At 36.7% G+C, this 72089-nt stretch overlaps 3 protein-coding genes across 3 annotated transcripts; all 3 read right to left on the bottom strand.

The window, feature by feature from the left end:
- Positions 1–31862: 31862 nt before the first annotated feature.
- On the bottom strand, positions 31863–38644 carry LOC107825033 (large ribosomal subunit protein eL20z). Its single transcript, XM_016651866.2, has 4 exons — positions 38122–38644; positions 35826–35901; positions 34887–35001; positions 31863–32133 (listed from the first exon to the last, which is right to left on the bottom strand). Exons 1-4 carry the CDS (start codon positions 38336–38338, stop codon positions 32074–32076), a joined length of 468 nt encoding a protein of 155 aa, XP_016507352.2. The 5' UTR covers positions 38339–38644; the 3' UTR covers positions 31863–32073.
- Positions 38645–39870: 1226 nt separating this feature from the next.
- Positions 39871–43330, bottom strand: LOC107825036 (F-box/kelch-repeat protein At3g23880-like). The gene is made up of 2 exons (XM_016651869.2): positions 42036–43330; positions 39871–40021 (listed from the first exon to the last, which is right to left on the bottom strand). Exons 1-2 carry the CDS (start codon positions 43235–43237, stop codon positions 39988–39990), a joined length of 1236 nt encoding a protein of 411 aa, XP_016507355.2. The 5' UTR covers positions 43238–43330; the 3' UTR covers positions 39871–39987.
- Positions 43331–51216: 7886 nt separating this feature from the next.
- LOC107825034 (putative F-box protein At1g32420) lies at positions 51217–55552 on the bottom strand. The gene is made up of 2 exons (XM_016651867.2): positions 54178–55552; positions 51217–51503 (listed from the first exon to the last, which is right to left on the bottom strand). Exons 1-2 carry the CDS (start codon positions 55404–55406, stop codon positions 51431–51433), a joined length of 1302 nt encoding a protein of 433 aa, XP_016507353.1. The 5' UTR covers positions 55407–55552; the 3' UTR covers positions 51217–51430.
- Between the last annotated feature and the right edge of the window lie 16537 nt (positions 55553–72089).

Raw genomic sequence — 72089 nt, 5'->3', positions numbered from 1 at the left:
CCGGAGGGTTCATAGGAAAATATGGGACTTGGGCGTATGCCCGGAATTGAATTCTGAGGTCCCAAGACCGAAAAATAAATTTTTTAAAGAAAATTATTTTCTAGAATATTTATGAGTTTTTGAAAATGAAATGTGTCTAAAACATGATGGTATCCGGACCGTATTTTGGTTACGGCGTCCGGTGTAGGTCTTATATATGATTTAAGATGAGTCTGTGAAATTTGGCAAGAAACGGACTTGAAATGACGTGAATCGGATCGTATTTGAGAAAATTGGAAAATTTGAAGTTCTAGAGGAATTGCATGATTTTGATGCTAAATTCATAGTTGTTGATGTTATTTTAGTAATTTGAATGCACGAGCGAGTTGTATGATGTTTTTAGGTTGGTGTGCATGTTTGGTTTGGAGCCCCGAGGGCTCGGGTGAGTTTTGGATAGGCCACGGGGTGGATTTTAGACTTGAAAAATTGCAGGCTTCAGCTGTTTCATTGCAGGCCTGCAGGCTTCGCATTTGCGAAGCCTGGCTCGCAAATGCGAGGGCTGAGTTGCAGATATGAAACAGCCTAGGCCAGCCCTTCCTTGCAAATGCAAGATTTCCCTTCACAAATGCGATGCTCCCCATTTGGACTTGTTATCGCAAATGCGACTGTCTTTTCGCAATTCCGACTTCGCAAATGCGAAAGTTTCCTCGCAAATGCGAGCTTAGAAGAGCCTGGGTTCGCAATTGCGAACCCTGATTGCAATTGCAATACCTGCAACCTGTAAGTTCATAACTTAGATGCATTTTCAACCATTTTTCACATCTTCTCACAACATAAACCCCCTAGGGCGATTTTTCAAAGGCAAATTCTCTTCCTAATCGATTGTAAGTGATTTCTAACTAGTTTTCTTCAATCTTTAACTTCCTTTCACATAATTTCAACTCAAAATCAATGATTTACATGGGGGAAATTGGGTGTTTTGGGTAGAACCTAGGTTTTTCAAAAAATTGGGGATTTGAGGTCCGATTTCAAAACATATTTTATATTTGGGTTCGCGGGGGAATGCGTAATTGGATTTTGGTTCGAACCTCGGGATTTGACCATGTGGGCCCGGGGGCAATTTTTGACTTTTTGGGTAAAACTTTGGAAAACTTATTTTCATGCATTAGAATTGATTCATTTAGCGTTTATTGATGTAATTAAGTAACTTGTGGCTAGATACGAGCGATTTCGTGGTGGAATCAAGAGGTAAAACGATAGTTGAGGCTTGAATTGTGTTCGTGGCATCGTGGTAAATGTTTGGTCTAACCTTAGCTTGAGGGATTAGGAGTTGTGTCTTATTTGCTACGTGTTAATTGTGGAGTACGACGTATAGGCATGGTGACGAGTATCTATACGTCGGTGTCAAGCATGCCTGTGAGTCTTGTATTGTAATTGTTATGACTCCGTTGTGGTTATTGTGCTTCACATGTTATTATCATTATTGTTCTCTTGCCAGAATGTTATTATCATTATTGTTCCCTTGCGGAGATGTTATTGTCATATTATTATTCCCTTGCTGGGATATTTGTCTGATATTATTGATCCCTTGCTGGGACCCTTTTTTTTAATTGGTGTTGACAAAATAAATGGGAGCAGGTTGCACGCCTGCAACGGTAATATGTGAAATGGGAGCGGGTTGCACACCTGCAACGGTAATATGTGAAATTGGAGCGGGTTGCACACCTGAAACGGTGATATGTGAAATGGGAACGGGTTACACGTCTACAACGGTAATATGTGAAATGGGAACGGGTTACACGTCTACAACGGTAATATGTGAAATGGGAACGGGTTACACGTCTACAACGGTAATATGTGAAATGGAAGCGGGTTGAACGCCTGCAACGATAATATGTGAAATGGGAGCGGGTTGCACGCCTGCAACGGTAATATGTAAAATGGGAGTGGGTTGCATGCCTACAGCGGTAATATGTGAAATGGGAGCGGGTCGCACGCCTGCAACGGTAATATATGAAATGGGATTGGGTTGCACGCCTGCAACGTTATTAGTGTGTGCCTGTTTCTTCTATTTCCTTATTTTTGCTGGTAATTGATTTATGGCATTCCTTATGTTTCTCTATTGTCGTTCTGTTGTTACCTGTTACTCTCCGCAGCATGTTTCCCCCGCCCAATTTTAATTGTAATTATCTGCTTCTATTTCCGTTGTATATGATTTAACTACATAGGTTTATTTGGTAGTCTGGTCCTAGCCTCGTTACTACTTTGCTGAAGTTATGCTAGGCACTTACCAGCACATGGGGTCGGCTGTGCTGATACTACATTCTGCACTCTTTTGTGCAAATCCCAGTGTTGTAGACTTCGGACCGCAGTGAGATTGTTGTTTCTTATTCATCAGGTGACCCGAGATAGTCCTGCAGGCGTCCGCAATCCTTGGCGTCTCCTTCTATCTACTATTCCCATTTCTTTCATGTATTTCCAGAGATAGTGTTGTATTTATTTCTTTTAGACCTTTATGTGTAGTACTCCTAGACAATCTGTGAAGTTGTGACACCAGTCTTGGGTAGATTTGTTATGGATTGGTATTAGTAGTATTATTAAAACTTTTCAATATAGCCTTCTGCTTATTCAATTATATTGTTATCTAATTGTTGGCTCTAAACTGTTATCGGATTAAAAATGGAAACATGGTAAATAGTTCAGTTAGTTGGCTTGCCTAGCTTTCACTAGTAGGCGCCATCACGACTCCCCGAGGGTGGAAAATTCGGGTCGTGACAAGTTGGTATCAGAGCTCTAGGTTACATGGGTTTCACAGTTCACAGACAAGCTTAGTAGAGTCTGAGGGATCGGTACGGGGACGTTTGTATTTATCCCCCAGAGGCTACAAAGTTAGGAAAAACTTCATATTTATTCCTTCATGTCGTGCGACTTGGTTTCTCAATGCTAATTGAATTTATACTCTGTTATTTCGAGATGGCGAGAACACGTGCTTCCTCATCCACTGACCCATAGTCCGAGCCCCCAGCAGCAGCTTCTACGAGGGGCAGAGGGTGAGGCCGAGCTAGGGGTAGAGCTCAACCTAGAGCAGCGGCACCAGCGGCGGAGCCTCAGGTTGACTTTGATGATGAGGTTCCAGCCCCGACAGTCCCGATAGGCCCAGCTCATGTCCTAAAGGGGTTCATTGCTACCCCAGTACTCCAGGATGCTCTGGTCCGTCTAGTGGGCCTTATGGAGAGTGTCACCCGGGCAAGCTTGCTTCATGTAGCCCCAGCCGTCTCTCAGGCTGGAGGAGGAGCCTAGACTCCTGCTACTCGCACTCCGGAGTAGGTGGCTCCCCAGTTTCAGACTTCAGCAGTTCAGCCAGTTGGAGCAGTTCAGTCGGGTATGGTAGCTCAGACCAGTGATAGAGCAGCTATGTCTGTCGATGCTTTGTGGAGATTGGACAGGTTCACCAAGCTCTTCACTACTACTTTCAACGATGCATCTTCTAAGGATCCCTAGGATTATCTAGACAGCTGTCATGAGGTTCTCGGGAATATGGGGATAGTTGAGACCAATGGGGTCGATTTTGCTATTTTTCGCTTATCTGGGTCCGCCAAGACTTGGTGGAGAAACTATTATTTGGCTAGACTAGCCAGATCACCAGCTGTGACTTGGGAGCAGTTTACTTAGCTATTTCTGGAGAAGTTTCTCCCCATCACTCAGAGAGAGATCTATCGGAGGCAGTTTGAGCATCTCCAACAGGGTTCTATGACTGTTACTCAGTATGAGACCAGATTCATCGACTTGACTCGTCATGCTCTTATCATACTTCCCATCGAGAGATAGAGTGGGTGAGGAGGTTCATTTAGGGACTTATCCAGCCTATTCGAATTCAGATGGCCAAGGAGATGAGGAGTGAGATTTCTTTTCAGGAAGAGGTCAATGTGGCCAGGAGAGTTGAGATGGTTCATTTGCAGGGAGGTGGTCAGGGGTCTGACAAGATGCCTCGTCATTCAGGTAGATTCAGTGGCACCTCATTTGGAGGCAGAGATTCTTTTGGTAGAGGCCATCCTTCTAGACCTTTTCAGTCAACACTTCAGGTTTCTCACGGTGCTTTAGGTGGCCGTGGTTCTCATATGCAATATTCTGATCAGCAGTCTTACACTGCACCACCAGCTCCTATCAGTGCACCACCGCTTCAGAGTTTTCAGGATCGTCAGCCCCAACAACTGAGGACTTGTTTTACTTGTGGCGACACGAGGCATATTGCTAGGTATTGCCCTCGAGCATCGAGTAGTTCTCAACAGCAGGGTTCCTGTGCTATAGTTCAGGCACCAGGTGTTTCACTGCCCGCTCTGCCAGCTAGGGGTGAGGGTAGAGGTGCTAGAGGTGGAGGTCAGCAGCTAAAGGTGGAGGCCAGCCAGTAGTATGCCTTCCTAGAGATGTAGTTCAGGGTGGTGGGGCCCAGCCACGATGTTATGCTCTTCCAGCCAGGCCCGAGGCTGAGGCTTCCGATGTAGTTATCACAGGTAATGTTCTGGTTTGTAGCAGAGATGCTTCAGTTTTATTTGATTCAGGATCTACATACTCTTATATGTCATCTTATTTTGCACCGTATTTGGTCATGCCCAGTAATTCTTTGAGTGCTCCTATTTATGTGTCTACACTGGTGGGTAATTCTATTATGGTAGGTCGAGTCTATCATTCATGTATAATTGTGATTGGGGGTCTTGAGACTCATGTAGATTTGCTTCTGCTGGACATGGTGGATTTCGATGTCATATTGGGGATGAACTGCTTATCACCTTACCATGCTATCTTGGACTGTCATGCCAAGACTGTGACCTTAGTCTTACCGTGTTTACCTCGTTTAGAGTGGAGAGGGACTCCTGACCATTCTACCTGTAGTGTTATCTCTTATATGAAGGCTCGGCGTATGGTCGAGAAGGGGTATTTGGCCTATTTGGCCTATGTTCGTGATTCTAGTGCTAAGGTTTCTTCTATTGATTCTGTGCCTGTTGTTCATGAGTTTCCTGAGGTATTTCCTTCAGACCTGCTGGGTATGCCACCCGACAGGGATATTGACTTTTGCATTGATTTGGCACTAGGCACTCAGCCCATTTCTATCCCGCCGTATCGTATGGCCCCGCTTGAGTTGAAATAGCAGTTGCAAGACTTGCTTGAAAAACGTTTCCTTAGACCTAGTGTTTCGCCTTGGGTGCGCCGGTGTTGTTTGTCAAGAAGAAGGACGGATCAATGAGAATGTGTATTGATTACCGACAGTTTAACAAGGTTATCATCAAGAATAAGTATCCATTGCCGAAGATCGATGATTTGTTTGATTAGCTTCAGGGTGCCAAGGTATTTTCGAATATTGACTTGAGATCTGGCTACCATTAGTTGAGGATTAGGGCATCCGATGTCCCTAAGATAGCTTTCTACACTCGGTACAGGCATTATGAATTCCTAGTGATGTCATTCGGGTTGACAAATGCCCTAGCAGCTTTTATGGAATTGATGAACTGAGTGTTTAGGCCTTACTTGGATTCGTTCGTGATAGTCTTCATTAATGTTATTTTGATCTATTCTCGTAGCCATGAGGAGCATGAGCAGCATCTTAGAGTGATTCTTCAGACTTTGAAGGATAGTCAGTTGTATGCCAAGTTTTCGAAGTGCGAGTTCTTGTTGAGTTCAGTTGCATTCTTGGGTAATGTTATATCAGCAGACGGTATTCAGGTTGATCCGAAGAAGATTGAGGCAGTCAAGAACTGGCCTAGACCAACGTCAACTACAGAGATCCAGAGTTTCTTGGGTATTGCAGGCTACTATCATTGGTTTGTGGAGGGGTTTTCGTCTATTGCAGCCCCGATGACCAGGTTGAACCAAAAGGGGCCCCTGTTAAGATGGTCAGACGAGTGTGAGGCGAGCTTTTAGAAGCTCAAGACAACTTTGACTACGACACCGGTGTTGGTTTTGCCTACCGGTTTAAGGCCTTATACAGTTTATTGTGATACATCTCGTATTGGACTTGGTGCAGTGTTGATGCAGGATGGCAAAGTCATTGCCTATGCTTTGCGGCAGTTGAAGATTTATGAGAAGAACTATCTGGTTCATGATTTGGAGTTGGCAGCCATTGTTCACGCGTTGAAGATTTGGATGCATTATCTGTATGGCGTGACATGTAAGGTGTTCACGGTTCACAAGAGTCTGCAGTATTTGTTCAAGCAGAAGGAGCTAAATTTGAGGCAGAGAAGGTGGTTGGAGCTATTAAAGGACTATGATATCACCATCCTATACTATCCGGAAAAGGCCAATGTGGTGGTCGATGCTTTGAGTAGGAAGTCAGTCAGTATGGGCAGTCTTGCTTATATTTCGGTCGGTGAGAGACTGCTTGCTTTGGATGTTCAGACTTTGGCCAATCAGTTCGTGAGGTTGGATGTTTCTGAGCCCAACCGTGTGTTAGCTTGCACAGTTGCTCGTTCTTCTTTACTAGAGCGTATCCGAGATCGGCAGTATGATGATCCTCATTTGTGTGTCCTTAGAGACATGGTGCAGCACGGAGGTGCCAAGCAGGTTACCTTAGGAGATGATGAAGTTTTGAGATTGCAGGGTCGAGTTTGTGTGCCTAATGTGGATGGACTCCGAGAGTTGATTTTAGAGGAGGCCCATAGTTCCCGGTACTCTATTCATCCGGGCACCGCAAAGATATACTAGGATTTGCAGCAACATTATTGGTGGAGGAGGATGAAGAAGGATATCGTTGCGTATGTGGCTCGGTGTTTGAATTGTCAGCAGGTTAAGTACGAGCATCAAAGACCTAGTAGTTTGTTTCAGAGAATTGAGCTTCCCAATTGGAAGTGGGAGTGGGTCACTATGGATTTTGTTATTTGACTCCCACAGACTTGGAGGAAGTTCGACACAGTGTGGGTCATTATTAATAGGCTGACCAAGTCAGCGCATTTCATTCATGTGGCAGTCTCCTATTCATCCGAGAGATTAGTTGAGATCTATATCCGGGAGATTGTTCGTCTTCATGGTGTGACCGTGTCTATCATTTTGGAATAAGGTACGCAGTTTACCTTACATTTCTAGAGGGCAGTTCAGCGAGAGTTGAGCACACAGGTTGAGTTGAGCACAACGTTTCATCCTCAGACACACGGGCAGTTCGAGCGGACTATTCAGATTTTGGAGGATACGCTCTAAGCTTGTGTCATTGACTTTGGAGGCTCGAGGGATCAGTTTTTTCCTTTAGTAGAGTTTGCCTACAACAACAGCTACTAGTCGAGTATCCAGATGGCTCCTTATGGGGCTTTGTATGGTAGGTAGTGTCGATCGCTGTTGGATGGTTCGAGCCGGGGGAGGCTCGATTGTTGGGTACAGATCTGGTTCAGGATGCCTTGGATAAGGTCAGGATTATTCATGATAGGCTTCGTACAGCTCAGTCCAGGCAAAAGAGTTATGCGGACCGCAAGGTTCGTGATTTGGCTTTCATGGTCGGTGAGCGAGTGTTGCTTCGAGTGTCACCTATGAAGGGCGTGATAAGATTTGGGAAGAAGGGCAAGCTTAGCCCTAGGTTCATTGGCCCGTTTGAGATTCTTTATCGAGTGAGAGAGATGGCTTACAGACTTGCGTTGTCGCCAAGTTTATCAGCCGTGTATCCATTGTTTCATGTGTCCATGCTTCGGAAGTATCACGGTGATCCATCCCACGTGCTAGATTTCAGCACTGTCTAGTTGGACAAAGACTTGTCCTATGAGGAGGAGCCGGTAGCTATTCTAGACAGTCATGTTCGTCAGTTGAGATCGAAGAGTTTCCCCTATGTTCGTGTTTAGTGGAGAGGTCAGCCTGCTAAGGTATCGACCTGGGAGTCCGAGTCTGATATGTGGAGCCGTTATCCCCATCTTTTCCCCAACTCAAGTACTTCCTTCTTATGTATGTTCGAGGACGAACAGTTGTTTTAGAGGTGGAGAATGTGACGACCCAAAAGGCCATCACTTGTTTTAGAAATGAATTCTGCATTTCGAAGCCTTAAAAACCTCTTTTAGCATCACCTCAATTTGCGTGCACAATTCGGGCACGTAGCCAGAAAGCCAACATGCAAAAATTTGTGAAAAATAATAAATTTTGACTTTAAAATGAATTTAAGTTGACTTCGCTCAACATTTTGGGTAAACGGACTCAGACCCGTGATTTGATGGCCCCGGAGGATCCGTAGGAAAATTGGGACTTGGGCGTATGCCTGAAATCGAATTCCGAGATCCCAAGCCTGAGAAATGTATTTTTTAAAGAAAATTATTTTCTGGAATATTTATGAGTTTTTGAAAATGAAATGTGTTTAAAACTTGATAGTATCGGGCCCGTATTTTGGTTCCGACGCCCGATACATGTCTTTTATGTGATTTAAGATGAGTCTGTGAAATTTGGTAAGAAACAGACGTGAAATGACATGAATCGGATCGTATTTGAGAAAATTAAAAAATTTGAAGTTCTTGAGGAATTGTATGATTTTGATGCTAAATTCATAGTTGTTGATGTTATTTTAGCGATTTGAATGCACGAGCGAGTCCGTATGATATTTTTAGGTTGGTGTGCATGTTTATTTTGGAGCCCCGAGGGCTCGGGTGAGTTTTGGATAGGCCCTGGGGTGGATTTTAGACTTGAAAAATTGCAGGCTTCAGCTGTTTCATTGCAGGCCTGCAAGCTTCGCATTTGCAAAGCCTGGCTCGCAAATACGAGGGCTGAGTCGCAAATGCGAAACAACCCAGGCCAGCCCTTCCTCGCAAATGTGAGATTTCCCTTCGCAAATGCGATGCTTACCATTTGGGCCTGTTATCGCAAATGCGATTGTCTTTTTGCAATTGTGACTTCGCAAATGCGAAAATTTCCTTGCAAATGCGAGCTTAGCAGAGCCTGGGTTCGCAATTGCGATATCTGCAACCTGTAAGTTCATAACTTAGACGCATTTTCAACCATTTTTCACATCTTCTCAAAACATAAACCCCTTAGGACGATTTTTCAAAGGCAACTTCTCTTCCTAATCGATTGTACGTGATTTCTAACTAGTTTTCTTCAATCCTTAACATCTTTTCACATGATTTTCAAAATCAATGATTTTCATGGGGGAAATTGAGTGTTTTGGGTAGAACCTAGGTTTTTCAAAAAAATGGGGATTTGGACCTCCATTTGAGGTCCGATTTCAAAACAAATTATATATTTGGGTTCATGGGGTTGGTTTGAACCTCGGGTTTTGACCATGTGGGTCCGGGATAAAACTTTGGAAGACTTATTGTCACACCTCCTTTTTCACACCCAAAATGGGGTATAAGGGAGTTTTTCCAATTTAAGTGACAATCGAAACAGGATTATTTATATTAAATTCAGAGTCGCCACTTGGGATAATTTATGGTGTTCCAAGTCACCGGTTTAAAATCCCGAATTGAGGAAGTTGACTCTTATTTATGGTCCGCGAACACAGAAATCCGGGTAAGGAATTCTGTTAACCCGGGAGAAGGTGTTAGGCACTCCCGAGTTCCGTGGTTTTATCACGGTCGCTTTGATCATACTTGGCTTAATCAAATTGTCTAATTACTTATTTTAGAACCTAAGTGCATTTGCCTCTTTTAATTAAGAAATTATCTTAAAACATGTCACGCGTATGTGTACCCATTTGTTTGGCGCGTCAAAAATCATGTCATGCGAACGTGTCCACAATTAATAACGCTTCGTTATTATTAAGATTATTTGGCCAAAGTCACGCGAACGTGTACCTTGATTTTAAGTTTAGAAAAATCATAATCATGTCACGCGAACGTGTACACAATCACGATAATAGCCCTAAAGTATACTAGGTATTCAACAAGGATTTTCTTCTGTGAGCTTGGCATACATGTGTCAATTGACCTGAACGACAGATTTGCATCAAAACTTACAAAAATTGTTGAAACCCCCTTTCTCACCCCATTTGCAGCTGCTGACTCATGTGTGGAAAAATTCGCCAAATACAAATTACCAATTCAAATTAGCTACCTAGTAATGGTTCGTTCATTCTATATGGATGACTAGTCATAGAAACAACAAAAATCACATCACTTTCATAGAAGATTGGTATTTTACTTGTCATATATATGTTTATTATAGCAATCTACGTAAACTTAGCCACATTCCATCATTCTTAAACTCCCATTAGACAAACATACTACTAATGATATACGTTATTCTAAAATAAACATACAGGAAAATGAGGCAGTAGTACACTTCAGTAGGCATTTCTCAAAAATAATGTAGATATTAACATGAGGATTCAGATCAACTCAAGTTTGTCAAAACACATATATACAAGTGCTCATTAACAACATTACTTCTTTCAACATGCATTATAAAATTCAGAAGTTATATATCAGTCAAGGGTGAGGAAAAAATGAACCCTTACATGAATCTGAGACTCGACACTGGCCTCGATCAGAAAATCTACTGGCCCTCGACGGAACTACAACCAGACTTCGAAACTTTCAAGATTTCTCGCCGAATTCAACTTGACTGAGCTTGGACGACCGTTTTGGACATCACAAGGGCTGTTTTACGCTGGAGTTCGATTGTTGATTGTTATTTGGTGATTCACCGGAGTTGCTCAGCCATGGCTATCGCTGGACTGCTAGCGATGAAACGGGGTGAGGAAGACAAGGAACAAGGTTGTGTTTATGGCTGCTGCAACTGTGTTCTTTGGAAGTTTGAAATCTAGTTTTCGACTACTTTTGCGGCTGGTATTTCATCTAGTTTCGAGCTTCATGCGGCGATGCTAATGGAGGTTTTCTAGTGGTTTAGGTGACATTTGGTGATTGTTTCATTAGCTAAAATGAAAGAGAGGTGTTTTTGGTTTCAGGTGAATGGGAAAGAAGAGAAAGCAATCGTCTTCTCTATCCAGATCTGTTTCTTCCTCGTTCTCTCGTTTATTTTGCTCTCACGATTTTCCTCCTCTCTTTTTGTTTTCCCAGATCTCGGATCCTCTTTTCTTTTTGTGTCCAAAAAATGAAGAAGAAGCTCCGGGTTTTTTTTTGGGGTGCCAACTTTTTTTTTTCCTGATGTGCTCTTTTGTGGATATATATCCAATTGAGAAGCAAAGTTCTTAGCTTGGAGGAGAAGAAAAATCCAAAACGTGTGGACCCCCCCCCCCAATGGGCTAAAAAAGATGAGTGAAATCTTCAGTTATGGAAATTCAATTTGGGTACATGTGAGGTTTGTTACGAAGAATAGTGTAGAAGGATGAGATGTCAATATCTGATTGGTTAAGAAAATAAAGAATTTTGGAAAGAGATGTAAAATAGGAGGAAGAGCACGTGATTTGGAAAGAGACCATAGGGAAGTGGGGGCCACTAAATTCCTTTCTTATATTTGCTTTCCTTTTCCTTTTCTTTTCTATTTCTACGCTCTTTCAAAATTTTCACGTTTTCTTTCTTTCTCTTTTTCTTTTTCCTTTTTGTTTTGTTTTTATTTATATTATTGATAAAATAAAACTAGTTACAAATTACTATTTATCTAAAGTAAGCAATATAAAAAAAGAACTAAAATAATCCTATTAGAGAAATTCAAATATTTTTTGTAGTTTTTTTTGTCTTTGAAATAAAATGAACCGAAGAAGTTTAAAAATAGTCATAACAGCAATATTAGACCTAAACTAAATATCTACATGCTAAAATGTGAAAAATCTTGGGGAGGGTCAAAAATCACATGTCTACAACTGCTCCTCTTTGACTGGAAACACGAAAAGTTTTCAGACAAAGAACGACTAGACAGATTTTTTGACCCGACCCTTATTTAAGGAGACCAAAACTGAGAAAGGAAAATGTGACCGAGCCCTGGCATCTGAGCTGCCTACATATCCTTGGCTACAAAGGAATCAGGCCACGTGTAGTTCAGAGATGAGTGAGATGATGGAGTATACCGAGGTGGAGAGCCGGTCGAGGTGCCGTTCCGTCGAGGTTCCGGTCTGCGATCCTAATGTTACATCAAAGTCAAAAAAATGAAAAAGACTAACTAAGCCTGTCAACTATGAATTACAAGATCCTATCTATAAGTCTTCTGAAGCTTGATCTTGAGTCTTGAATGGTTCTTCATGCAGACTTTGGATTTGAACCTTGACTCTTGTTAGCTGCAGGTGCTAGCTCGTTCTTCTTCAGCTTTTCGGATCAAGACCGGACATGTAGTGCTTGTGACCTTAGCCATGTCTCGAGCAACTCACTTCTTTCATCTATTTCTGCATTTGGATTCACTTCTTGCTTTCTTTTTTTTGGATTGTGACTAACTTCTGTTGATCATCTCGGACTGTTGACTCGCATTATTGCCGCGAGCTTCTGCTACTTCTAACTTGAATTGAATTTTGAAATGACTTCCCTTGTTCTCCATGTGGGCGCCTGATTGCCAAAACTTGAACTGTATTCTCTTGTTCTCCAGGTGGGCGCCTGAAATCAAAACCAACAAAACAAACGAAATTTTCTGCTCCAGTTTGTACTAGGAAGATTTGTGAGTTGTTAGCAATATTGTAAACCACTTATACTATTGATGCCATGATGAGTAAACTAAAGATTAGACTAGGATGTACGTCTCCTAAAAGTGATTGAGCTTGCGAAAAACTATAAACTAAGCTTGACTAAAGTAAAGACTGACCTTATTCTCCAGGCGGGCCCCTTAATTTCAGGAAAACTAAACATTGATAATCTTAAGAAAACTAAAAAAAATGACTCCCTTTTTTTTTTCAAATTCAGACTTACTTTTTTTTAAAAAAAAATTATTATCCTAGGAGAAAATCCATCGGACTAGGTTTTCTATCCTAGGAGAAAGTTCATCAGACTAGGTCTCTTTTTTACTTCTTTTTTGGTATCTTAGGATAAAGGTTCATCGGACTAAGATTTCTATCCTAATAGAAAGTTCATCAGACTAGGTCTTCTATCTTAGGAAAAAGATTCATCAGACTAAGATTTTGATCCTAGGAGAAAGTTCATCAGACTAAGTTTTCTATCTTAGGAGAAAGATTCATCAGACTAAGATTTTGATCCTAGGAGAAAATTCATCAGACCAGGTTTCTTATCTTAGGAGAAAGATTCATCAGACTAAGATTTTGATCCTAGGAGAAAGTTAATCAGATTAAGATTTCGATTCTAGGAGAAAATTCATCAGACTAGGTCTTTTATCTTAGGAGAAAGATTCATCAGACTAGGTTTTCTATCTTAGGAGAAAGATTCATCAGACTAAGATTTTATTGGAAGAAGATCCATCAGACTAGGACTTTTTATCCTAGGAGAAAAACTGTAAAGGTCAACGGCAAGATTTTATGCACAATAGCAAGACAAATAAAGGCAAATATTTGAGAAACTTCCCTTTTTCGGCTCTTCTCTTCCTTTTTTTTTCTTATTCTCTTTTTTTTGAACCACTTTCCTTGCACTGCTTTGTTCATGTTTCAAACAAAGAAAACTTTGTTAGTTTTAAAAGGTGGTGGTCGGTTTGTGGCCTTGAGTCTTGAGCAGCTTGGCTTTTGCTCGATCATCTTGAGTCGGTCTCAAGAAACTTTTGTTTTGCATCAACCCTAATTGTTTCACACCCAGTACCATTTGTATTTCTGGCTCAATCAGCATTATCCCAACTGAAGATCTTTTCTTAGATGACCTTTTCTGATATCTTGAATGAATTCCTGCTTTGAGCAATTTTTCTGTCAGAGAGAATCACAAGTTATCTTTGTTTGCGCCAAGCAGGCTAACAAGAGTCTTTTGGGGGAGCCTTTGTATGAATCCTCAAGGCATGTTGACATTAACAACTGAGTTTGCTGGCCAAATTTACTTTGTACAACTGAAAAGCTGGTAGCAGATTTTGACATCTTTTCTTGCTTGTTTTGAGAAGGACTGACTCAGGGTGAAGGACACAATGACGCAAAGAAACAAATATTAACATGAAATGCCCCTGTCGGAAGGACAGAAGGAAGAATTTTTTTTCTTTTTTTTAATAAATAGCCTTAATGATCATGACATGCATTTTGGACTCAACGGCCTGATCTATCAAACTAATCCAATCTTCCCTTTTACCATTCTTATGATCTTTGAACTCGGGCCTATCCATGCCAATCCTTTGCATCAGCTTCATGACTCACTTTCGACTAATGGTGCCCCGAGAAATTTTCACCAACAAGCCTCTCTCATTTATTCATCTTTATTTAGCGTCACCTTACTGTGCCCGTGAGGGTTTTCACTAGTAAGACTCTCTCATTTTTCTTTTTCTTACTTTTTGTGAGCAACTCGATGATGTTCTACGTTGTGTGACAACTGTTGCTCATTGCATGTGTCTCTTGGCATTTTTGAAGGCATATCGGGAGGTCTTTATTTGGAAGGTTTTTGGATAGGGTTGGACGAAAAGCCGACATGAGGCTCAAAACAGACTAAAGATGACGGGGTTGTATACTTACAACTTTTGGAATCGACTCTTTTGAAAATAAAATAAAATTTTTGCCCCAGCTTTATTCTTTTATTTTTTTGAATTCTTATTTGGTTGGACCGAACCGTGAGGCTGCCTACGTATCCTTATTTTTTAAGGAATCAGGTCGAACGTAGTTCAAACATCTGACCTAAACTATTTTGCATCTATCTTTCTATTTTTTTTATTTGCCCCAGCTTCTATTTTTGAGGGTATGGACCTTCGACAATTCTTTTCTTCTTTTTTTTCACTTGAACTTTCAAAGAGCTGCCCCAGTTTGTACTCTTGGGGTATGGACTTTTCTTTTTTTATTTCTTTTCTCATTTTTGACTCTTGACTCTAAACTTGATTCCAAAAGGGAGTGGTCAAAGAAAATAACACAGACTCAAAAAGGGTAATAAAGGGTATAAAGTGTTTGGGTAGCAGAAAAATGGCCTCCCAGCCTCGAGAACGCCAATTATAGTATCCTTTCACAATCACAACAGTGACGAACATGTCTGTCTTCTTGGTGTGTCGTGGTCACACGACACTTTTCATCCCTTACTTTCCTACAAACTTCAATTGACTAAACATCCGCAAGCTCGACCTCCACAATGATTTGAAGGTGAATTCTACTCGACCTTAATTCCAAAGTATATCAACTCTTTATTCATCCTCAAAAGTATCTATTTTTTCAATTATCCGATTCCATATTAAATCAGTTTCTAAGATCTGGCCAAAATTTTCGCATGCATGTCATGTCATTAGAACTAGCGAGAAAAAAACTAGGAACAAAATGACACAAAATGACAGACTGTATTTTATTGAGTAAAGGATGAACGGATTTGGCAACAAGACAAACAACTCAAGATCCGAGTTATAACCCTAAAATAACCCGAATAATGAAAAATAGCAACAAAACAAACGGAGAAGACTCACACAGACAGAATGGAGGGATAGAAGGGTTTGACTCAATAAAACAAATAAAATCTGGATCACAACACTGAAATAACCCAGATAATAGAACAAACATCAAAACAAGCTACCAAGATTCCTTCCTAGTGAAGAGGGAATGACTTTTCAATTGCTAGGCTTGACATTTAGCCACAAATTTGCTCATCAGAATTAGCAGAGCCTTCTCCAATTTCAACATCATTAACTTTAGTTAGCAAGCTCCCGAGAGGATTCTCAAACTCCATGTCACCAGGCAACATCCCCACAAAGTGTGCATCATGATGTGCAGGTAAAGGATTCTGCATGATATTCTGGGAGTCACTGTCTTGGATCACAATCAGGTTTTCCTGGATCATCCTTTCTATTTCTCTTTTCAAATCCCGAAAGCTTTCAACATTGTGCCCTTGGGCATTGGAATGGTATTCACACCTTTTAGAAGGGTCAAAGCTTCTCGCACGTGGGTCTACATGATTTGGAGGAATAGGTGCAATCATGTCATAATGCTTTAACTTCTCAAATAAGCTTGCATAGGACTCTCCTATTGGTGTAAAATTATCTTTCAACCTTTGTTCCCCTTTATACCTCTTGCTTGGATGTGGGTTATAGGGCACTTGAAAATTTTGTGGAGGCTGTTGGAGATTTTGTGATGCTCGTGCTCGCCTTATGGGGTGTTTTGGTGGCTAGACAACATACCGATGTGGAGCGACAGAGTATTGTGGGTTCTGAGGTGGATAACAATGCTCAGGGGAGTTAGGGAAAACTTGAGGAGGCTGCTCATACCTTCAAGATGTTCTCCTGGGACCTCTTCTTGACCCTGATGTCATCATGATTTCTTCAACCTTCTCATTTGTGTTGCTAAAATTATTAGATTCAAACCAGACATCCTGAGTTGCAGCTTTAAAAACTGCTTGACTTATAATTTTGCCTGTCTTAAGACCATTATCTACCATTTCTCCCATTTTGATTGCTTCCGAGAAGGATTTGCCAACTGCGGACATCATGTTTTGAAAATAATCTGGCTCTTGCGCTTGAAGGAAGACAGTGATTAGCTCGTGGTCATCCATGGGTGGCTTAACTCGAGCTGCTTGCTTTCTCCATTTAATGGCATATTCCCTGAAACTTTCACTTGGTTTCTTCTTCAGGTTTGAAAGGGAAATGCGGTCTGGGGCAATATCAATGTTGTATTGGAATTGATTGACAAAGGCCTGTGACATGTCATTCCAGACGTACTGGCGAGATGTGTCTTGATCCAAAAACCATTCGGATGCTACTCCCGTAAGACTTTCCCCAAAATAGGCCATCAATAATTCTTCGTTTCTTCCCGCACCTCTCAATTGATTGCAATACCTTTTCAGGTGGGCTATGGGATCTCCATGTCCATCATACTTTTCAAATTTGGGAGTCTTGAAACCAGGCGGCAAGTGGACATCGGGGAATATACATAGATCTTTAAAGGCAACACTCTTTTGACCTGCCAACCCTTACATGTTTTTCAACCGTTGTTCTAAGCTTTTCACTCTTTGGGTCATTTCTTCCTGTACCATCTTTCGGGCAGGCTTCTCAATGTTTGCAGGAAGATCAAACGAGTACAAGTGGTACTCAGGAGAGTGGTATTGCTCTTGCTGTGTAGCAAATTGTGACTCATGATGAGGTTGTCCTTGATCACTGGCCCATGCTTGACACATTTCGGTCATTTGTTGTTTCAGTATTCTATTTTTCTCAAACACAGTAGACTCTTGTTGAACCATCTGACCCTGAGTCTCTTGAGCACTTGTAACAGCTTCGATGTCAGTTATCATTTTTTCTTGGATCTTGTATTTCCAGCTTACCACAAACCGACCACCTCAACTTTCTTTACAATTCAAAACAAAACATGTTAGAATGGACTCAATCGGTTCTTATTATTATCAATATTTTTTCATTTTTTTTAATGGTGATCGAACCTGATGTGGGTTGCCTACGTATCATGTGGGAACATGAATCAGATCTTGCGTAGTTCGGGAAGATGATGAATAAAGTAAATAAACTATTTTTTTTGAATTTTTTATTTTATTTTTTCGAAAGAAACACTTATAAAGAAGAAAGGGAATATTTTTGAATTTTGATTTTTCTTCAGCATTTTTGCAAAGAAAGACTTCTAAAGAAGAAAGTTTTTTTTTTTGAATTTTTTTCTGGAATTTCGAAAGAAAAACTTTTAAAGAAGAAGGAAAATATTTTTGGAATTTTATTTTGAATTTATGAAAGAAATGCTTCTAAGAAAAAAAATATTTTTGAATTTTGAATTTTCTTTTCAATTTTGAAAGAAGAATGAAAATAATTTTGGATTTTTTCGAAGAAATTAAAATAAAATATTTTTGTATATTTTTTTTAAAACAATTAGGGTCTAAAAGAAAGGCTTTCTAAAGAAGCAAGTAATGGAAAATATTTTGGATATTTGAAAATTAGGGTCTCAAAAAAAAGACTTTTCTAGAGAGGAATTAAAGGAAAATATTTTCGGATTTTTGAAAATTATGGGCCGGAACCGATGAGGTTTGCCTACGTATCTCACATACGGTGAGAATCAGACCGCGTAGTTCGCCAGTTTTGACATAATTGGAAAAACATGATATTGAAATACATTTTCCTTTTTTTTTCAAACAATTTGGGCAGAGTTTCAAGGCATTTTCGAATACGGGAATTTCAGAACCAGGTGAATTCTCTATCCTACCTCACTCTTGATTTTTTTCTATTGTTTTTCTTTCCTTAGCCAGTCAGCATGCAAGCCGAAACAAATAAATGTTCACATAGCACATAGAATGCATCAGGATGGTCTGTTATTTTGGGCACACCTGTTCTGGACGGACCCAATCCCTGTGTTGAGTCCCCTAAGTCAAATGCACATGATGCAAACAAACGTTCCTACTAGGGATCCGACATGAAGCTCTGTTTTTCTGGGTCTAAATCCTGGGGTTTTGGTCTAGACTTGGGTACCCGAGCAGACAACTGAGGCCGAAGAGGGGGAGACGTACCGAGAGCACTGAAGTCTACTCGGCCTTGTCACTTGCCCAACCTCGTTCTATTTGGTATAATTTCTACAGAAAAAGCGGGCTACGCGAACGTGTGCACCATTTCCAGAAGACTCAGAGGGGTGGAGTAAGAAGACAGTTATATACAATTCAAACAATATCAAAGCGGTAAATGACAATTAGCACATTAAGTCCACAAAATATAGTAATATCAACAATAAAGCCAAATAAAAATCGCATTAATAAGCTCGAATTCTTGAACCCTGAACCGGAAGTTCTGGGTTCTTATCCCCAACAGAGTCGCCAGAGCTGTCACACCTCCTTTTTCACACCCGAAATAGGGTATAAGGGAGTTTTTCCAATTTAAGTGACAATCGAAATGGGATTATTTATATTAAATTCAGAGTCGCCACTTGGGATAATTTATGGTGTCCCAAGTTACCGGTTTAAAATCCCAAATCGAGGAAGTTGACTCTTATTTATGGTTCGCGAACATAGAAATCCGGGTAAGAAATTCTGTTAACCCGGGAGAAGGTGTTAGGCACTCCCGAGTTCCGTGGTTTTAGCACGGTCGCTTTGATCATACTTGGCTTAATCAAATTGTCTACTTACTTATTTTAGAACCTATGTGCATTTGCATCTTTTAATTAAGAAATTATCTTAAAACAGGTCACGCGTACATGTACCCATTTGTTTGGCGCGTCAAAAATCATGTCACGCGAACGTGTCCAAAATTAATAACGCTTCGTTATTATTAAGATTATTTGGCCAAAGTCACACGAACATGTACCTTGATTTTAAGTTTAGAAAAATCATAATCATGTCACGTGAACGTGTACACAATCACAATAATAGCCCTAAAGTATACTAGGTATTCAACAAAGATTTCCTTCTGTGAGCTTGGCATACATGTGTCAATTGACCTGAACGACAGATTTGCATCAAAAATTACAAAAATTGTTGAAACCTCCTATCTCACCCCATTTGCAGTTACTGACTCATGTGTGAAAAAATTCGCAAAATACAAATTACCAATTCAAATTAGCTACCTAGTAATGGTTCGTTCATTCTATATGGATGACTAGTCATAGAAACAACAAAAATCACATCACTTCCATAGAAGATTGGTATTTTACTTGTCATATATATGTTTATTATAGCAATCTACGTAAACTTAGCCATATTCCATCATTCTTAAACTCCCATTAGACAAACATACTACTAATGATATACGTTATTCTAAAAAAAACATACAGGAAAATGAGGCAGTAGTACACTTCAGTAGGCATTTCTCAAAAATAATGTAGATATTAACGTAAGGATTCAGATGAACTCAAGTTTGTTAAAACACATATATACAAATGCTCATTAACAACATTACTTCTTTCAACATGCATTATAAAATTCAGAAGTTATATATCAGTCAAGGGTGAGGCAAAAATGAACCCTTACATGAATCTGAGACTCGACACTGACCTCGACCGAAAAATTTACTGACCCTCGACGAAACTACAACCAGACTTTGAAACTCGCTAGATTTCTCGCTGGATTCAACTAGACTGAGTTTGGATGACAGTTTTGGACATCACAAGGGCTGTTTTACGCTGGAGTTCGATTGTTGATTGTTATTTGGTGATTCGCCGGAGTTGCTCAGCCATGGCTATCGCTGGACTGCTAGAGATGAAACGGGGTGAGGAAGACAAGGAATGAAGTTGTGTTTATGGCTGATGTAGCTGTGTTCTTTGGAAGTTTGAAATCTAGTTTTCGACTACTTTCGTGGCTGATATTTCATTTGCTTTCGAGCTTCATGTGGCGATGTTAATGGAGGTTTTATGATGGTTTAGGTGACATTTGGTGATTGTTTCAGTAGCTAAAATGAAAGAGAGGTATTTTTGGTTTCAGGTGAATGGGAAAGAAGAGAAAGCGATCGTTTTCTCTATCCAGATCTATTTCCTCCTCGTTCTCTCGTTTATTTTGCTCTCACGATTTTCCTCCTCTCTTTTCGTTTTCCCAGATCTCGGATCCTCTTTTCTTTTTGTGTGTCCAAAAAATGAAGAAGAAGCTCCAGTTTTTTTTGGGTGCCAGCTTTTTTTTTTTCCTGATGTGCTCTTTTTGTGGATATATATCCAATTGAGAAACAAAGTTCTTAGCTTGGAGGAGAAGAAAAATCCAAAACGTGTGGACCCCCCCCCCCAATGGGCTAAAAAAAGATGAGTGGAATCTTCAGTTATGGGAAGTCAATTTGGGTACAAGTGAGGTTTGTTACGAAGAATAGTGTAGAAGGATGAGATGTCAATATCTGATTGGTTAAGATAACAAAGAATTTTGGAAAGAGATGTAAAATAGGAGGAAGGGCACGTGATTTGGAAAGAGTCTAAAGGGAAGTGGGGTCCACTAAATTCCTTTCTTGTATTTGCTTTTCTTATCCTTTTCTTTTCCATTTCTATGCTCTTTCAAAATTTTCACGTTTTCTTTCTTTTTCTTTCTTTTTCCTTTTTGTTTTGTTTTTATTTCAATTAATGATAAAATAAAACTAGTTACAAAATACTATTTATCTAAAGTAAGTAATATAAAAAAATAATTAAAATAATCATATCAGAGAAATTCAAATACTACTCGATATTTACTAAATACTTATAACTTAAAATTACACTAAATCAAGTAAAATTATTTTTGAAACTTTTCTTTTTATCATTTGTAAAATAAAATAAAATAAAACTAGCTAATCAAAATATCAATAATCTAACATAAAGAAAAATATTTTTTTGTAGTTTTCTTCTCTTTTTTTTTAGTCTTTGAAATAAAATGAACCGAAGAAGTTTAAAAATAGCCAAAATAGCAATATTAGACCTAAACTAAATATCTACATGCTAAAATGGGAAAAATCTTGGGGAGGATCAAAAATCACATGTTTACACTTATTTTCATGCATTAGAATTGATTCATTTAGCGTTTATTGATGTAATTAAGTAACTTGTGGCTAGATACGAGCGAATTAGTAGTGGAATCAAGAGGTAAAGCGATAGTTGAGGCTTGAATTGTGTTCGTGGCATCGAGGTAAGTGTTTGGTCTAACCTTAGCTTGAGGGATTAGGAGTTGTGTCTTATTTGCTACGCGTTAATTGTGGAGTACGACGTATAGGCATGATGACGAGTATCTATACATCGGTGTCAAGCATGCCCGTCAGTCTTGTATTGTAATTGTTATGACTCCGTTGTAGTTATTGCACTTCACATGTTATTATCATTATTGCTCCCTTGCCGGGATGTTATTGTCATATTATTGTTCCCTTGACGAGATGTTTTTTTGATATTATTGATCCTTTGCCCGGACCCTTTTTTTTATTGGTGTTGACAAAAAAAAAGGGAGCGGGTTGCACGCCTGCAACGGTAATATGTGAAATGAGAGCGGGTTGCACGCCTGCAACGATAATATGTGAAATGGGAGCGGGTTGCACGCCTGCAACAGTGATATGTGAAATGAAAGTGGGTTGCACGCCTGCAATGGTAATATGTGAAATGGGAGCGGGTTGCACGCCTGCAACGGTAATATGTGAAATGGGAGAGGGTTGCACGCTTACAACAGTAATATGTGAAATGGGAGCGGGTTGCATGCTTGCAATGGTAATATGTGAAATGAGAGCGGGTTGCACGCCTGCAACGGTGAAATGGGAGCGGGTTGCACGCCTGCAACAGTAATATATGAAATGGGATCGGGTTGCACGCCTGTAACGATATTACTTGTGTCCCTGTTTCTTCTATTTCTTTATTTTTGCTGGTAATTGATTTATGGCATTTCTTATGTTTATCTACTGTCGTGATGTTGTTACCTGTTACTCCCCGCAACATGTTTCCCCTGCCCAATTTTAATTGTAATTATCTGCTTCTATTTCCGTTGTATATGATGTAACTGTACATGTTTATTTGGTAGTCTGGTCCTAGCCTCGTCACTACTTCACCGAGGTTATGCTAGGCACTTACCAACACATGGGGCCGGTTGTGCTGATACTACACTCTGCACTCTTTTGTGCAGATCTCAGTGTTGTAGACTTCGGACCGTAGTGAGATTGTTGTTTCTTATTCATCAGGTGACCCGAGGTAGTTCTGCAGGCGTCCGCAGGCCTTGACGTCTCCTTCTATCTACTATTCCTGTTTCTTTCATGTATTTCCAGAGACAGTGTTGTATTTATTTCTTTCAGACCTTTATTTGTAGTACTCCTTGACAGTCTGTGAAGTTGTGACACTAGTCTTAGGTAGATTTATTATGGATTGGTATTAGCAGTATTATTAAAACTTTGCAATGCAGCCTTCCGCTTATTCAATTTTGTTGTTATCTAATTGTTGGCTCTAAACTGTTATCGGATTAACAATGGAAATACGGTAAATAGTTCAGTTGGTTGGCTTGCCTACCTTTCACTAATAGGTGTCATCAAGACTCCCGAGGATGGGGAATCCGGGTCGTGACACTATAACATCTTTTCACACGATTTCGACTCAAAATCAAGGGTTTTCATGAGGGAAATTGGGTGTTTTGGGTAGAACTTAGGATTTTTAATTTTTGGGGATTTGGAACTCGATTTGAGGTCCGATTTCAAAATAAATTATATATTTGAGTTCGTGGGTGAATGGGTAATCAGGTTTTGGTTCGAACCTCGGGTTTAGACCATGTGGGCTCGGGGTCAATTTTTGACTTTTTGGGGGAAATCATTGGAAAACCTATTTTCATGCATTAGAATTGATTCATTTAGCATTTATTGATATCGTTAAGTAAATTATGGCTAGATACAAGCGAATTGGTGATGAAAACAAGAGGTAAAGCGGTAGTTGAGGCTTGAATTGTGTTCGTGACATTAAGGTAAGTGTTTGGTCTAACCTTAGCTTGAGGGATTAGGAGTTGTGTCTTATTTGCTATGTGTTAATTTTTGAGCACGACGTATACGCATGGTGACGAGTATCTATACATTGGTGTCAAGCATGCCCGTGAGTCTTAAATTGTAATCGTTGTGTTCTTGATAAATACTACAAATGCCTAAGTTGTTGATTCTCTGTGTTGGGCAAGGATTATGATTATTCTCGTGGTATTTTGTTGTTGTTGAGTATTGTCTCCAGTTGAGGTTTCATTTGTTAAGTTAAATGTTGGTATAAGTTTGGTTATAGCTGATTCCCTTGCCGGGATGTGCTTATTCTCATTGTTGATTCCTTTACCGGGTAATTTTTGTTTCCTTATTGTTCCCTTGCTGTGATTCATTTGTTTTTAGTGTTGAATTGCATATTGGGATTGAGTTGCACACCGCAACAATATTATATGAGATCGGATTGCACGCCGCAAAATGGAGTAACAAGGGAGGACAGGAGGGGTCGGGTTGCACGCCGCAACAGTGATATATGATTGGATCGGGTTGCATGCCACAACAATGATATATGATTGGATCGGATTGTACGCCGCAATAATGATATATAATTGGATCGGGTTGCGCACCGCAACAATGTTATATGATTTGGATCGGGTTGCGCGCCATAACAATAAATAATAAAAGTGGATAGTGATTTATTATTGTTTTCCTTATTCTTACTGATACAAACCTTAAAATGCTCTTTATGCTTTTCTCCTAAGTTACTGGTGGTGTTTGATATTTCCCTGCAGCATGTTTCCCTTCACATCTTTAACTGCTAGTTTTTGTTATTATTTCTTGCCATATATGCTTTAACTGCACAAGTTTATTTGGTAGTCGTGTCCTAGCCTCGTCACTGCTTCGCCCAGGTTAGGCTCGACACTTACCAGCACATGGGGTCGGTTGTGTTGATACTACACTCTATACTGTGTGCAGATCCTGGTTCTGGAGCATTTGGACCGTAGAGAGAGGTTGCTGCCTTCAGTCCATCAAGAGACCCGAGGTAGTCCTGCAGGCGTCCGCAGGCCTTGGCGTCCCCTCCATATCTAGTTTCTTTCTATTCTTATATATTCCAAAGACAGATATGTACTTTCTTGTTCAGACTTTATTTGTAGTTTTCTTAAATAGTCTGTGAGATTGTGACACCAATTCTGGGTGGTTTATGTTATAGATTCGTATTGGTATTGGCTTAATTGTTGGATTTCATTCTTCCGCTTATTTAATTTTCACTATTATAAGATGTTAATTTACAACTGTTAAGGGATTTAAAAAGAAAAGGGTTAAATAATTGCAATAATCGGCATGCCTAGTTTTCACTAGTAGGCGCCATCACGACTCCCAAGGGTGGAGAATCCGGGTCGTGACATTGTGGTAGTCAAGATAGTCACTTTTATGATTGTGCTTGTATTTCTTATCCTCCCCTACCCCTTATTATGATAGTTCTACATTTTCATGTAAAGTTAATAGGAACAAAGAACCTGGGGAAGCTGACCTGAAGGAGATTAAAGATAAGTTGAAGTGCCTTGTGGAATAATATGATGAGAGACCACTACAGATACAAAGGCAAGAGGCAACTATTCACAACTTGGAGGCTTAAGCTAATAAACTAATTGAACCTTGTAAAGTGCAACAAGCTTACATTATGGATAATAGCCAAAAAGAACATGAATTGGCTGCATAAATTGCCATCATAATGGAGGAATTGAGAGTATAATATGACCAAACCAACCAACTAGAATTTGATGATGGCGATGTTGGAGAAGTGGTACTGGAGTCAATTGAGGATCTTACAGATACAATTTTAATTGATTCTAGGTTGTGGCAAGAAGAGGAGGTCGATAACAAGTTGAATTTTCAGTTTGAGCGCGTTGGACCTCATTCCAAACACTTCTCTACATTATGTTCAGATGGTGAAATGAAAATTGATCTGTATGAGCCAATGCAAGAGTCAAAGGAAGAGGTAGATGAGTCATATACTCTGAAATTTCAAGGCTGTCTAGGCAAAGTGACACTCCACGTTTGAAAGCCAAAAAGTGCATAAAGAATCATTTAATTTTTTGTCCCAAGAGCATGACCATAGAGCAGAATCAAAACTTGGGGTCCAATTCATATGTTCGAAGTGGAGGCAAAAAGTGATTCACGTCATGTCGCGACGTTAAATCAAGCGTTTGTTGGGAGGCAACCCAACTTTACTACTTTCTTTTATTTTATTTTATTTTATTTTATTTTATTTTTAAATTTTATTATTTTTATAATGTCGATTTTTGATTTTCTAGGAGCATGGAGAGGAAAGCTATTGGAAGGAAGCAAAAGCAAATCAGATGGTTGGAACTAAGTATGAGGAACCGAATGAAAGACCATGCCTGGGAGAAGTCTGAGTACCTCGTGAGCTGCTAGTACTTCGGCTTTTGGCCTACCGGGGAGTTTCTTTTACCCTCTTATTAGTTATGATGTGCATTGGGGACAATGCACAATTTTAAGCGTGGGGTGAGGAGATTGTCTAGGTGACTTTCTATGCTACTTTAGCTATGCTAGTTTAATTGAATAATGCTTTTAACAAAAAAAGATTGGGCTTTTCCCGACGATGAATCTATTAGACAATTTTCTTGAGGGATTTAAGTTGAAAGAAAAAAGACAAAATAATTTTCTTTTGTTAGGTAGTGTAGCAATTACCCCTTGGTTTTTCTTTGTGTCGCGGTTCTTTTCCAAGGGTTTTGTTTGGGTATAGCTAGTTTTATTTTTTTTAGGTATAGGAGTCATTGTGCTGTGTTTTGAATTGAAGCAATATCTCTTGACTTTGTTATGCCTTGAGAATAGTGAGTACTTTGGTTGTGACGCTTAGGCTCATTTTTTGACTCTTGTAGAAGTACCTTAATTGTATGATCTTAACTTTGCTTAACTACTTTGACTAGAGTGTCTTGATGAGTCCAATCCTAAGTGAGTTATGTGCCATGTGTGTGTAAGGCTTTGTGTTATTATGTGTGTTGCATTTGATGTCTAGAACTTGCCCCGTGTGTTTGCAAAGTGAAATAGTAGTTTATTTCAGTCTTGGAAGTGATATAGGCATTTTTTTGTTGAGCCATATATATATTTTACCCGCCTAATTGTTATGTATCATAGTTAACCCCTTTGAGAATGTAATCTTATTTCTTTGGCAACTACATTACAAGTCTTACCCAATTGTTTGAATTAACCATCTATTTAAACCTTTTTACCTCTCATGAGCAATTGAATTGTTATGAACTTTGTAAAAGTTAAAGTGTGGATGGTTGGTTTGGCTTTTGAATGGAACTAATGAAATAAGGAGAAAGGTGCACTGCTTTGAAAAAGTAAGAGCCACTTGAATTGAAAAAAAAAATAGTTGGATTGTTATGAAAAATATTCCTTGATAAGTGGTGGCTCTTGATGTAATTGTACTAAAAGAAATATGGTGTTAATATATATTGATATGAAGGTGGAGTTATGGTTTGACATAAGTGTGGGGTTTTATTGTTAAATTGTATGTATTAAAGTGCTTAGGGAGGTGTAGTCACTCTTATATCTAAATGATTCCTACCCAACCCGTAGCCTACATTACAACCAATTAAACTCCTTCTTGATCCTAGACTAAATGAGCTTGATTAGTAGAGTAGTACACTACGGGCAAACTTATGGTGCATCTTTTGTGGCATATGAATATTATTTTTGAGAGTGAGTGAATTTTTTCTATCTTGAGTTCATAAGTGTTATTAAATTTTATTGTGTGGAACTACTCTCTTTTGTTGTGTGAGGGCACTTGATGCATGAAGGAAAGGTAGTATCAGTGACCTCTATGTTAGAGTAGGTGAGTGAGTTGTGAATAATGTGTGGTACTTATGAGTCAAATCTTGAGGTGAAGATATTACGCTATTGTGCTTAGACTATTTTAAATAGTCTTGGTGTGATGAGTTAGGAGAATTATTTAAAAAGGTCGTGTCTATATAAAGTGTAGTTTGATTGCTCGAGGACGAGCAATGATTTAAGTGTGGAGTGTTTATGATATTCTATAATTACGTATTTTAGTCGCTTATTACACTCTAAATTACTGCACTTTATTTGAGTTTGAGCTTTAATCGCTAGTGTTTTGCACTAAATGTGTGTTTTATGCCTGTAGGAGTGATTCCAATCTATGTAGATATTATGGAATGAATTCAAGTTATTCTGGAGCTTTGAAGTCTGAGTAAAAGCCGAAGGATTAAGTTGGGATCGTGTTCGGGGATCAACGGATGATAGTGCACTTTGAGAATGAAACGAAGAATCGAGTAGGCATACTGCACATTGTCCAGTAAAATACGCATATGTTTTTGCTCAGAAATCCGTTTGGGCTCCATAATATATCATTGGAAAGATATTTAAAAGGGATACAACTTTTATGTTTTACATTTTTCCAAATTTTTACAGTCGCACCGCATGAAGTGCCGCATAGATCGCCGCGGCTATGTAAATTACTGTTGCCCTCAAATTGCATGCTCGCTGAAGTCCCCCACAAGCACACCGCGTGGTGCGTCGCCCCATGCGGCGCGCCTGTATAAATTTTACAGAGCCAGAGTCCTATTTCGCATAGGAAAAGGTGTTTCGTCCGGGGCCGACTCTACTTGGTATAAATACATGTAAAAATGCTATTTTGAGGACTTTTGACACACTTTTGGACACAATTTCGACCTAAGGAGGTAAGAACACATTACGAGCAAGGCGGAGAATTCTTCTACGAGTTTTTCAGTTCCTTCTTCCTATTTCCATTATCGGTTATGAATTCTACTATTGTGATTATACATACTATTATAAATATCTAACTTGTTATCTAGAGTTTTGATAGAACCTTTTGTAGGATAAATTCTTATTATGTTTTTATATAATTGAGCCGCTGAATTTCTCTGCTTGTTCAACTACGTGTTTATTAATATTGATTGAATGGACATCAATTGACTGTGCCTATTTAGTGTGTATTACTTGAGAGAGGGTACATATTTAGGTAGTTGTTGAAAAATATCACTCCTAACGTGTGTGAGAGATCAATATGGAGGGTTTCAAGGTAGGATTAGAGATAACAAAACCTTGGTGCGATCGTAGTGAGCGGTGAATTAGTGCCAGCTAGCGTAGTTCATGAGAATATATCTAGTATACTGTGGTAGTTGCTTGATAGAGAATTACGACACCAGAAGTACTCACGGTCAGTAGAAAATACTTAGGCAAAATTATAGAAGACGTAGCGAGAAGGATTCCGACAATTGAGGAAATCATAACTCTAGACCTCCTAATCTTTTCTCCAACCTTTAGTATCCCTAGTTTTTAATTTACTTCTTTAATTTGTTAGCTAATTAGTTATACATAAAAATCTTAATATTATAACTTAGGAATTATTCGATCTTGTCTTCCGAGTGACATTGAACAGTTATAGTGAAACCTTAGTTCTCTGAGAGATTCGACTCCGAACTTTTAGACCGAATTATATCTGCAGCAACCGCTTATCCTTTTAGGACTAGAGTTGGACGTGATCAATTACCAAGGACATATTACAGCCAGATACAAGAAGATAGAAAATTGCAAAACTAGGTTACGTCTTCCTACTAGGGTAATAATCAAGCTTCTTCAACTGCATTGCCAATATCTTCCTCTTTCCACCTCTGCAATGTATGTCTTGAATGATCTGTCTCACCACAGTTAATGCTAGTTTGTTTCTTTAGAAGATTTTGTTGTTGTTTTCCAGCCAAGTATAATAAACACTTCTTGCGAGGGCCATACGGTATATCTTCAATTTTGCATTGTTGCCATAGGCATGTGTTTTAACCCAATCAATTTCTTCCTGCCATCATATAGCCTGTCGGTTAATTCCCTGCCACCGGAGAACCTGCTGTCAAACCTGAGAGGTAATTTGATACTTGAAGAACACGTGTTGCACGTTCTCATCAGCATTATCACACAATGGACAGGCTATGCCATTATCCATGCCCCATTTCTACAATCTAGTTCTCGTGTATAGTCTGTCTTGTATTACAAGGTAGAGGATAAACAACCATTTGGCGCTGACCTGGTTGTTGCATATTAACTTCATCCAATGTACTTTAGGATATTTATCTCTCAAGTTGTTGTACATTGTCTTTATAGCATATGTCTCAGGGTTCAGAAAGTCCTCAATAGTTAATCCTGTATTCTCCAGATATAGTTTAGCATTTGGGATCTTCTGAATAAACCAAGATGCTTGCACAACAGTTATTTTTTAGACTTGATTACTCTTACTATAGTAGATATGCACCCATTGTATCTAGAGCTTATCCTTTATCTTATATAGGTTCCAGTTGTGCTTAAGTATGGTAGCTTTATTCCATGTGTATATGTCTGTTATGTTGAGACCACCTACTGATTTTGGCACGCAAAGTTTGTCCCAAGATATTAATGCCTTCCTTGAGCATTCATTATTTCCATTCCATAGAAATATCCTACACACTTGTTCAATCCTCTGAATCACATTCTTGGGCAAGATGAATATTTGAGACCAGTTTGTTGGATGGCTGTAAGTACACTTCTGATCAGCTATAATCTACCTGCATAGGATAGGAACTTGGCAATCCAGGAGGTTACTTTCCCTATCATCTTTTCTAGCAGTGGTTGACATTGCACAACTACTAGCCTTTTTGAGCTCCATGGGATTTCCAGGTACCTGAAAGGGAGAGAGCCAACAGAGAAGCCTACCTCTTTTATTATTTCATGCTGAATTTGGTCTGGCACACCCCAAAATAGACAACACTCTTTTCTTAATTGGCCACCAAACCATATGCCAAGGAGAATTGGTGAAAGCAATTACACAGTAGCCTAGTAGAGACCACATATCCTCTACATAACAGCAATAAGTCATCTGCAAACTCCAACTGTATTACATTCAGCTAGTCGCATCTAGGGTAATAGTTAAAGTCTGGATTATCTTTCAAAGTTTTCAGTAGTCTACTAAGGTACTCCATGGCTATAACAAATAAGATGGTGATAAGGGATCACCCTGTCTCACTCCTCTTTTTGCAGTAGAAGGGGCACTTAGTTGAGCATTGATAACTATAGAGTATGAGACAGTCGATACATATACCATGATCCACCTGACAAATATTTTTGAAAAATTTAAAGCATTCAGAACTTGTTCTAAAAAAACCCATTTTATAGAGTCATAAGCTTTTTGCATGTCAATTTTGATCATGCATCTTTTCTCCCATATCCTTTCACTAGTTCATGGTTAGGATAATATTGTCAATTATGGCTCTGCCAGGTACAAATGCAGCATGGCAAACAATCATTTAAATGCTGGAAATCAATGTTATTACACTAGCATAATCCTTGAATTCAAAATGATTGGATATCGTATGAACCTAAAAAATGATCAACTTAGCTAAGCTAGATAATATAATTATGTACTTATAGTTTGGAAATATGCAATGTAATCATATCTTACCTAATACTTCTTTATAGACGTTTTTCTTTTGTATATGTTCTCTTCTAATATTTTGGCTGCTCCATCATGATCAGAGCTATTGTTGTCAATATTGATACCCCTTGAAAGTGTAACATAAAATTATCCGTACAAGAAAGCATATTGTGGCAATATATAGTCCAACATTTATGATTGTTTGGCCTTGTATTTTATTTATTATTTTTGAATAAATTCAAGAGAATATCATTCATTTTGAAGGCAAAAATTAAATTCTGGAGATAAACACATGCTTGGAAGCAAATTGACCCATCTAATTTATGCATATACAATTTTATTATCAAAATCTCCACATACTATTCTTGTACCATTATATAAGTCATTTGACGTATCTAAATTTCTCAATAGCATTGATGTGCATATGTTTCTTTAATACCAACATGTACACAATGACAGAGGCGGATGTAGTATATTACCAACGGGTTCAACTGAACCTATAACTTTCGACGCTGAGTAAAATTTTATTAAAATTGCAAAAATAGTAGATTTGAACCCATAACTTTGAAAATATAATAGGTTCAAAACTAAAAACTTTAAAATTGAATCCAGAAAATTTAAATCATGGATCCGCTTCTGCACAATGGAATATCAATTTTCACTTTGTTTATTATATACTTACATGATACGTACATACATACAAAATATTGAACTTGACAACGAACCTTCGTGGTGATAAAATTTGTATTCTTCCTTGTAGTAGTCGTTAGTATGATCTTATTTAGTCGATGAACACAATTATTTTTGCTAGCTAAGATAACTCCCCCCGTCATATGCTTTGTCGAGGACTAATTCACGTCGAAGTAAATGACCCAACTGCCAAGATATGATAATAGGTGCAATTGAGATATCGATGTTACTTTTTGGAACCTTCTGCCACACTTGCGTTTTTGAAAAGCTCTATGGAGAGTGCTTCAAGGATAAGACTTAACCAACAAACTAGTTCATATCTGGAGTCTGACGCATATGTTTTATTATATATATGTATTCCATAAGCCAAATCCTCCAACAGTGATTGAAATTGTTAATGTCTTCCGAATGGAGCAGCCAAATTCTACAGACTGAACACACATCCAATTTGTTTTATGTTGGGGAAGTTTCAAAAATATACATCACATTTACTGCTGGAGCATACCAAGAAGTACCACAAACATTAATAAAGCAAGTGTACGTTCAATATAAGAACCATCCAAGTCAATAATTGCTATACATATTGAAAAAGAGAGACATCTTACAAACAAAAATCAATCGATAAAGTTGCTCTCTGCCCCCCCCCCCCCCCAACCCCACCACTCCCCTTCTCGGAGATCCACGATAAGTTACATTTTGCAGCCTGGAGAGCCTCACCAGGAATGAGTTGCCTTTGTCACACCAAAAGTCACAGCAATTAAAGCAAGCATGGCCTGATTATCAAAAAGATAAACATAGTCAGAGGCTGACATTGTCACAGCAAAGAAATCGAGAAAAAATAAAGTAATGGAGTGACAATGCTGATACTTTGCTTCCATTCAGTACTGCAGAAATCAGTAAACCAATGAGTGCATAGCTACAATTGCTTCGGGCAGTAATAACAAGCACTCATCTATCCATGAACTTATCTACCCCCCTATTTGTTTCCTTCCCCTCCTCCATCCCCATCTACCTCCAAATCCAAACAAAAGAGGGAAGGCGTAAAGTATCTTTGTAGCAGATAAATGAGCATACATCAACTCCTCGTATATTATTCCTTCGTATATTTTTCCTTCTTAAAACTCAAGCTAGGCATTACTAAATAGAGCTTTTAACCTGTAAATAGTAAAGATATGCTTGACTAATTGCATAGTTTTTGGCCAAGATTGTCCCTTATCGATGAGGTTAGATCTATTTTTGTCCCTTAAATATAACCCTGAGCATCTTTAATCCCTCAAGTTTGCTAAACTAGAGCACTTTTAGTCTCATTAACAGAATTCGTTTAAAACTTAACGGTGCTATCCATGTGCTATTCATGTGACACTGAAAAAGAATAAAACTAGCAGTAAAGAAAAGGCAATTCCCTATTTCACCAAAAAAGAAAAGTCATTGCCGATCACCAAATAGTAAAGAACATAAGTAGTAGGTAAGAGGAGGAGGCTGGGTAGTTGACGGCATCAACTTGACGCAGAATCTCGAGCCTTATCAGCAACTTCTTTCAATTTCTCCAATGCAGGGAGAGTTTCCTCTTTCAAATCGGACTTGTCTCGTTGACAAAGCTCTGTACACCTAAGTGCTAGCATTGCTAATTTTTTTGTCTCTTCTAATGGCCATTTACCACCCTATGGACCTAGTACCTTAGTTAGACTATCCTAATTGATTGCTATTTCAACAATGTAGAGAAGTTACATTGCTGCCTTTTGCCGTTAACAACTACAAGGAGAGTTGGAGAACCATCCCAAGCGCATAAATGTCAGATTTTGGAGAGATCAATTCGTTATTTGGTTCTTAGGGTCCATGTAGCAAAGTGTTCCCAAAGGACCTGTATCTTTGTAAATAGTGGATAATGCAGGGTAATTCCCATGGTTTAGATCACGAGGAGTCAGAAGTATTTAGCAAAGTTTTCCCATGGTTGATAGGCCAGACCAATTTGACTATAAAAAATTACGATCAAGCAATATGTATGCTGGCTTTAGATCATGAGGACCCAGAATTGGAGAAAAACTGAGAATGACCTTTTTTAGTGATGGATTTATCTGTCAAGTTTTAAATGGATTATGTTAGTGAGACTAAAAGTGCTCTAGTTTAGCAAACTTGAGGGATTAAAGATGCTCAGGGTTATATTTAAGGGACAAAAATGGACCTACCCTCATAGATAAGGGACAATTTTGGCCAAAAACTCGCTAACTGCAACCATAAAACAGATTACTAAAGTATTCAGCAGAGCAACAAAGTGTACAAGAGTACCAGTGCAGGACTGCTTATTTGCTTACATGGAAGGCTTTTAAGGGTCACCTAAGAATTCAGACCAATTTAAAATTGGAGGAACTAAACTGCACATTACTTGGATTCAAATCCACGATCAGAATAAGACTGAACAAGATAAACAGAAGACCTCTTTAAAGGAACTAGCCCGAGCTTTGCTGAATACCAGTCGGCACTAGAAGGAAATGTTACATAATAAATATGTAAAGCCAAAAGCTCATGCAAGAGTTAGATTAGGATTTTGACAGCACCGAAAATAAAGGTTATTGTTGAATAGTAATTTTTAAGACATGCTTCCTTGGAGGCAGAAAGGAACAGTGATTTGATGATTCGGCTAAATCTAGCAGATTGAAAACATGTCGACATGAAAAGGGCTAAAAGCAATTGGGCCAAAAAAGAGGTGCTTAAAAGTGGTTGGTTTTACAATTGGTTACACAAATTTAATCCACTTCTCAACCTAGTCTAATAGCTCAATCCTTCTAATGTTCCTCTAATATATGCTCATAGAAATCCAAGCTATAATATACATTTATGCCTTCTCTAGAATAAGGTAAATAGCAATAGAAAAGGGATATCTAAGTCAAATGAGGTAAAATCCATGGTAAGCACTTACATGGTGTAATAAATATAGTTATCCAATATCAAGTCCACATATACTGGACGTACAAGAGTGTTTATTCTTTTTCCAAATTTATAGCTGCCAAAACCAAATTTTATTACTCCCTCTGTTCCATTCTTCATAAAAAAAAATAAAAAAATACACCCTCTATTCCATTTTATACAACTGCAGATACTCCTTTATCCAACTTCAACCAAATATTCCAAACGCCTACTATGCTATGGCTGCCACTACACATTGTTCATCCCCAAATGGGAGGACTTACTAGACCAACAAAGGAGATAAGGCAGCTTCAATTGTTCTTTTTCCCTTTCTTCTCTTGGTAACCATATTCCATATCCTTTTCTCTTCATAATCATATTCTTCCTTTTCTCTTTGTCAGACTACAGAATTTTGGTAAAATATCACGGAGAGTTATGGTACAAGTTAAAGAAAAGCCAGTTTTAAGATCACCCATTATGCCAGTGCATAGAATGGTACTTGTGACATGTTTAGACCAGTAATAGAAGTGTGAGGTAAACATAGCTATGCTTGGAGAAAACAAAGCATATAAAGCATCTGCACATTTTTTTTTGTGTGTGTGTGTGAGAGAGAGAAACTTACCCCCAATGTGCATGCTATAAGTCCAGGCTTCTCTCTGTAATCAATCCGCACACACAGAAGAAGAAAAGCTCCAATATACCAAGGAACAGTACCAAGAAAGAAACCAGAGATGAACCTTGCAAACAAAGTCACCAAAATATTAGAAAGTAAGCCAGCATTGAAATCTTTAGAGCCCGTTTGGCTTGGCTGATTTAGAATAGTTGATAAGCATTAGGTGCTCATTTAAAAAATAAACAGTTACGCGTTTGGATAAAAGTGCTGAAATTAATAATAAGCAGCTGAAGAACTGGGTATACGAAAAGTTCTGTTTTAAAAAGAAGTATTTTAGGGATAGAATAGTACATATTTTGGTCAAACCTAAAGTACTTATAAGCTGAAATTTGATAAGTTGGGGGAGACCAACTTATGGCTTTTGGCTTATTTTTAGCTTATAAGCACTTAACTTATAAACACTTTTACTTTTACCAAACACGTAAATAAGCCAAAAAGTGCTTATAAGCCAGTTTGACCAGCTTATAAGCTTAGCCAAACACCCTCTTAGTCAATCTTACATGAATCATAAAATTGAGTTTATGAAAATCTGGTCATAGAAACACCAGAAAAAGGCAAAGCCCTTAGCAACCATCACATCAGGTTTTTGATATTGCTGTTCCGGCTTATTGATAGCATTGGTCTCGGCCCTCGCTGGGCAAGTTCACTCTTTCTGCTGCTGTTCCGGGGAAAGAATAATTTTGTGTGCCTACATTGTTTCCCCAACATCTAACCTACCCATCTTTATTTTTAAAAAATATTTAAGACTCTGAATACGATAATGGGAAAGCTCTAAATAATAAGAAAAGCTGAGCAGGATTCCATGTATCACTTTTTATCAATCTAACCACGATATATAACGAAAACTAAAAAATGAGCCCAAGAGAAAGTACAACAATAGGAACTTACAAGAACCAGCCAATCCCCATGCCACAGCAAGGAAGCCGGTACTCCCTTACAGGTCTACCTTCGGCAACAGCATAACCTAAACCATAGTGAAGCAACATATTAAACATGGTACATAACATCTAACATTAAAATAATTTTTGAACAGCAAATATCTGTTGTTCAGCCCAGTTAGAACAATAAGATTTAGAAAGCATTTTCTATATTGCAATTCCCGAAATTTTCAGAGACAAGATATGTAACTAGTTTAACATTCTTTCACGTGTAAGTTAACCATGACATTTCAACTCCACTTTTACAACTTCTGATTGCTTCAAGAAAGTTGGCAATCACACATATAAAATCTAAAGTCAGAATCCATTGATTAAGGATTCAACAAGCTTTAAATAGGAATTTTTACCTCACATAGCAAAGGTTAACACCTTATTTATTTTAAATAAATACCATTTAAAAAAATTATATTCTATAGATACCTTTTAAGGTTTATAGCAAAATATTTAATTTTGGTTACCTCCTAGCTCTAAGCCACTAAATACGCTAATCAGTTACACTATTTTCTTTCTCTCTCTACTTTGATACATCCCATTCTCTTCCCCCATCCCATTAAAATTTCCAATCTCCTCCTCCTTCCACCGATTTTCTTTCTATCCCTTCCCACTTTCCCCTCCCTTTATACGCTAATCAACTTTTTTTCATTCTTTTTTGCTTTGTCTTCTTCTGGAATTGAACTGCAGTACAGGAGTTGGCGGCGGCTTATGACATTGCAGCAATAAAATTCCATGGACTAAATGCAATAACTAACTTTGAAATAAACCGATACGACGTAAAAAGCATACTAGAGAGCAGTATATTACCTATTGGAGGTGCATCAAAACGTCTCAAAGATGCAGAACAAGCTGATCTAATTGCTCTAGATTGTCAAAGAGTTAGTCAAGAAACCATTGGATCTCATTTCACAAATGGAACAATAATATATTTCAATGTAATTTCAGCGTATTACGTTGTATTTTCATGATTTTCATTGTATTCATTTTCTTTTTTTTCATTGTAATTCAATGTATCTCGCTGTATTCCATGTATTTTATTGTATTCTTTATCTTATTTTTTTATTGTATTTCAATGTATCCCGCTATATTCCATGTATTTCATCATATTCACTATCTCGCTATATGCCATGAATGTATTCATAAGTTTTTTTTAATTAATATAATTATGTTTTCAGATGTATTATATAATTTCTCTGAATATTTCTATGCTTTTGGGGTATTTTTTGGGCGAGAATCTTTTTTATAACTGAAAATACAAATTTTGTGTGTTATAATTGAGTTTGTTGAGTTATATTAGGAGTCTATTATATTAATTGATTCACTTTCCATTTTAAAAATAGTGTAATCCCCTATTTCACGCCATGAATACAGTCGAATACAATAATCTGTCCAGCTGTAATCCCATGTTTCACTCCATGAATACAGTCGAATACACTCGAATACAACAACTGATTAGCTGGACTTCCCTGATTCACGCCTATTTTTGCTACTGTATTCATGAATATAATAGCTTAAATACATCAAATACATCTTATAACCACAAAAAAGGTATCTATAACCTGTAATATAGCAAATGGTATCTATAAATGGCTAATTACTACTAAAAGATAGTGTTTTATGAAAATTTCTCCTTTAAATATGCTAAGAAGGAAAATCGAAATAGCATGATTGAAGGAAAAAGAAGCCTTTCAACAGTTAATATCAATCAATCCTTCCATGATCACTCCTATTACTAACAAAAAACTAACAGAGAAACTCAGAGAACCCGATTGCGAAATTCCTTTCACTACATCCTCCAATACAACATGATCACTCTCCACCACTAGATGTTCAACCGGATATAAAACTTAAATCCACAAATCTGCAGATTTGTCGAGACTACAAATATAAATACTTAAAAACAAGGAGTTAATCAACCTACAAAGTTATAGATGAATTTACAGATGAAATTATGCACAAAATACTGACTTTTTTATAATTGAAAGTATCTGCATCCTATCACAATAAACCTGTGTTACAAAGATACAAAAATTGAGAATAATATTGCTGGTATCAACATTAATGTTTCACACTAGACCCTTTAATAGAATTGGCTAGTTCGGCAATCAGTATTCTGAATATTCATCAAGCATCACACTGAGATTTTATTCCATTAAATGTTCAAAACAGAGAAACTAACAGAATTATCAACAAACATAAAAGAAAAAATTATGGAAGCACCAGTAGATAGATGAAAGTGTGGAAAAACACACCGGGAACAGTTTGATAACCATGAGGATAGTAATGAGGAGGAGCGCCGGAGGCACCAGGCGGAGGAATGGGCTGAGGAAAACCAAACACCGGCTGAGACTGTGGAGGAGGAGGAGGCGGATGATTGGCCACTCCTTGAAACGTACCGTAGTAATAGTTTGGCGGCAACGGTTCGCCGGTGGCCGGAGAGGCCCTGTTTTTCCCGCCTTCTTCACTCATCCTTTCCACCGAGATAGAGATAGAGATCGAGCAACGGGTTAGGGTTTCGGGATCAAAGCGAAGTCGTATTATTGCTGACGCCAATTGATAGAATCAGATCGTCGTGCCGGTGTGATCGGCGATTTTGCGGTCTTCGATTTGTGGTGCGCTGACGGTTCGCTGATATATATTCCAGCTTGGCTTAGCTGGTAAGTTTCACGCCAACGCGTGGATATAAAAATTTGTCTTGTACAAGTTTATATTTATCAAATTTACGATTGCTGTTATTCTCATCTAACCCAGGTTGTTCACACGTGATGAGGTTTGTACCTGACTAAAATATAATCAACTGAGACAATTTATTTAGTAACACTGTCATTATATTAATTTGTAAGGTTAACACGAGATTTGGTTGATCAATGACTTAGGCTTTACAATATACTCAGCTCCATTCTAAAATTTATGTGAACCTGTTTGATTGGGCATAATTTTTTTTTTTTAAAAAAAGACCTTTTGAATTTGTTGGTCTAAACAAGTCAAAAAAGATCCAGATTATTTGTGTGGTCATAAAAACTTTCCATTAAGGATAAAATTGAAAGTTTAAGCCAAATTATTTTCAAATTTAGAAAGGGATCATTCTTTTAAGAACAGACAAAAAAAATAGCTTCAAATAAATTTAAACATATGGAATTTTTTTTGTTTCATTTTACATGACACGACTTTCTTTTTAATCCGATAAACACCTTTCTCTATTTCAAAACTATCTTAGTTTTAGTGAATGACATGACATCTATATGCCCACAACATATTGAGGGATGGTTTGGTATGAGGTATAAGAAGGTATAGTGCTGATATACAAATTAATACCACCTTAATATTTTGTTTGGTTAGCAAACCTGGTATAAATTTTCTGGGAATTAAAATTAGTACCGGGATAACTTATGCCTTGTAGAGGTTGGGATAATTAGTGTCGGGATAACTTATACTTTCTTTTTAGAAATTATGCAATTGTCATTTAATACAACATACCAAACAATAGATAAAAAACAATATCAGAATAATTAATCTTAACATAACTAATCCTAGCATAACTTATCCCGGCATAAGCCGTATTCAAACCAAACGACCCCTAAGTGAACTTTTGGTATGTTATATACATTTTAGTTTATACATCAAAAGTATTATTTTCTTTCTTAAAACACTTTCTATTTAAAAAAGCAATTTAAGTCGCACCAGAGTCCACATATGCAAAGAATTATAAACCAAAAGGAACATTCAAGTCGCACCACAGCCCACATTTGGAAAGAATTATGAATCAAAAAGAAAATTACTTATGGGAAGGAACAAAAATTGAGTGAAGACACTCACGTGGAACACACTGAAAGACCTAATGAAGCAAAAAAGATAACTTGAGCATATTAGACGCAAACATAAACCCACCATTGCTTACTCAAGCACAAGTTGATCAGTGCAAAATAGTTGACAATCTTATACAAAGTAGCTAATGCTGTAATATGAACATGAGAGGGACCAAGAACTACACACATTGCTAGTATTTCCTAACTAAAAGTATGTCAAAAAGTTTTTCATGCCATCTCCGATGTTAGCAAAAAGGGGCAGCCAAAATGTCTTTTATGCAATCCTATATAGCCAAGTCAAGCTTCTGAGGGTCAAGTGGTAGTGAACTTTATATTCATGCCAGCCCTACATTATCAAGAAAAATAATGTCAGTAAGTTTCTTCGAATATATAATCTTGTCAAGTCAACATTATATTGATTTGAGAGAGAAATCCCGCACACTAGTTCAATATCAAAAATACTCCAAAGATATACAAAGACAAAAATGTTCCACTAAACGTACTAGCAAAGATTTAAAAGATAATGTATCCAGAAATTCTAAATGTCCAATGCATAATGCTAATTTGCTAGTAATACATAAACCTAATACTTTCAAGAGAATCAAAATTATATTTCAAACAGAAGCACCTCTGCTATGCCATGCACCAAATAGCTTAGAATATTATGTCTAGAATAAGATCCCAAAGTAACTACAAGTCAATTCATTTATTAAAGACTGCAAGACACAAGTCAACCAAGGAGGAAAGACGAGGACGGGATAGCAAGACTACGAAGTTTATAAGCAATTGGAACACAATACTGGAAATTCAAGGTGAGAAGGCCGAAAGATTGCAACTTGAAGGAGCAAATAATTAAATGAAAAGAAGATTCTTTCATATGAAGAGAGGACCTCTTACACTAGCTGTCAAACTTAAGCTATATCTTTGAGCTATCAAAAGCAAAGATATGGATGTGTCGCACTACATTAAGAGAGTGCACACTCGTCCAATATGGATTAGCAATGACACAAGTAGCCAAGCCTTCCATTGATAATAAGCTTTAGTTTATCAACACTAACATCTATAAGACTAACATCTGTACTTGCATATTCAATTATAAAAGTTCATGGATCAGGAATGAAGAATTTTTTGGAAAACACTCACCAAAAACAAGAAAAAGAGCACCAGAAACAGAAAGCGCAAAACCTCTGGCTTGATTGACTAGATAGGTAACAGAACTGTTGCAATCACCAATAGGACATGGTTTTATTAGTTTTTTCTTTTCTTTTGAAGACTTGGTTCTGTTAGTTAGAGCGATCCAGCAATCCAAATGCATTATTTCAGTAAAACTATGTTTTTCTGCTCTTTCTTACAAGTAATTGGTATAATGCTTATGGAACAAACTATCTCAGAGTTTTACAGTGTCAACAAATAGAAATTTATATCTGCAGATAGATATATAACTTCAAGGATCTAGCAATCATATTACTATGTCTATTGACCTAGTTGTCTCTTCATAATGAAGTCATTGGATATAGACCTCAACACAACTGATGCTCCAACAAGCAAACAAAACGAAAGCTGAAAAGTTTCTCTGATCATTTAAATGTTTCGGTTGACAAAAAGGAAGATCTTGTATTGTCAGAAAATAAATGGGGTGAACAGGAAGTTGAGATCTTCTGGAAACACTCTCGACACGACACGCACGATGCATCTTTGAAGCCAAGCCTACATCTTTTCAAACAATTCCCACTATGAAAGACATGAAAGGAAGAAAATAGTTTTCAAGTGGGACTCGAAAAGGAAGCATTTTAGCTCTTCTTTCATACTTCTATGTGCACATGTAAGCCACCCTAAAAGAAAGTTTCTCTTATTTTGAGTTGCAATATCATGTGGCATCTCTATTTATTCCCCTTATTTCCGCCAATTTCAACTAGTAATCCAGAAGTTGTTTGGCTGAGTAACCATAGAAGTGGACTGGGAAAGTGCATACAGTGAGAGACATTTATATTGTGACTGATTCCACACCACAAAGCTATTTACAAAAATACACTTTCTTAGATGGGAGATGAAAAGAAAACTTGTTAGTTGGCCATATTTGCTTTCCAGAACCACAGCAGCAACTGAAAAACATCTCCACTAATTGCGTAGAGTTAAGTAAAAACGATCACAGAGTTAGTTCACGTAGTAAACTAATGCATCACAGATTCACAGTCAATCTGCTTTGTTTCACCAAGTGCCCATAACATACACATAAGCACATAAGGATAAGAACAAAGCAAAAGTGCAACATCTCAAAGTGGGATCAGACGTGACAATCAACACAAAGCAAGCACATAGTAACTAATTAAGATATAATTGAAAAGACAAAAGTTGATCACCGTGCTAATTTATCTCGAGCAGCTTGCTTCTTAACTGGTCGCATCCCTTCAATCAGAACTAAGCTCTCTGAATAGTTGGAAATCATGAACGAACCGCTATTAGCATTATCGATGCACAATTTTGCCTTAACAGAATTAGTCACCGGATCAAAGAGGAACAACACGCCATTCTCATCCTCAGCAACAATGTTACCATTCCTCAAACAGCCAATAATTCTGTCGAACCCGAATAACATTTCAACATTGCATTTCTTGCTCCAACCATCTTCATCATCCATTACCCAAATATCAACATTACATTTGTCTGTTTTATCCCACATTAATATACCAAGAGAATCCTCCAAATTCACAAGATACCCCTGAATCCCCAGTCTCACTCCAGGCATAGGTAACTTGTCAAATATTTTCTTGCTCACATCAAAACACACCAATACCTCACGTGACCCATGCGCATCCGAAAGCAGAGCAGTCCAATAAGGCACCCCTTTAATAATCAGATTGCAAGAAAGCCCAAGAACTCGAAACCCCATCTCATTTGGCACCCTCTTCCAGCTGAAACTCTTGGTTGAAAACATTTCCACTTCATCCGCAATCATAGTTTCTGGTCCGAAACTCTGAATACTCAAGACCAAGAAGTCATTCTTTTGTGAATCGTACGCCAATCCGATGGAAACACAAGATTGCGTTCCAATAATGGGTTTGCTTTTCGAAAGCGGCACATTCCTAGACTGCCTCATAGCTGGGTTCCAAAGAATAATGGCATCACCCAAAGGTGTCTGACAAAGGCACACAATGCCATTGCAAGAACCCACAACCACCATATTTTGCAAGAAAAAAGGGAAAGGGTTATCAAGTTCCACAACTGATGATGACTCGGGGGACATGTTGATTAGTGAGAGTAGATGATCAGAGGACTCGGGATGGCGAGTGTGTAAAAGAATGGGTGAAGAACCGGTACTGGGCTGCAAAGAAGAGGAATGGAGGAAATGGGCGTCAATGAAGTTGGGTTTGGTAATGAGTTTTCGCCATGGCTTGCAAACGCACCTGAATTGTAAAAGGGTCTTCACTGGGAGACGAGAAAGGATATCAATGATGATTTCTCTTAGTAAAATGCAGTTGCATGTTGCGTCTGGAGCTCTGTTTTTTGTTTTCTTGGATTTACCTTTCTTCTTCCCCTTTCCTTTGCCTTTAGACGGCGGCATTTTAGCTGGGAAGTGGCCGGAGGTTGAAGATGAAGAAAGGCCTTTGTGATCGACACGAAGAACTGAGGATTTGGACAGAGAAGAGAGGAAAACGGTTTTAGAGGGTTTTGGATATAAGGTGAAAACTGAAAAGCAATTGTGTATATATACTTACCCGTTCAGATTAATGATTGTTTAACAACGGAATAGTCCTCTTTTCCTACTTATTTGGCACCATCTCGTCTTAAATAATTTTTGTAATAACGACGATATAGTCTTAATTAGAGTACATGCATTTTACTTTTAAATGATTTAATTTAGTAGAAATTAAATGGATAATAATTTATTTTGTTTAAATAAACTTAAGATATGAGTATTTAAAAATTTATTCTATTTTCAAATTTATACTCTATTGCTATCACCACACACACACACACACACACACACACACACACACACACACACACACACACACACACACACACACACACACACACACACATATATATATATATATATATATATATATATATATATATATATATATATATATATAATTTTTAAATAGTTTTATTCTAACAAATACTTACATTTTATTAGTAAGCTTTTATCGTTTATGTACAAACTTTTCTTTCCCTTTATTATTTTCAGGACTTCATGAAATTTAGTCTGTCTTTTAGACTTTTGAATTTCTAGGCTATTCTAAGCAAGATTATGTTGGCATATTACCCATAAACAAAAATCATGTATTAAGCACATTATCTGATATGTACTTAATTACTTCATTAATCCCAATTTAAAAAATGAAAAAGAAGAAAATATCTCTTTTCATGGTACTAAGTTTTCCTTCATTACTATTACTTTTAGAGCCTACAACTCTCTTTTTTTTCAAAAAATAAAAAAATTCTCCTCGTATTGTCCTAGCAGATAAAAGCCTGACTAATAGGAGTATTGGATTATGTTGTCACTGAAAGAAAAAAAAAATGAGAAAACAAAAGCATAATTTATACAAGAACAAAAGATGCAAAAAAGGAGATTCGGTTTCTATTCCTAATAACTTTTCTTATTGTTATTTGTGTGTAGAAAATATTGTAACGACCCGACTGGTCGTTTTGCTTTCTAGAAACTCGTTCTCTTAAATAAGACTCCTCGTACTTGTTTTAACTGATTTATGACTTGCGGGAATGGTTGGTTCGGAATTTGGAAGAGTTTGGGTTGAAATCGGAACACTTGGTTCCTTAAGGTTGGCTTAAAAGGTCAAGTTTGACTTCGGTCAACATTTTGAGTAAACGACCTCGGAATCCGGATTTGACGGTTCCAATAGGTTCGTATGATGATTTTGGACTTGGGCGTATATCCGGATCAGGTTTTGGATGACACGGGAGCGTTTTACCGCATAATAGTGAAAGTTGGTTTTTGAAGATTTTAGAAGTTCTTTAAATTTGATTTGGAGCGGGTTTTGTGATATCGAGGTCCGAACGGAATTCCAAAATCGAGAATATTTCCGCAATGTTATTTAAGACTTACACGTAAAATTTGGTGTCAATCCGAGTAGTATAAGTGTATTTCGTCGCATTGGAAGTAAATTTAATAACTTGAAGTTCATAAATTTGAATCAAATTGTAGAGTGTGATTCCTAGTATACTTACACGTTCAGATTAATGGTTGTTTAACAATGGAATAGTCCTCTTTTCCTACTTATTTGGCACCATCTCGTCTTAAATAATTTTTGTAATAAGGACGATATCGTCTTAATTAGAGTACTTGCATTTTACTTTTAAATGATTTAATTTAGTAGAAATTTATATTTAAATTAAATGAATAATAATTATTTTGTTTAAATAAACTTAAGATAGGAGTATTTAAAATATGAAAAATATTTTTTAACATACTAATTTTTATACTAAATAATCTATTCTCTAGAATACATGAATCACAAATTTATAAAAACTCTAGCTGATCAATTTTCCAAAGCAAAAAATGAGATATCGCTCTATAATCCTCTGAGGATTAAATTATTCCTTAAAAGTACTTGTGTAGATAAAATTCTTATATTTGATTTTCTCCTTTATTTGAGAAATTAATTTCAGCTAAAAACTTGCTACTTTGAATATTAATAAATCAGCTGGGTGAAAGCAAAATGAAAGGACCAAAGATTTTCCTTAGCTCCTTAATCACTCAAGTTAATTCCACAAGGATTCAAATTTAATCGTAAAAGTTTAAAATCATTGGTCTAGCTTTAATGCATGTTTTTTGGTGGACCAAAATAGCTTTTTTTAATGTTAGAATTCACAAGAAAAGAATATAACTGGAAATAATATACATATGGATGAAGACTTGTATAAACAAACTAAATCGTGCTAATATGAATGTATGAAGGATGTCCCTTCCATTTTTTTTTTTTTTAATTTAGCTTCATTGTTTTCTTTAGAAGACTCCCTGCCATATTATCAGCTAAGTTACCTTTGCTTTAACTTATCGATTTTGATATCAATCACACGTGTAATATTTTGTTGGCTTTTCATCCGTTCAAATTTATTCTATTTTCAAATATAATATTCTTTATACTCTATTGCTATCACTACTGTACGAAGAAAATATTAAATCCAAAATCTAAAAGAAAAAAAACATATACACATACATACATACATACACACACACACACACACACACACACACACACACATATATATATATATATATATATATATATATATATATATATATATATATATATATATATATATATTTTGCCACTAACTTGGAGTTCCCTTTTTTATTTTTGGTAATTAATTGAGATAGTTTCTAAAGTAAAAAAGAATTATTCAAGATAATAACTTAAATAACTTGTGCATGTCGAAATAGTTATTGTTTATATATGAACATTATTATACATCATAATACACAAAGATTATTGAAAAAAGGCCATATAAGTGCCTGAGGAAGGTTTCAATGCATAATTAAAGCTAAATCCTGAATGAGAATAAACTTTCAAGACTATATTACAAATAATCGATTATTCATAGAACGAGGTTGTTTTTTGTAGATGGCTCTAGAAGAACTGAAAATATATTCCTATATCGTGCATTATTTGTAAATATTAGATCAAGAGGCATGATAATATTAGCAACGTCAATGAAATGGTGTAGAGGGTCGTACGACTCACTTTAGATTCGACATACCTCTTGAAATAATTGAAACGCCCATAACAAATATGTCAAAGCATAGTGGTGGTGCTAAATTGATAAGGAAATAAAAGTTGATAATATGGGATGAAGTGCACATGGCGTGGTGTTAGACGGTCAGAATAATTTACAAGAGCTTTAGAGATATAGTGGATGTTGATAAATCGTTTGGTGAAAAAGCAATAGTTTTTGGAGGTAATTTCCGTCAAGTACTACCAATAGTTTAAAATTCCGCAAGAGAGACTATAAGTATTGGCTTGGTTAAATCATACTTATGACCTCAAATGATAAAGATTCGGGTAATAAGAAATATGAGAGTAAATCTAAATCAAGTATTCTGTGATTTCTTGATTTATGTCGGAAGCGGAAAGAAGTGTATCTAATATAAAAGATGATTTGGTAGTTCCTTAGGAATACTTTGTTGTCAAGCCCAATGGTTATAGTAGTAGTGAAAATTCCTTAATAAGGAAAATATTTTCATCACTAAATAAAATAGAAAGGTGTGCAAAGTACATCAAGGAAAGAGCTATCTTAGCTAGCAGAAATAAATATGTTGATCAACTAAATGAGATGTTGATTACCAAGTTCCTTGATTAAAGCCAAACGTTCTCAATACCAAATGGCCTTTCACCATAGATATTCGTTGTGAAATTCATTATTTTATATGTTAAATGAGATCAAAAAAACAAAATGAGCAAAAAAATTATATATGTCAGTGTCGTGTATGCATAGAACAAACAAAGTCATATTTGATCTTCCATTGGACATATGCTGATTTTGAAGAAAAATACACCCATTATACTACTAAGAAACTTATATCCGTCAAGTATCTTATGTAATACAGTGATGGTATATAGAGGTTTTGATAATAATATCATACATGCAAAAATCATGATGGATTGATGTGCTTCCAAGCATATATTTATCCCCACAATTAAACTTTCACCTAACTTCTTAAAATTTATCAAAAAATAATTTTCAGTACGCTTGTGTTTTGCAATAATAATACACAAGGTCAAACAATTCCAAATGATGGATTGTATTTGCTGCAACATGCTTTCTAGCACGAGCAATAATATATTGCACTTTCAAGAGAGATACCAATAACAGTAAGAGTTTTGGGTTGTGATGGAGCAACCAATCAGTCATAAGAGAAAAACTACAAAAAATGTTGTTTATAAAGAAGTCGTAGGTAAGATATGATCATGTTGTATATTTCTAAACTATACGTACATAGTAATATTATCTAGCTTGACTAAATTGATCATTTTTGTATTCAGATGATATTCTATCAATTTTAATTCAAGTGGTACGCCAAATATTGGTTTTCAAAATTTAAATAATTGCTGCATTTTTACATGTCAATTGCTCTATATATTGTTTTTTTCTTCATGTATATATATAATTTTTGTGAAGAATAAATTTTTTATTTCTTTATATATATAATTGACAAAACCCTTATATGTCATTATTAACGTGCAACACACGTTTATAGAAACTAGTCTATATTATTATAAAAGTACGAATTTTAAACACTAAATGTTGAACGATTGAAATATTCCCGAAATATTAACTGGCTAAAAATTTACGTGCAACACACGTTTATAGAAACTAATTATTATAAAAGCACGAATGTTTCACGCTAAATATTGAACGACAAAAAATTCTTAAAATATTAATCGACTATTATGCCCTTACAAGGCTAAATTCATTCAAAGCGATAATCCATATTGGATAGAATTATAAATTTAGTTTCACAAAATATTTCGAACTCTGAACTCAACTAAACTTCTGCCTACCTGAATTTGGGTCATTTCCCTATGAATTTGAAACCTTTCCCAGTTCAGTTGCAACTGTTTCCACTCTAATTTCTCCGCTTCTCTTTCTTTGACTATCAAAACTTGTATAACCTATTAACTTTTATTTTATTTAATATAATTTTAATTTTGAATTATTGGTAGGTACTTGTGTAAAATTTCTGTGATCATGCATTATTTGATTCGTAATAATTGTGTGGTGACTTTTTGTATACTTTATTTATGTTCTATGTAATTGAGTTAAAAATTTAGCATTTTAATGTATAATTTTTCTTATTATTATAAAAGCACAATATTAAAAACAGTTGATCGGCAAAAATATCCTCAAAATTTAATTGACTTTTATATCTTTCGAAAGATAAATTATTTCTTCACAAAATAATTTCATGTTGGATAAAATTATAATGTGTGAAACTTTGCCTAATATGAATTTAATTACATAGACTTCTAATCTTAAGCGAGTTCCGATAATTCAGCTATTTGGGATATCATGTCTTACCTATAATTGAAAATTCTACAAGCATACCAACTCTACAAGTATGAAAGCGATTTTAATAACTCTTACCTATATTCTTATAAGTAGAAGTCTTATTTAATATTATAGTTAAAGAAAATCAAAGTACTCCTATTACTTATGGGGTTAGCATGAAAAGGTTGGCGACTGCACGATTCATAGGTCTAAACGAGTAGAATGGTAAAAAAAAAATTATGTTCCTGAGTAAATCATAGTGCTCGAGTCTCTTCAAGTAAGAGAATGTGAGGCAGACATAAAGATTGACATCGAATACAGCTTGAAATGGTAAGAAAAACGGATATGTTATATTTAAAAGTAAACAAAAAACTTAGAAGGAAAAAAAAAGAGGACCTAGATTTGAGGAAGAAACCAAATCTAGGTTTCAGTTGACTTGGTTTATTCAATAAAGAGAGGACATTCTTTATTGAATGAATGTTGGCTTGGTTTTTGTTCTGAATTACTCATTTTTTCAATTGACTGTAGATAACTTTAAACTTACATGACTATTTTACTATATATTGGCAATATATATCCCTATAGATGTATGTCGCAGTTACGTGCAGAGTTCTAGAAGTGATAATTATTTGTCAAAAGACAACACACAAGACATATTAGCATAACAAAAGTATTGCTTTTAATTTTAATTTGTCTATGAAGTATAACATTTGTATTTAATTATTTATTCTTTTGAATCGATGGAAAAATATTGATAGGCTTTTATACATATGAGTATAGTTTTTTTCTCCTTTTGTCTTTGAATGTCTTTGAGTTTTTTCGATAATGTGATGTTATTTATTACAACTGAGTTTATCTTAATCTTATTGTAGTTAAATTGCTCTATAAAAACTCTAGAGGTTATAATACGTATATGTAATTACTCGATTTATTGTATAAATTGAGGTGAATTGTTTAAATGACTTACGACCATATCTTTCAAAAATTGTTTCTTTTGGTTCAAAAATTTGTTTAAAAATTGAAAAACATAGTAGATAATAAAATTTTATTTTAAAAAACAAATAATGGACTGAAGATACTTCAAACTTATTAAAAAAAAAACATAACTTCGAACAAACTTATTTCTCGTATATAATTTAATTTTTGGCTCCTCTATGTAAATAATTAACTGAAGATTTACATAGTTCTAGTAAAATAATAAAATGACTTTTGCAGTCTCTGTCTCGACCCGAAAACAACTAGTACATTCGCTTCCCCTATTGTCTATTGTGTCTGCAGTAACAAGGCAGTCACGTGTCCATTTTCCTAAAAGTAATTTTAAGAACTACATAAGGCTCCTTAAAAAGGATTACTCCTCTATTTAAAGCACGTATACTTTGTTTTCGTAAAAGTAGTAGTGCTTGCCTGCTTGGTCATTTATTTTCTGACAAACTCTTTTGAAAATAAGATAATTAATAAACTTTTATTGATAATTTCATCCAAATGACCAAAGAAGGCTCCTATTTATAAGAAAGACCAAGTAACTTATCTTGGTCGTCAAGTAATAAATCTTGGTGACCAAGTAACTAGACTAGCTCATGACTAACTAACTTGGTCCTAAGTAATTTCATAATATATGGCCATTCACTCTTAATATTATTTATAACACCAAATATTTGTGTTCTGTAAAGCAAGTATTATAAAGGAGTCCATAATAACAACAGCTAAAATCACTATGGTTCTAAATACCAACACTTACTTCTCCTTCAAGTATAATTTCTTTTAATTAGTAACATACAATATTTAGCTCTATATCTCCGAAAAATGTGGCATGAGAATTGGAATTTTGAAATTTTACTATTCTTAACCAAATGTTTCGAGTTCAAACCCTGAAATGAAGAACTTCTTTGTTGGGTGCGCTATACTCCCTTAATGGAACTACCTCGCACAAATCTAATTCTAAATACCAGATGGTTAAACAAAAAAATATACTATCTTTGATGATTCTTGCCTGGAAGTAAGAGGGTGGTGGAGATTTAAGATAAAAGAAGAATATACTATATGATTAACCAAACACGAACTTGTAGACCCAATGTTACTTCCGAACATTGTCAAGAGGACAAATTAACAGTATATTATATTTGGCTGTCCATACAGTTTTTTTCTTTTCTTTTTTGGGGTAAATAAAAAAGGACTGGAGAATTGCTGAAATTGTAATAAGACTGGAGAAAAAAGATAAGGACGTTCGTTCGCATACTGGCAAAAAAGAACAAAAACTTTGTGATAACATCAATGACAAGCTTTACAGAACCTTCTAACTGTTAAAATGTTGCGTGTAACAGGGTTTTTTCATGACTCAGAGAAGTATAGTTTAACCATAGTCAAAGAATTATGAACCAAAAAAAGAAAATTTTGAGGGAAGGAACAAGGATTGATTGAAGAAATCAGTCAATAGGGAAAATGCAGAAAGATGAGAAAACACTCATAGGGAACACGCTGAAAGATGTTATGAAGCAGATGCAAGAAAAGCAAACACGAACCCACTGTTGCTTAATCAAGTACTAGTTGATCAGCGCAATGTGCAATAGATACTAGTTGACAATCTGATCAACAAAGTAATGGAGATGAATTATACTGTTTAATATAAAAATGAGAGGGACCAGGAACTACATACATTGCTAGTATTTCCTAACTAAAAGGATGTCAGAAAGTTTTTCATGTCATCTCCGATGTTAGCAAAAAAAAGGGGCAGCCAAAATGTCATTCATGCAATACTAGTAGCAAAGGCAGCCTGCTGAGGGTTCTTAGTGGTAAAGACCTTCATATTTATGCCAGCCCTGCATTATCAAGAAAAGGAATGTCAGTAATCTTCTCTGAGTTTATCTTTTCTTATCAAGTTAAAATTATATTGATTTGAGAGAGAAATCCCGCATACAAGGTATATACAACAGGTAGAGCATCTTACAACAAAGCATGCTTCCCACCAAATAGCATCCATTCATCAGCACTAGTTAAATATCAAAATTACTCCAAAGATAGACAGAGACAAAAATGTTCCACTAAACTATACTACCAAAGATTTTTCTACTCTTTCAAATGCTCTCCTATTTCTGTTTTTATGTAGTGTCCACATTAACACCAATGGAAGTCCTTCGCATGCTCTCATTGTCCTTCTGAATTTCCATACTAGTAGCTGTTGAAATATAAGCTAAGCTCTTGATGAGATATCACAAGGCACAAAGAGAATGGAAGATGGAGATAAAGAACTCTCTTGATACTATTTAACTACTTCACTATTACATAACAACATCAACTAAGGGGTTTTATAGGTGCCAAAGTGGACCACTGGATTCACATCTACTAAATACTTTTCTTGATCACCTTGAAACATAAAAATGAACCTATGTCATACTAAAAGATAATGTACCTGGAAATTGTAAGCATCCCATTGGTAATGCTAATACATAAACCTAAAACTTAATTTCTAGAAAATCAAAATCATATTTCCAACAGAAGCACCTCTGTTACAGTCCATGCCGCTACTTATTTCTACTCCAAACATGCTCCTCAAACCATGCACCAAATAACTAGGAATGTTATGTCTAGAATAAGATCTGAAAGTTATGACAAGTGAATTCATTTATTGAAGATTGCAAGACACAAGTCAACCAAGGAGCTTATAAGCTATGGGAAAACGAAGCTGGAAATTCAAGCTGAGAAAGCCCAAAGAGAACAACTTGAATTAGAAAATAATTAAATGAAAAGGAAATTGTTTCATATGAATAGAGGACTTCTTATGCTGACTGTCAACTGAAGCTATATCTTGGAGCATTGAAAAGTTAAGATATGGATGTCTCATACTCCACCAGTAGCTAAGCCTTTCATTGAACATAAGCTTTAGTTCATCAACATTAATATCTATCATACTAACATCCATACTTGAATATACAAGTATAAAGTTCATAAATGAGGAAATGAGGATTTTTTTTAAAACACTTAACCTAAAACAAGAAAAAGAACATTTGAAAACGCAACAGCTCTGCAATTAACTAAAAAGGTAACAGAATTGTTGCAAATCCCTGACAGGACATGATTCTATTAGTTTTCTTTTGAAGCCTTGGTTCTGTTAATTAGTGCAATCCGGCAATCCAAATGCATTATTTCAGAGAAACTATGTTTTCCTGCTCTTTCTTACACGTACATAATGGTTAGAATGCTTATGGAACCAGATGCCTCAGAGTCCTATAGCATCAGTAAATAGAAAATTTTATATCAGCATATAGATATAAAACTTCAAGGATCTAGCAATCATATTACTACGTCTATTGACCTAATTGTCTCTTCATAATGAAATCATTGGTTATTGACCTCAACACAACTGATGCTCCAACAAGAAAATACTACAAAAGCTGAAATGTTTCTCTGATCATTTAAAATGTTTCTACTGACAAAAGGGAAGATTTTATATTGTTAGAAAATAAATGGGGTGAACAGGGAAGTTGGGAGGATCTTCTGGAAACACTCTAGACACACACGATGCATCTTTGAAGCCAAGCCTACTTCTTTTTCAAACAATGCCCACTATGCAAGACATGAAAGGGAGAAAATAGCTTCAACCCACTTCCATATAACAAAGAAAAGGAAGCACATTTATTCTAGATAAAGAAAGAAGACATAGAATTATCTTTACACAGGCACTTGTATAAAGGTAACACCAAAAATATGGGGACATAAAGAGAGTAGCTTTTTCCAGATATTCATGATGCTTCAAACGAATAGCTGCAAATACCGTCTCCTCTTACTACTCATTCTGTCACAGGAATCAAAACTGTGAGAAATTTTCAATAACAAGAAGATAAGCACACACATTTGTGTGAAAAAAATGACCTAATCGTGGATTTCTTGTTTTCCGTTACTCTTTTCTTAGTATTTACACTTTCCATAATGGATCCAAATTCAAGCTGAAAAGCTAAAGAGGCCAAGAGAGGAAATATAGTTCTCTTAATCTGTTTTTCTTTTGCATGATAGTAAGTTCGTCTGCAACATCAATAGAACTCTTCGAAACCAATGCAATTGAAAGAGGCTAAATGGAAACCAAGGCAGGGCAAAAGTGACACTTCATGACATATTTGAATTATAATATAAGCTAATCTTATGTAAAAGAAAAGTTATCTGGGGAAATAAGAGAATTGCATGCAGTGACAGAAATTCATGTTGTAACTGATTTCACACCATGAAATTACTACAAGAGCACAATTTATCAGATGGAAGACAGAAAGAAAAACTTCTTAGTTGGACATAAGCGCTTTCCAAAACCACAGCAGCAACTCATAAGCATCTCCACTAATTGCATAGAATAAAGTAAATAAATCATAGAGTAAGTTCACACAGTAAATTAACCCATCATAGGTTCACAGTCGGTTAAACATATGCACATGATAAGAACAAAACAAAGGACAACATCTCAAATAGGAAGTAACTTAAAATATAGACAAAAGTTGATCACCGTACTTTAGGAGGTATTCGCGTGCTAATTTGTCTTCAGCAGCTTCCTTCTTAACTGGTAGCATCCCTCCAATCAGAACTAGGCTCTCTGAATAGTCAAAAATCACATACGAGCCCTTCTTAGCATTCTCAATGCTGAATTTTGCCTTTACTGAACTAGTCACTGGATCAAACAACAGCACCCCGTTTTCATCCTCGACTACAATGTCACCATTCCTCAAACAGCCCAATGTTCTGTCAAAACCAAATGTTATTCCAACATTGCATTTCTTGCTCCAACCATCTTCATCATCCATTACCCAAACATTAACATTATATTTGTCTGTTTTCTCCCATATTAACATACCAAGAGAATCCTCTAAATTCACAAGATACCCCTTAGTCCCCACTCTTATTCCCGGCGTAGGTAACTTGTCAAATACTTTCTTACTCACATCAAAATACACCAACACCTCACGAGATCCATGCGCATCCTCTACTATGGCTCTCCAATAAGGTACCCCTTTAATGATCACATTGCAAATAAGCCCAAGAACACGAAAGCCCACCTCATTTTTCAGCTTCTTCCAGCTGAAACTCTTAGTCGAACACATTTCCATTTCATCCGGAGCTCTAGTTTCAGCTGGTCTGAAACACAAGAGACTCAAGATCAAGAAATCATTCTCTTGAGAATCATAAGCCAACCCTACGGAAACACAAGAGTGAATTCCCATAAGGGGTTTGGTCTTTGAAAGCTTTATCGTCCTATACTGCCTCATAGCTGGGTTCCAAAGAGTAATCATCTCACCCCAAGGTGGCTGAGAAAGGCATACAATGCCATTGCAACAACCCACAACCAACATATCCTGAAAGTAGGAAGGAAAAGGGCTATCCAGTTCCACAACTGGTGATGATTCAGGGTGCGGGTCAAATAGCGAGAGGACATGATCAAAGGACTTGAAATGGCGAGTATGTATAAAAATGGGTGAAGTACAGGGGGCACTCGGCAAAGAAGAGGAATGGCGGAAATGGGTGGCTATGAAGTTGGGTTTGGAAATGAGCTTCTGCCATGGCTTGCAAACACACCTGAATCGTAAAAGGGTCTTCACAGGGAGACGAGAAAGGATATTGGAGATGATTTCTCTAGGGAAAATGCAGCTGGATGTTGGGTCTGAAAGTGTATTTTTTGTTTTCTTGGAGCTCCCTTTCCCTTTTCCTTTCTTTTTCCCATTTCCTTTGCCTTTAGAGGGCGGCATTTTAGCTGGGTAGTAGCTGGAGGTTGAAGATGAAGAAAAGCCTTTGTGATCGACACGGAGAGCCGGTAAAGGAGAGGGGAAAAGGGCTCTGCTTATAACAAGGCGAAAGAGAATTTGTGGATATTATAAGGGCATCTCCAAATTTGGTGTTTTTTCGCTCCAATGAAATACCAAGTCTTAAGCTATTATAGTGTATGAATAGTATTGCACCATCACACCAAATTTAATTTATTATTATTTTATTTATTTTTTTTATTTTTTTGGACTTTTAATTTATTATATATTATGTATATAATTAATTTTTATATTAAATATTTTATATCCTATTTTTTTGATATATTAATTTTTGTATATATATTATATTTATATAAAATTATAAGTTAATTTTATTATTATTATTATTATTATAATTGTATACAAAGAAATATAACCATTATTTAAAAATAAAAAATGCAAATGTAAGATATCTAATGTTGCTAAATTGAAAAGTGAAAACTAAAATTTTTAAAAGAAAATTAACAATACATAAAATTAAAATACATTATAATTAAAGTACATCAAAGGAGGATACATTAAAATTGAAATTACATTAAAAAACATAAAACATAAGTTTAGTAATTCCCTATGTCATTTCCAGCCTTCCAGGTGCACAAAATTACCAAAATACTGAGAGAACGTGGTAGAAGATTGTTGTGCTTGTGGTTGTTGAAATTGTTGACTTCTTTTATCGATTATTTGTTTTTGTTCTTGTCGCAAAAATTCACGAAGATTTGGATCGTCAATAGAATTCAAGTTCGTCAATAAAATTTTATTTTCTTCTTTGTATTCTTTTTGTCTCGAAGCTTCATTTCTTGAGTTACTTGCCTTTTCCATCGCGAAAGTTGAATATTTATGTGGTACTTAAATTAAATTTGATTATGATGTAATATTTATTTAATTATCTTTTATCAATGATGTCACATTTAGTTGATTTATCCTTTAAAATAATTTTGTAATAAATGATTATATAAGTGGTGAATGTGAATTATATATAATAAATATGGAGAAAAGAAAAAAGATAGTATTTGTTTGAAGGAAATAAAAAATAAAATTTAAATAGAAGATAATAATATAATATAGAAAAGAGAGAAGAAATATTATTTTTTTGGTGTAAAAAATAGTGTAATGGTTGGGGTAAATTTGGTGTTACACTATTTTGGTGTGAAATTTGATGTTAGGGTTGGAGATGATGTAAGGACAATTCTAACTAATGATTGCTTAACAACGGAATAATAACGACCTTCTCGTTTAAATTTTTTCTCCTGTTAATTAGATTACTGGCTTTCACTAGTTTTTATGGATTTAATTCGGTAAAAATTTAAATTAACTTAAATTAAATGGATAGAAATTTATTTTGTTAAATAAACTTAAAGATTAGAAATGGAAAAGAATCTTATTAAAGCAATTTTGTAATACTAAATAAAAAATATTATGGTTAAAAATATCAACCAAAATCACTTTTATACTAGCCAAAGAAGAGAATAGGATAAAGGAGCATCTAAGTTAGTGCGAACAATATTTGCATTATTAGAAGACACGTAGTACATTCTCTTCCCCTGTTTATCTTTTGTACGGCGTTCCGTTTCAATTTATGTAAATTTATTTCTTTTTTGAATAAAAATAATAATTTTTTAAATTTGGAAACAGTTTAGCTTAAACTTTTAATTCTATCATTAATGAAAAGCTTTTATAACCATATAAATTCTCTGGGTCCTTTTTTGACTTATTTAGGATCACAAATTACAAAAGTATTCGTTTTTTCTTAAACTCTATGCCCAATCAAACAGGTTCACGTAAATTGGAACGGAGAGAATAACTGTCTGGACTTGCGGTTAAGGCAGCAACGTGTCCATTCTCCTAAAGGTGATTTTTACGAACTAAACAAAGCTATAAAAAAACTAAACAAGGCTCCTTAAGGTAGGTTTCTTAAAAAGGATACTATTTAAAGCACGTAGTATTTCGTTTGAATTTCTTTCCGTAAAATGGTAGTGCTTGCTCATTTAAAGTTTCCAAAATGTCCGGCATATATTCTGACAAACTCGTTTGAAAAAAAGATAGTAGGACTTTCCAAATATCAATAACTATCTAAATATTTTTTGTGTTTGGGAAACAAGTATTGGAGTTTACTCAGCGACTAAAAGAGTTCGTAGCAGAAAATAAGTTAACTTTTGTAAGAAAAGAATAAGTTGAAGTAAGGGCAAGAGAAAACGTTGCGGTATCAATTGGCTTTATAATTAAGTAATTAAAATCTCATTAATTTGGTGAAGCAGTAATTACATAAAGATGGCTGAAATTAATAATCATCATATCATACTATATTATAGTGCGAAGCTTCAAGTTGAAAGACCAAAATATCCAACAAAAACTAAATGACTATTTTGTCTTTCAAACAAGTATTATTTCTTTGTACAAAAATATAAGTATACATTTAATAAAATAACCAAAAATGGACAAGTATAGAAAGTAAAACTAGAAGAAATAAAAACGTCTCAAAATATTTATTGCTCCAACTTTTCCTACTCCCCCCCACGATTACTGCAGTGCAAATGAAGAGACTACAATGTCATTTCTCATTAGAAGCTGATACACATCACTTAGTAATTTTGATGCTCTCTTGTCTTGTAATTAGGTAATATGTGGTACTTTCTTGAGTAAGAAGAAAATAATATTACGTTCTTGAAACAATTATTTCTCTTCGTTTATGGACTATTTTGATATGGATGTGGTAGAATATTTGTATAAAAACAAGCCAGATCTTGATTCTTTGATAAGCTCCCTTTGAAAAGATTTGTCCAAAGCTTGTAATAAGGCACCATCTCCGGCTCCTGCGGTAATATCAAGCTCTATATATATAATTAATGCTGTGGATTAACCTTTATATTCATCTAATACATGATTTTTTGTGTTTTTCTTCTACTTCTTGCTACCTTATGGCCCCACCTTTATTTGGTTTTATAAAAAAATATAGCAAAAGTCCGTGTTCTTTATCTTTATCAAAAAAGTATATTCCTTGTTCTTTGGATATAAACTATAGGCTGCATCCCAAAATATTTTCATCTTATGTTGCAAGTAGTTTGTGCTGCTCTTTAAAATAGTCGAACAAATTTAGAGGTTATGGCAGGGCGGCCCGGCCCGACCAATTTCGTGGCCTAAAGCCAAACTATACGAGGGACCTATTTTTTTTTAACTTTTTTTAGATGCAAAGTTATTATTAAATTTTTATAACAATATTTCTTAATAAGTCTTTCTCAATTGACAATATAGCTAATTTGTTTAATATCTTTGAGACAATTTTGATCTTAAGTAATGTTTTATCAATTTTAATTTTGAAACACTTTTTTTCCGCTGGAGCAACGGTAATAGGAGTTATTAACATTATTCTATAAGTAATATGGGCATTTGGAAAATAATCAAATCTTTTTATTTGATTGAGTATATCAATTAAATTGTTATCTTCTAATTACTATTTTTTAAAATATTTTTAACAAAAAATAAGTCTAAACTATCAATATCGGGTTGATTATTATGATTTAAGGAGCATTCAAGATGAAGCAATCTTTTTTCAAAGTGATCTCAGTTTTTACCGCTAAATAGAAAATCAAAAATATTTTCATATGCCTCAAATTGTTCAAATCTATTTTAAAGTGAAAAAATAACCTTGTCTACTACTCTCTCCGGTCCATAATAAATGACTTTTTTGGCTATTATTTTGGTCCAAAATAAGTGTCCTTTTATATAATCGAGAAGGAATTAACTTTATTTTTTCAAAATTTGCCCTTATTTACATATCTCAATATGCCAAGTTAACAACATATAAATTTTAATTAAGGATAATTTAGTCAAAATACATTTTTGTTCTAGGGGTCAGTATTTTCTTAAGGGGCACAACAAAGGTTAAAAAGTCATTTATTATGGACCAGAGGGAGTATGTATAAAAAGTAATGAACTATAAAGAACTCTTCGAGAGATTTTGAGATTTCATTATTAATATTCTTCTCAAATTGTTTCTTCCTATATATTACACGTTTCTTATGAAATTCGGGTTCGATATTAATTTCAAATGCAATTTTCTTGGCAGAAATCAAAGCAGTTGCAAATCCTTCATCTCCTTATTTGTTAAATAAAGAAATCAAAAAAAAAAATCATTTCACATAAAAAAAATTTAAAAATTTATATATAGCCTATTAGGTGTAAAAAAAAAATGGAACCTCCACAAAAGTAGGGCCTAAAGCAGTTGCTTTACCTGTTTTATGGATGGGTTGCCCCTGGGTTATGGTTGCTTTCGCCGTATTAAAAGATTTACAATCTATTATATGAAGTAATACTTAACTTTTATATGAGTAGAACAATATGACTACATAAAGAAAATTATTTTGATGTTATAGAAAGTATTATTAAGTAATTTATTTATAATCTGTATGTGAAAGAAGAGTTACTTTTGTGACTCTTTGAAGTTTATTCTAAATTTTATGATTTTGCAACTATTTTATTGAGATTTTCACTAAGAAAGGCTTCTAAAGTTTCTCATATTGATATCTTTTGCCATCTTCATCCCTGATATAGGAGTAAATTCAACTTTATATATTTTATATATCAAATTTGGTGGGAAAGAGTCTTGCCTCGTGTATCAATACGGAATATATTTCGTTTTGACCTGTATTAATTAGTAAATTTCCTACACAAAAATAAAAAAGAATGTTAACTACTGTAAATTATAGTATTTTATGAAGTTTATAAATATATAAATTTTATTTCAAAAAATTTAAAGATTCTATGTTCGAATTTATAGTCAAATTTAAAAAGATTGACTTTCGAAATCTGAATCATGCCATATAAAATGTGATAGTTGTCTGGGTCAAAATCCGATTAAGGATATTCGACATAAAGTGGTGTTACTGAAAGTAATTTGGCCGATGTCGACTAATAATCAATGGAACTCACCGCCGAGCAGTCGATCATGACCGAGGTCAAGTGTCAGAAGGAGCAGTAACGACTATTTTGAGGGAATATTTCATTAAATATTCTCTTTGTTTGTACTTTTAGGTTTACCTGGGGGTATGTCCCTTATAAATAGAACGAGAGATCAGGTGATAGGCATGTAATATTCTCTGATAAGAACACTATATGAAAAGCAAATTTTCTCTCTAGATAGAATACAAATATTACCTTTCTAAAGAGATTCGATCTTCTATTATTCTACACCTTTTCCACCAGATCTGAGAAGGGTCCTAACATTCTGACCTTTATCTATCATTCATCATTGTTAGAAGGAGGATCATCCACCTTATTCAATATTAGGTTAAACATTTTCTTTATTTACTTTATTGCTTTGTATTTACTCCTCACTAATGGTCTTAAAACATTGAATGCTTCTTGCATTTGATCTTATGTTAGCGTCGCTCTATGTTATTCTCATTAATCATTATAGATCTGAGGTTATTATTGTTAACTAAGATTTACCCTTCATCATACTCATTTAATCAGTTTAATCAAAGATCTATATTTTTGGTCAAACAATTTGGCATCGTCTGTGGGGATTTCCTAGTTAAAATTTTAGTTTCTTCTAGATCTATAACTAGCCACAAAAAAAATATGAAAAGACCCCCTACTCTCTTGTACACACAAATCTAACATGGCAGGTAACAGAGAGGTAAGGATGAAAGCAGTGGTCGATCTCATCACCAACCTCTTAAATACCATTAATGAGGTTTCTGAAATGGAGGGTGAAGATGTAATGCCAAATGCCTCTCCTAGGTGAAGTGGCTCACCCCTCCCTCACAGTAGCATCACAACGTCCCGTGGTCAAGGGGCTTCCATGTCCACAACGGAAGAGGCGCCATCGGCAATGAAGAAACTACTTGAGGCTTGGCTAACAAACATGTTGACTGGCATCCTCGACATGCCCTCCCAAAAAGCAATCAGAGAAAATGTGAGGACCAACATTGCACCAATAACGGCCGAGCAGTACGACCCTCTCCCTCCAATAATAGGTATCACTCACAATGTTATAACGCAGGTGACAATACCCTCACGACCATTCTGAGGAAGATGGAATAAATGGAAAATGAAAACAAAATACTTCGAGGTACCAAATGAAAGAGCATCAAAAAAGGGTATACAAAATACCAGGTGCCCCAAAATTGTCGGTTCGTGGAACAACCCTACAGTGATGAAGCCGCACCGTATGTCATACCCAAAAGCTTTAAAATACCTCCATATCTAAAAATATATGACGATACGACCGACCATAAAGATCAAGTGACTCACTATGTCGCCGCAGTAAATGGCAACAATCTCGCCAAAGAACAAGTATCTTCTATCCTGCTGAAAAGGTTCGGTGAAACCCTCACCGGAGGCGCATTAACTTAGTATTCATAGCTACCCCTGCTCTCTAGTGAAACATTTGAAAAAATGACCGACAAGTTCGTAACGGCCCCACATCAAAGAGAAAAAGGCAGAAGCAAGAGTGAACGATATATTCTCCATCAAACAGTCATCTGGAGAGGGGCTGAGAGGCTTCCTCACTAAGTTCAACCGAGTAAGGATGACATTGCCAAATATATCAAAAGGCATGGCTGTAGCAGCTTTCTAAAACGGGCTGAACAAAAACGGTTCGAGGGCAACAAGAAAGTTACTGAGTTGGGTCATAAAATACCCCTAACCACTTGGGATGAAATACACAATGCCTACTGTGCCGAAGTCCGTACTGACGAAGATGACTTGAATGGGCTGACCCAATGGTTGACCTCGGTACAAGCCGAGTCCAGGAAAGATCAAAGAAATGATGCCATAATAGATCTAGCAGCCCCTCGACTCAACCAAGAAAGGCATCAACCGTCTATTAGGGATGTCGTCACGCCCCCCGACCGCCACGAAGAAGGTCAATCTAGGCCAAGGACAGGGACTTACCGGAGCGGAAGAGGTATGCCCCCTTTACTGTCTGCTCACAATTTTTATGTTTCACCTTTAAAAATAGTCTATGCGTTGGAGAATCTCGGCCCAAAAATGAAGTGGCCACAAAAGACGAGATCCGACCCAATCACCAGAAAGTCAAATTCCATCTGCGAAATCCACCAGGAGCGAGGTCATAAAATCGAGGACTGCATCGCTCTATGACAAGAGGTTGTAAACATGCTTCACCGAGGGCACTTGAAAGAGCTGCTGAGCGACTGAGGAAGGGCCAACTTTTCCCGAGGACTTGAACAACACCAGGGGCTACCAAAACCACCTTCACCAACTCGCACCATCCAAATGATCATCGAAGGCGGCGACGGTGCATTGATCAATAGCGTAAAGTTCATCACGACCCACAAACTCAAACGGTCAATCACTCATGAATGATACAATGAACTCGAAGAAAGTATCGTCTTCAATAAGTCAGATACCCATGGTTTGGTTTTCCATCACTATGATGCACTTGTTATCACAATACAAATATTAAATACAGATGTAAAGTGCATTATAGTGGACGATGGGAGCGGCGCGTGCATTATCCACCCTCGAGTACTTGTACAAATGAAACTCAAGGATAAAATAGTGCCACGTTGCATCACGTTAACCGGCTTTAACAATGCAATTGAACGAACATCAGGAGAAACCACACTCCCCGTTCTGGCCTGCGGCGTCACTTTGGAAACCACATTCCATATCATGGACCAAGATACGTAGTATAATTCCATAATAGGTCGACCCTGGATACACGCCATGAAGGTCATCCCCTCCAGCTTGTACCAAGTTATCAAATTTCCCACACCATGGGGAGTGTTCAACATCCTAGGAGAACAACGCACTTCCCAATAAATGCTATTGCATCGCCTAGGATTGTACATACACCCAATAAATGAAGGGCAAAGAAAAAGAGGCATAGCAATTAATAGGGTCGAGGTCGAGCATTGATGAAAGGGAGGACGTCATCAAAGACCCCAAAATAATAGAGGCCATGGGATCAACTCTAAAAGACCTCGACCCCGTCCAACTTGATGATAACGACCACAACAAGAGAGCCTACATCGGCCACAAGCTTTAGGAACCAGGAATATTCCGTCATTTCATAACTAATAACACAGACTTGTTTGCCTTTTCCCATGCAGACATGTCAGGTATCCCGAAGGAGATAGCGACACATAAATTGAACGTCGATCCATTTTACCCTCCGGTAAGGCAAGTTAGGCGGAAGTTTTATTCCACAATAAACGTTGCAGTCCGCGGAGAGAATGATAAATTGCTGGAAAATGGCTCTATCAGGAAATCAAAATACCCCCAATAGGTCGCCAACGTGGTCATAGTGAAAAAGAAGAACGGAAAATGGCAGATATGCGTATACTTCACAGATTTGAATAAAGCATGCCCAAAAGACTCATTCCTGCTACCCTATATCCACCAGCTCATTGACGCGACAGCCGGGCACGAACTGAGCTTCTTAGATGCATACTCGGGCTATAACCAGACCCTCATGGAGGAGGAAGATCAGGAGAAGACCAACTCCATCACCCACCAAGGAACATATTGCTACAGGGTGATGCCATTCGGGTTGAAAAACGCAGGTGCGACATATCAAAGTTTGGTGACAAGAATGTTCAAAGACTAACTCAGCAAAACCATAGAGGTCTACATAGATGATATGTTGGCCAAATCTAGACGTAAAGAAGATTACATCGACCACCTGAAGGAGGCCTTCGATATACTCAGGCAATACTAGATGAAATAAAACCCCGTGAAGTGTGCGTTCAGCGTAACCTCAGGAAATTTTTGGGTTTTTTGGTATCACAAAGAGGCATTGAAGTCAACCCCGACCAAATCAAGGCCATATAGGGAATACAAGAACACTTAACCAGCAAGAAACAGGTTCAAAAACTGACCGACCGCATCGCCACCCTATCGAGGTTTATCTCACGATCGTCTGACAGGTGTCATAAATTTTTCGGTGTACTCAAGAAGGAAAATGGTCATGGACATCCGAGTGTGTTCAAGCCTTGAAGGAGTTAAAGCCTTATCTATTGATAACTAGGGATTATAGTTCATTTTACACTCCTTTTTACTTGAGTTTTGATTAAAAATGTATACAAAATAGTCCCAAAGGCTTACATGTTGTACTTGTTTGTAGGGTTTGGTCAAAAAGGTGTCAATTAGGCAAAACCAGCTCAAAAAGGAGTGAAACATGCACAAGTACCAAGAACAAGTCAAAGCACAGTTGCAACAGACCCACCGCGGCCACAATCCATTTAGTGCAGTCCGATGTGAGGAGATTTAGAGAAGTGCAACTTTGGAAGCTCAAGCACTGCGGCAGCAATCCATTTTGTGCAGACTGCGGTAGCCTCACCGCGACCGCAATCGAGTTTATGCGGTCCGCAGAGCAGAGATTCAGAGAGTTGGGATTTCAACTGTTGGAAGCTAATGCGGTCCGCGGTCCTTTTTATGCGAACCGCAGCTGCGGTGCATTTTATGCGGCCCCTAGTGGCTAGATTCAGAGAATTATTAATCAAGACAAGAAGCCTCATCGCGGTCCGCGGTGCATTTTATGCGGACCGCACTACCTCATCAGGGGTATTTTTGTCTAGAAAATTCGACCTAGTATAACTACTTTCTTTTCACATTTTTAGGGCATCTATTGTAATCTACGAAAGACCAGAGCACGTGAACGGCTTTGTAGTTCCATTTTGAGTAATTTGTAGCTAGTTTAACACTGATTCTTCATCTATTTCTTTGATTTCTTCCATTATTATAAGTATCTAGACCCATTAGCTAGAGTTGTGGCTCAACCCTAGTGTGAGTATTTGATGGGTCTTTTTTTAAGGCTTGGGTGTTTATGGGTGATTGATACTTAGACTGATTTGTATTTTCCATGTTGAATTAGTGGTTGCAAACACTAATTTGTGCCTATTTGACTTGGGCTCTTCTTGAGAAAGAGAGTTTGAGTCTAGGAAAATCAGTCCAACTAGGAATTGGGGTGTAATCAAGAGATTGATAGCCCCAATTAAATGGTTAAATCTAGAGATAGTAATACCCGACTTGAGCCTATATTGCTTGCACAATTTTGACACCCAATTGGTCTTGAGAAAGTCAATTAGGGCAAAGTCACTCAAGCTACCGAGAGGTATAGAGTGAGTAGTATCGTGCATTATCTATATCGCAGTTCCCAACATAACAACTTTGCCTTAGGCTTAAGAACCCGTCAAGTATTCACCTAGGAGAAAGTCATTTCCCTAGTGCCTCTTTAATCATTTAGAAAACCTTACAAGCATTCATACTTAGTTTAATTTAGCATATCATTAGCATAAATATTAGAAGTAACAACCAACCAAAAGATGATTGGAAGAGTAATTAAGAACAATACGCATCTCTAGTTTAGATAGGAATCCAATTCCCACTTCTAGCTCCCTATGGATTAGATCCCAACCATCTCGGGTAAAATCTGCTTCGACCGCTCTTACCACTTTGTAGTGGTGTAGGGTTGACACCGATCATCTATCGTCACCACCATTACTCGCCAAAGCAGAACCTAGAGAACGTCTCCTCGTCTACCTCATCGTATCCAAAGTAGTAGTAAGCACATCCTAGTCCGAGAAGACAAAGGTATGCAGTCTCCCATCTATTACATTAGCAAAACCTTAATCGATGCCGAGACGCGGTACCCTCACCTCGAAAAGCTAGTACTTACCTTGGTCGTAGCTTCAAGAAAGCTTAGACCCTACTTCCAGTGCCATCCTATCTCGGTAATCACAACTTTCCCCTTGAGAAGTATTTTACATAAACCCGACATTTCGGGAAGGTTAGCTAAGTGGGCTATAGAATTGAGCGAGGATGATATCACGTATCAACCACGGACGGCGATAAAATCCCAAGTCCTCGCCGATTTCAGCACAAAAATAATGCCTGAAGTCAAAAAAGAAGCCACCCACTCTTCTCTACAAATACAAGATCAATGTATTTTATACACCGACAACGCTTCCAATGCGTTAGAATCCGGACTGGGACTCGTCCTCAAAGTCCCGACAGGCGAAGTAATTCGCTAGTCCATAAAGTGCCCGGACATGACTAACAAAGAGGTTGAGTATGAGGCCGTGATTGCATGATTAAAGCTAGAACTCAAGTACGGAGCAAGGAAGGTCATCCTACGCTGTGATTCATAGCTCATTGTCAACCAATTCACGAGGACTTTCCAGATCAAAGAGCAAAGGCTGCAAAAATACCAAGTCAAAATCTGCAAATTACTGCCCGAGTTTGATGAATGCCAGATTGACCAAATCCCTCGGGCACAAACCACCGAAGCCTACGACCTCACCAAGTTAACGGCAGCCACCAAAACTATAACCGGCAAAGGAAACGTGGTCACCATCCTGTTTACAATAAATTATTTGTGATACAAAAATAAATTGCAATCACAATATAAATATGAAGAAACATAATTTTATTGATAAAATGATGTGGGTACAATTTTGTTTGTTCCCTTGATTCTTCTCTCTAGATCGTTCTCCGTGATTAGATATTTCTCGAACATAGGATGATGCGAACTTCCTTAGGATGTATTCGTTAATCACTTCGGTGGATTTGAGAAAGATAATATTTGATGTCTTTGATCTCTTTGTGAATATTTCATGAATTTTTATGGAATTTCGAGATGCTTTCAAAGGAATTATGTGGCCTCCTTTTATAGGTGTAGCTAGGGTTTTGGGTAGAGTACCATCCAAGCTAGGGTTTCAGGTAGAGTAGCCTCCAATATATGGTTTCAGATAGAGTAGCCTTCAAGAAGCCTCGATGAACTCTACTTGTAGTATCTTAAATTTAAGATCAAACCCAAATTTCATATGGATTTGATCCAATAAAATTTTGATGTCTACACCTCATTCACTCATTGATAGATCAAATCGAGGTAAGGACTATAAATCTAACTTGGGATTGGTGCAACCGTATCGTTACATACTTGCAGGACGACGTACTCCCAGATGATAAAAGGAGGCCAAGAAACTTCGGAAGCAAGTGGTCGGGTACAATATCATTCACAATGATCTATACAAGAGGACGTACGACAGCCCCTAGAAAAATGCTTGGGCCCTAATCAAATGCGGCACGTCCTAAAGGAAGTCCATGAAGGCCACTGGGGGGCTCATTCTTGTCACACCTCTTTTTTCCACACAACCCTATTATGAGGTTGAGTTAGAAGAGTTTTTTCAATTGAAGTGACGTTTTAAAAAGGGATTATTTATTATTTAGAGTCGTCACTTGGAATTGAGTTTTGGTGTTCCAAGTCACCTTTTATTGAGTCCCTTATCAAAAGGAAGATTTGACTCCTAATTCATGGTCTACGAAAACAGAAGACTGAGTGAGGAATTCTGTTGACCGAGGGGAAGGTGTAAGGCACCCCTCGAGTCCCGTGGTTCTAGCACGGTCGCTTTATTGACTCATGTAAGGGTTAAATCAATTTGTTTTAGCTATTCTTGTATTTTATTGATTATGGTTTATTTATTATCGCTTAATTAATTATTTTATATTTTTTATTAATTATTTTGACCTAGATGCGGTACGCACACAAGGTGTTTCTTTGAAGATAAATATTAAACCAAGGTACGGAATGTACGAATGGTTAAAATATAATTATTTTAATTTGAAAGGTATCAAGACGCGGGAATGCGCACATGATCCTTTTATTAATTAAGCATATCAATCCGAGGTTCGGATATGAACACATGGACTAATAGCGTATTTAGAATATTTAACTATTTTTTGTCTCTTGTATATTCGATATGTTTAATTATGTGCCTTTTTTTTTATTTATTGCTATGGATCTTGAGTTAATTCTACTCTTGAATTATAGGATATTAAAAGAGTTTGAGTTAGTTAGCTAATTAATTACTTAAGACTGATTATTAAACCCAAATTATTTTATAAGACCAATGTTTGGCGTATTAAGTACTAACTTCTCACCAATTTAAGCTCAACCCTTCATTCTTTATTAATTCAATCCTAAAGTTACCAAATTAACGGCGGCAACTAAAAAAATCTAATGATCTTTGCAATTTTTAAAGTCTATTACTACGATTGAACAATTTATATGCTACTATTTCTATTATTTTCTAAAGATCTAAAAGTAGAAATTAAGCAAAGAAGTAAAATGAACTAATTAAATCATCTTAAAATTAAAACACATACAGAATAATTATTATACTAGAACAAAATTCATCACACATATCTGCTAATTACTACTTCAACCTTTACTAATGTTTGGAATTTGCAAAAAAAAAAAAAAAAAAAAAATCATATGCAAAATTACATGGATTTCTATATTGAAGGTAAATCAGTCCTTTTATGATGCAAAATTGGCACGTCTTTCAAGGACAAATGGAGATCTTTGAATATGTATTTTTTTTATGTTAAATAAATAAACAAACATACTGTGAACGTTTTTCTTCTTCAAAAAAAAAAAAACTTCTGTTTTAACCTTTTATGTGAACGAATGTAACCTCTACTGGAACTCCATGTTTTAACCTTTTCTTTTTAAGAACTTCTGTTTTCTCTCAATATTTATTGCCTTCTTCCGTTGCAAATTCTTTCCTTTTCAAAAGATAAAAAATTCTCCGTTCTCCTCTCCTTTTTCTAATCTTTTTGTTCTCATTCTTTAAATAGGAAAAGCTGATACCCCTCCCCCCCACGTGCAAAAGAGTTCAAAAAAACATAATAAGGGGTCTCGGGGTTGGGATATTGACGTGAGAATGTGGGGGAAATGGGGGGAAACGTGGGTTGCGTAAAGAGTATATATATATATATATGTTTTCTTTTAGAAGTAAACTTCAATTAATATTAACACAAAAATATGAACCAACTAACTTTAGACCGAGAAAAATATAAGAAATCTAACTATTTACATATAGTTTAAATAATACTAAGAAAAATACATAGCTTACTTATTAAAATTCTAATTAAAAGAAATCATATATATATATATATATATATATATATATATATATATATATATATATATATTTGTAAATTTTCATTTTTTCTTTACAAATAGAAATAGAATATTAAAATTATATATATATATATATATATATATATATATATATATTAAGATTAGACCTAAAGAAAATATTTACACTAAAATAGTATAGAAATTGGGTGTGGTAAAAAATTAGTTGTTCACAATTCCAGCAACCGAGCTCTAGTCAGGAGCCTCATATGGGCAGATTACTACTGGCCTACTATGAAAAAAGAGGATACAGACTTTCGTGAAAAGATGCAAGCAGCGCCAAAAGTATGCTCCAATGATCCATCAAGCAGGCGAGCATCTCCATTCAATTACTTCCCCGTGGCCTTTCATCAAGTGGGGGATAGACATTGTCGGCTTCCTTCCCACAGGACGAGGTAACGTGCATTTTCTTTTAGTTTTGACTGACTACTATTTAAATGGGTAGAAACATGGGCATTTGCTCAAATACGCGAGCAGGAAGTAATCGCCTTCATATGGAAAAACATTGTGTTCCGCTTCAGCCTCCCCAAAGAGATCAGCTGCGACAACGGACCCTAATTTACTGGAAAAAAGGTCGTCGAATTTTTCGAGAAGTGGCATATAAAAAAAATACTCTCCACCCCATACCACCGTGCGGGCAACTGGTAAGCAGAGTCCTCCAACAAATCAATACTGAACATAATGAATAAAAAACTTGAGGACGCCAAGGGACTTTGGCCAGTACTACTGCCGGCATGCTATGGGCACACCGCACAACGCTAAAGACGAGCACAGGAGAGACGCCTTACTCATTAGTCTGTGAGACTGATGCGGTAATACCAGTCGAAGTCGGAGAGCCCAGTTTGAGATATTCCCATGAGAGCGGGTCGAGGAACGACGAAAGCAGAAGGTAGGACCTCGACGAAGTCGAAGAACAGAGAGATATGGCGTATATAAATATGATCGCCCAAAAACAACAGGCAGAACGCTACTATAACAAGAAGGCTCAGACCACTCAAAGTCGGGGACTACGTGCTTAAGGCCAAAACACAAGCAAGCAAAGACCCGCGGGAGGGAAAACTGGGAACAAATTGGGATGGCCCATACAATGTAAGGAAAACTGCTACCGAACAACTAGAATGTCGCTCACCTCAAGTACTTCAACTTTTAAAAACAAGCGTCCTCCAAGTCGTACTCTTTTCCCTCGCTTGAGTTTTGTCCCAATTAGGTTTCTCATGTAGGTTTTTAATGAGGCAATAAGGGGGACACTCTAAGTCAAATTATGGATGGAAAAGACACGGGACGGTCAGTTCACCGTCCAATCTCTCGACACATCTCCAAGTCGCCCAATGAAGGGACTAGATAGATCGGGACTGGAATGCCAGCCCGAAAAACATGTAAATTTTTTCAAGTATGAGAAAAGCACAAATGTAGGTTCGCCCATGTTTCCAGAACAACATTGCCTCAGTATCTACTTGGGCCACGGCCATAATCAAATAAGCGACATTCGACCTCGTTCGAATCAACTTGCATTTTACCTCGTTCGAAATAATTAAAGTGACATTCGATCTCGCTCGAATTAACTTACATTCGACCTTTCTCGAATTAACTTACATTCGACCTTGCTCTAATTAACTTACATTCGACCTCGTTCGGATTAACTAAAGTGACATTTGACTTTGCTCGAATTAACTTACATTCGACCTCGCTCGAGTCAACTAAATTGACATTCGACTTCACTCGAATTAACTTATATTCGACTTCGCTCATATTAACTTACATTCGATCTCACTTGAATTAACTTACATTCGACCTCGCTTGAATTAACTTACATTCGACCTTGTTCGAATTAACACCTACCAGCCTCGGCCATGGCCAAAACTAAAATTATTTTGATTAAGGCGACCAAACGATAGAAGCATACAAGACCAAACAGAGAAGATTTAGAAACGAACAAGCGAAAATAGCTTTTCATACTTCAAAAATATTCTTTACATGGGCTAAACAAATGCCCACAAAAATGTGCACAAAAATTACAAATCAAAGGAAAAATTACTCGCCACCCGATCCAGCAGCACCATCTCCACCGTTTCCATGAGGATATTTGTCATCGTACCAAGCATATTGCTCAATCCCATCCAAGTCCTCTTCGCCATCGCCGGTCCCCGGTGTAGCAGGGTCATAGCCGCAGGCGATCCGAGCTGCACGCGCCTTAGCACGAGCAACCTCAAACTTAGCCTCACAGACTCTCCGTGTTGTCATCAAATATCTGAATATGTCCAGTTGGGCCTCGGCATAGATCCACTTCTCATATAAATCCTGCACGACTTCAAGAAAGGTAGAAGAATGAGAGGAGGATAGTTGAGCCAATAGCATAGACTTCTCGACCTCGCGAACGACAACTTGGTCTTCAAGATTAGAAACCTCTTTTTCTAGCTCCCCTATCCGCTCATCAAGCCGAGATTCCCTGAGCTTAGCCGTCTCCGAATCGTTCGCCTGCTCAGATGTAAGAACCCGGATCGCATCCTTCAAAGCCTCAACTTTTGTCGAAGCCGCCAGCCTAGCCAACTCGGCCTTCTCCAAGTCAGTCGCCCTCTCAGTAACCTCTGCTATTTTTTGGGCAACTTCGCCACTCAAAGCCTTAGCCCTAACCAAACATTGCTCGAGTTTGGCCCGCAAAGACACCACTTGAGATTGAAGAT

This window comes from Nicotiana tabacum, chromosome 3, assembly GCF_000715075.1.
Source record: "Nicotiana tabacum cultivar K326 chromosome 3, ASM71507v2, whole genome shotgun sequence".
In the NCBI taxonomy this organism is placed as follows: domain Eukaryota; kingdom Viridiplantae; phylum Streptophyta; class Magnoliopsida; order Solanales; family Solanaceae; genus Nicotiana; species Nicotiana tabacum.
The sequence above is the reverse complement of the archived record's forward strand: the minus strand, read 5'-3'. Positions and strand labels throughout refer to the sequence as shown.

Bases quoted from the DNA above. Each gene is read 5' to 3' on its own strand.
- LOC107825034 (XM_016651867.2), bottom strand. From the start codon at position 55,406: ATGCCGCCCTCTAAAGGCAAAGGAAATGGGAAAAAGAAAGGAAAAGGG. The intron at 51,504-54,177 runs GTACGGTGATCA...TTGATAATGCAG, and splicing joins GCACGCGAATACCTCCTAAA to GGCTGGCATAAATATGAAGG.
- LOC107825033 (XM_016651866.2), bottom strand. From the start codon at position 38,338: ATGAGTGAAGAAGGCGGGAAAAACAGGGCCTCTCCGGCCACCGGCGAA. The intron at 35,902-38,121 runs GTGTGTTTTTCC...ACTATGGTTTAG, and splicing joins TGGTTATCAAACTGTTCCCG to GTTATGCTGTTGCCGAAGGT. The intron at 35,002-35,825 runs GTAAGTTCCTAT...TTTGTTTGCAAG, and splicing joins ATGGGGATTGGCTGGTTCTT to GTTCATCTCTGGTTTCTTTC.
- LOC107825036 (XM_016651869.2), bottom strand. From the start codon at position 43,237: ATGCCGCCGTCTAAAGGCAAAGGAAAGGGGAAGAAGAAAGGTAAATCC. The intron at 40,022-42,035 runs GTGATCAACTTT...TTGATAATGTAG, and splicing joins GCTCGAGATAAATTAGCACG to GGCTGGCATGAATATAAAGT.